The sequence below is a fragment of the Chenopodium album genome, chromosome 6 (genome assembly GCF_948465745.1).
Source record: "Chenopodium album chromosome 6, dcCheAlbu1.1, whole genome shotgun sequence".
Lineage (NCBI taxonomy): Eukaryota > Viridiplantae > Streptophyta > Magnoliopsida > Caryophyllales > Amaranthaceae > Chenopodium > Chenopodium album.
Window position 1 is genome coordinate 7,609,699 of NC_137839.1, and position 60,948 is coordinate 7,670,646.

Genomic DNA, 60,948 nt, shown 5'->3' on the forward strand with positions numbered 1-60,948 from the left:
ATTAAAGTGGATTGAGGCAGTGTGTTGGAGCAAAAAGTTTGGTGTTTGTGCATTTAAATTTTGCCATAGTCTGCCATTATTTTTTTTTCCCCTCTTGGTTTGTGGTTCATACTTGCTGCTGTTTCTCTTGTGGGAGCACGTTTGGTATCCTTGGTTTGTTTTTCTTAGTTTGTGCTATTGTGGTGGTATCTAGGCACTTTGGTGGTCTTTGTGTTGCACGGAGTATTATTGGATTTTGTGGCTCTATAGCTCGGTTCTTTGTTTATTGTTGAGCTAGTTTGGGGTGATTTGGTTATATTTGGTGAAGTTTGGTGCTATTTGGTGATTCTTTTTATTTATTTTGGTGCGTGTGGTTGGTTCTCTATTGTGGTTCTTGGTTTTTATTGCTATCGTTCGGTTGCTGTGTTGTTGAGCTGCTTGGTGTTCTCTTTCAATGGGGGCTCAATCTAATCGTACATTTGAGCGTCTAAGTGATGCAGATCGTAGGAGTGTTCCTACTATCACCGATGAGCAATGGAAAGACCTCCTATCTGTCGTTCAGTGCTCGAATTCTTCGTCTATTCGCACCTATAATTCTGTCGATTGGCTCATTGATACTGGAGCTTCAAATCATATGTCCGGTAATATCGATTTATTTACAAATTTATCTGATATTTCGTCTCCTGTTGGTTTGCCTAATGGGAAGAGCACTACTGCTACAAAAGAAGGGAGAGTTATTCTGTCTGATAATTTAACTCTTCATCATGTTCTTTATGTTCCTGCTCTTAAATGCAACTTGTTGTCTGTGTCTCAATTGTTAGAAAAACAATCTTATTCTGTTATGTTCACTGACAAGCTATGTATTATTCAGGACCGCAGTTTGAGGAACCTGATTGGAGCGGGGGAGCAGTGTGATGAGGTCTATATTCAAGACGTTCGTGCTCGGAATCCTCAGGCAAACAAAGTGATAATTTCGGATGCAAGTTTGTTATGGCACAAACGTCTTGGTCATCCATCGATGCAAGTGGTTAGTTCTCTTCCGGGAGTTTCTCGTACTACTCATGATCATAGTAGTTCTTCTGGTTGTTTGTTTGATTGTGATATTTGTTTTATGGGGAAGCAACCCCGCAACTCTTTTCCATTGAGTACGAATAGAGCATCTAGTATATTTGATTTGATCCATTGTGATATTTGGGGTCCGAATAAGATTTTGTCTAGTTATGATGCTCGCTATTTTCTTACCATTGTTGATGATTTTTCGCGCTCTACTTGGGTGTTCTTAATGGTTGGTAAATATGAAGCTGCTCAGTTAATTCGTGAGTTTTGTGCTATGGCTAAGACTCAATTTGGCCGTAAGGTCAAGGTGGTTCGTAGTGATAATGGTCAGGAGTTTCTCAGTTTGGGTTCTTTCTTCGCTAAGAAAGGCATCTTGCATCAAACGTCGTGTGTTGACACGGCTCAGCAGAATGGTCGAGTTGAACGCAAACATCGTCACATTTTAAATGTGGCTCGTGCTCTTCGGTTTCAGGCAAAGTTGCCTAAGTATTTTTGGGGTGAGTGTGTTATGACGGCGGTGCATCTCATTAATCGCACACCTACTCCGGTTCTTAAAGGCAAAACTCCTCATGAGTGTTTATTTGGTCAAACACCCTCATATGATAGTTTGCGTGTTTTTGGTTGTCTTGCTTATGCTGCAAATCGTCCTCGTGTCAAGGACAAATTTGATTCGAGGAGTCGAAAGTGTATTTTTGTTGGGTATCCTCATGGTAAAAAAGGGTGGCGTCTTTACGATTTGGTGAGTAATGAATTTTTCGTTAGTCGTGATGTTCAATTTTTTAAAGACAAATTTCCGTATCTGGAATCGCTTCCTGACGAGCGTAGGTTGCAATGGGAGCGATATTTTGCTAATCCCCCGCTTTGGGATGATGATGTGGTGGGATTACGTGTTATTGATGCGGAAAATGGTGAAAATTGCGACTTAGATCCACCCCGAACCACAGCCCCATTGCGGCAGTCCGAGGAACCCCACACCCCGGCTGTGGACCCCACTGCCAACCCTGCAGAACAGGCAGCAGAGGCTGGCCGAGCCACCCAACAGCAGCCTCGCCAGACTTCCCAGGGCGCTGGAAATCCAGCGGGCGCTGGGCGAGGCCACCAGCAGCCCAGCCAGCTTTCTGCCCAGCACGCTGGAATTCCAGCAGCCTCTGGCAGTGGCAGTCAGCAGCAGCAGCAGGGGGCAGACCCTGTTCCACCTGGGCAGCCCACTGTGCAGCCACCTGCCCAGCCACCGATGGTGGCTGCCTCGCCGGAGCAGGTGGTTGCCTCGCCGGAGCAGTTTCCGGCAACCTTCGATGACTTTGCAAATTCATATACTCGCTCGGGTTTTGTTGATCCTAGTGGTTTCTCTCATTCCGGTAATGGTAATGTGCGTTCTTCGACTGTTGTTGAGCAAGAATTAGATGGTGAAAATATTCTTATTCATCCGGAATACTTGAGGGGGAGTTCGTCGGATAATTTGGGTCGTGGTCATCGTGAAAAACGTCCTCCTTAGTGGCATCGTAATTATGTCACACATACTATCATTACTGAAAATATAGACCCATCTCCATCAACTGTCGTCCCTCCTCAATCACATTCCTCAGGTAAACCTTTCCCTATAGCTTGTCATGTTGAATATAATCGTTTTTCTAACAGACACAGGTGTTTTCTGGCGACGATCACTAAGGGAAAGGAACCGTCTTCATTCAAAGAGGCGGTTAAAGACGTCGGTTGGCGTAAGGCTATGCAACATGAGATTGATGCTCTAGAACGCAATGGCACATGGACTGTTGTGGATCTTCCTCCAGGCAAGAGGGCTATTGGTAGTGGTTGGGTGTATAAAATCAAGTACACCGACAAATCCAAGGTGGAACGTCTCAAGGCTCGTTTGGTTGTTTATGGCAACCGTCAGGTTGAAGGTGTTGATTATAATGAGACGTTCGCTCCAGTTGCAAAGATGACTACGGTACGTGTCCTGTTAGCTGTTGCTGTGTCTTTGAATTAGGAGTTACATCAGATGGATGTTCATAATGCATTTCTTCATGGTGATTTGGATGAAGAAGTATATATGCAGTTTCCTCCAGGGTACGGTGCTCAGACTCCTGGGAAAGTTTGCAGGTTGGAGAAATCTCTATACGGCTTGAAACAAGCCCCGAGACAGTGGTTTTCTAAACTGTCAAGTGCTCTGCGAGGTTTTGGTTTTAAAAATTCCCATGCTGATTACTCTCTATTTAGCTATGTACAGGGCAGTGTTTCTTTGCACGTTCTTGTATATGTCGATGACTTGATTATTGCAGGCTCCTCTCATGATGCTATTGTTCGATTCAAAGCCTATTTGAGCAAATGCTTTTATATGAAGGATTTGGGTTTGCTTAAGTATTTCTTAGGCATTGAGGTTGCTCGGAGTCCCGAGGGCATCTTTCTTTCCCAATGAAAGTATGCTCTAGATATTTTGACTGAGGCAGGAATGTTGGGTTGTAAACCCATTGATACTCCGATGGAGCAGAATCATCGTCTTGCACATGCTTCCGGTGAGCCGTTTGCTCATCCGGAACAGTATCGTCGTTTGGTTGGTCGTTTGGTTTATTTGTCGGTCACTCGACCGGAGTTGAGTTATTCAGTACATGTTTTGGCACAGTTCTTGAGTGTTCCACAGGTTTCTCATTGGGATGCGGCCATTCGTGTCCTGCGCTATCTTAAGGGTAGTCCGGGACAAGGTATTTTGTTGAGACCTACGACGGATTTGCAATTGACGGCGTTTTGTGATAGTGATTGGGCGGCATGCCCCTTGAGCCGGCGTTCCTTGTCAGGTTATTTTGTTTTCCTAGGCCGTTCCCCTATTTCTTGGAAGACTAAGAAACATCCTACTGTAGCCACATCCTCTTCTGAAGCTGAATACAGGTCTAATGAAAGTTGGCCTGTAGCCATATCTAATGAAAGTTGGCCTGTAGCCATGTTCATGTGTCACCATATTATTGGGTAAATTTAAAAAAAAAAACAACTACAATATAAAATAACATGTGGATAATTTGATTTTATTAAGAAAAATTATGGAAAGATTTTATTAGATATTTTGTTTTGAAAGATAAGATTTATGAGATTTGATTTAATTATGGTAATTTGATATTTGAGTTATAAATTATAATATTAGCACCTTAAACATCATAATAGACTCGTGAAAAAAAAAAAACGGTTTTTAAGTTCTCCGTTGAGGCGCACTCAACGTTCTCTTCATTGAGGCACACTCAACGTTCTCTTCATTGTGGCACTCATCGAAGCAGCTTCTGTGTTCTGAGGTTAGTTGTTGTTTCCTTCATCCTAATTTCAACTCACAATTTAGGGTTTATTCTTCGTCTAATTTTATTATTTGTCAGTTTAGGGTTTAAAAATCTTAACTTTTGGTTTAATTTACTTAAATTATGACTTTATTTTTATAATTGAATCGTATATCCCTAAAATTATTTGATTTTTCGAGCTTTATATCACGAGTTAATCAAATATCCTTAATTGAATTTTATGTGATAATTCAATCACATAATTTCGAGCATAATTTGATAATTGAATCAATGAGCCTAATTTGATGATTGTATCGTATACCCCTAAAATTTATGTGATTTTTCGATCCTTAGGGTCCGTTCTCATATGTTTATTTTCAGTTTAGGTCAATTCAGCTCCTAATTTCCTTCAGTTCAGTTAAGCTGATTTCAGTCTATTAGAACAAACCATTAATTGATCATTGAATCAAATAACCTGATACTATATGATTTTTCTAGCTATAATTGATAATTGAATGAAGGAGAGCTGATACACATACAAGTATACAACCATTGTATTGTATGTTGCTTCAAAAAAAAATAAAAATTGTATGTTATCCTATACACCATTAGAAATTTGACACATCAACAGATAATGGAAGAAAATTAGGAGTCAAATATAAATTGAGTTTAATGGAACTTTTGCCTATTATTTTAGCCAATAGAAACATGACAAATGAGAGTTGTACGTAAGGACACACATACCTAATTACTGAATGAAGCATCCCTAAATATATGTGATATTTCGAGCCTTAATTGATAATTGCATCAAATTTCCCAAAAAAATTGTGATATTTTAAATGTTGCTAATGTATTGCAGAATCCTTTAATGTTAGTATTGAACTATGAAATTAGAACTCTGGCGTATAGGTAAATTTTTGCTAGGCGACTGGTTTAAATGTGAGCAGTTAATTGTTTCTCTATAATTTTTATACTTGTATGAATGAGAAAGAAGTGAGAGTTGTAGAATTCATTTCTAAATTAGAGAGTAATTTCAGACTTTTTTGTTGCAGAATTTGATATAATGAATTATCCTCGTTTAAGTTCAGCAATGGAACCAGGCATCAAAGTTAAATCGTGGGCATTCGATGAAGATCCTGGTGATAACCAGAGGCCAGTCGATGATTTCTTCACCATCTACTTAAATTATTATGGGAGCACGAGCACTACTGGGACATTAAAGTTGAAGAGAGAAAGTAGTGATTGGCATTTTGATATCATGAATTGGTTTGCTGAGCTTGATGTTGATATGGATGCTTGGGATTGTACCATGAATGTTGTGGTGAAAAGTTGTGAGATTTTGCTCAGGCTTGTTGCTCAATCTGCCCGCAAGTCTCTGGAATTCAAAGTTGAGGTTTTCCTAAAAGATGAGGATCATGATCACCAAGAGGAAGTGGATTACCTGCTCATGTATTTTGATGGCATTCGTACCAGCTCTCGTGACATAAAATCTATTCTCCAGGATAGTGGAGTCAGGTTTGATAACGGCCATTCAAGAACTATGAATAATTGTTCGATATGTTTAGAGAAGTTTGGGATGTCAAACAATGTGGCGACACTTCCTTGCTTTCATATGTATCACGAAAAATGCATGATTCGTTGGGCTTTCCAAGGAAAACGAACATGTCCATTATGTAGATTGAAGATAAAAGGGTAGTGTTGACTTATACAGGGAAACTTTCATTGGGAAGACTTTGTGATTTGATTATTAAGAAATATACTCATAGATTAGATGAGATAAATGTGTAAACGATGTGGTGATTCGACACTCTTGTCTTCCTTCAATAGATTGGATGAGATGGCTATTCAAGTTGTACAGAGTATTCAGAATTGTTAGTCAATAGTGTTTGTTCTTGCTTGTAAGTTGGGGTATTTAAGAGCTCTAATTATGATGGATATCACATTTTAAATAGTTCAGCCCAAACACTTAACTATACAGTGGCCCAATTTATTGATGGGAATTTGTGGTTGCCAACAACTGGTGTCCGATTTGCAAGTGGACTTTCTACTGTTTAAGAGACAAGATGGTATATAATTTTTAATTTTTTTTACATTATTATTTTTTCTATTTTGAGGGTCGACACCATAAGAATCCGTGTTTTTAACGACTGATATACACGAAATCTTGTAGTGTGGGGGAAAAATACGCCTTAATTATTTTGCATGTAATTTCAAATGAAAGTCAAGCTACACATATGTTTGTACCTAAATTGGGGTTGGGTGTTACCATAATTTATTTTGAAGATTATGGTAGGATATATAGTAAGCTGTTAAAGCATATGGAGTACATGAATTCTGAAGAGTAATCTTCTCAATGTAATTTGAGAGATAATACACTACTAATACAAAGTATCATAGTATCATACTTCGTACATTGTATTTGATGAGTGATGAGTAACTTCTAATTTTTACTAGTTTTATGTACAAAACATTTGTACACTGTTGATAAATAATTACTTCGTATATATCTTCTTCTTTTATAAAATATTGCATAAAGTTTCTCACAAAAATAATTATTATCTTGAATCAACTACAGAGCATATATAAATGACTTTTTAAAATTTTATGGTATAGTATAGTAAATTACAATATTTAGTACTTGTATTAGTTGTATAAAGTATAAATTAAGCCTATTAAATATAAAATACGTAGTAGTTAGTATAGTATGGAGTATAAAATAAGTCCAGAATCGGATTGATTTATATAGGAAATGCTAAAATTGTCCACTGACAAATAATAGGGCTTGATATAGATGAACTCTTGCACAAGGCTGAAAGAATTCACATGTATTGTTGCCAAATTTTTTCATTCAATTCAATTCATTTATAATGGTATTAAATTTCTTCAATTTGTCGTATTTTCTTCATAAAACATTATTATGGCATGCAAGTTGAGTCTTTTCTTGGATCTCTTCCTCTTTTCCCTCCACATAATTGTGTCAGGATATATAATGTCTGTCTTACATTCTTCATTGCTTATGATAATTTATTGTTCATAGGTTTTATTAGTATACACTCCATAGTACAGTCAATCTAGTTAACTTTGTTGTTGCACATAGTTTTGTACATGGAATTCAGTTGTTTGGACAGTTACTAGACTTCTGTGAAAAAGAATAGTTTCATGTCATTGTACATGGTAAAGCTAACCCCTGTCTATCTTCAGATCGATCCCATTTATAAAAAAAACTAGTTTTGTGTCCCGTGCGATGCTCGGGTTGTTTATGAAGTCGATTTAAATCTATACAACGTGACGCGACACTCAAATTTTATTTTATTGAAAATAAAAATCTAAATTAACAATTTTATCCTAAAAAATTTTATTTTATTGAAAATAAAACTCTAAATTAACAATTTTATCCTAAAATTCTATCCAAATTTGATTCATAATAGAATTCTAAACTAACTTTTTTATCTTATGAAGTGCATTTAAATCTATCCAACGTGGCGCAACACTTGGCGAAAAGTTAGAATGTCAAATGTCGCTGCCTCGTGACCTGGCTAAAAATTTAGCTTTATATATTAGTTATATGATATCATTATCGTACATTACTACTTTGGATGCATGTGATATATATAGGGTGTATTATTGGAAAATTTAGTTTTACGAGAACTCCGTATATATATCTATAACTCCGTATATATATCTATAACTCCGTAATAAAAAGGTTTTAAAAATAAGTCTAAATATCTCATGACATCCCGTTTATATACAAATACTCGTATAATCTGTGATAGATAATGCATATGAACTTGGGACCAACTAGATCATGATTGGAAGTTTTAATTACCAATTAACATCATCTATTCAATCCCTTCATTTTCAAATTAAATAAATGCACCATTTTAACTTTCGTATATGTCAATATCCAACTTAGAAATATAAGTAGTAAAACTTAATGATATTATGAAAATTTACATTCCAACAATATTTTACATAATCACATTTTACAATACGTATATTAGATAAAGGTGGTAAATGTCTCATTGTCTCATTTTGATTTGTTATCAAGTAATAATTACTTATTAGGAGTTAGAACAAGTTGTTTAGGTCTTATTTAGAATTTGTTATATGTACCCGGGTGTACCGTACATCCAACTAACTCAATGTTAGTTTTTGCTCTTTATTGGATGATTAAATGAAAAACAAACATTAAAATGAGTACAAAATATCCATGGGTGTACGGTACACCCGTGTGTTTTTGCCCTTCATTTGATGATTAAATGAAAAACAATTATCAAAATGAATACAAAATACCTATAAATATATGGATAAATATATGGTATACCCGGATGTACATAAAAATCTCTGGATTTTATTCAAGTGGCTTGATCTTAACTTGGATATAGCATGGCCCTGTTTGGGAGAAAGCTGAAGCTGATTGAGTTAGCTGATTTTGACTAGCTGATTTTATTAACTGATTTGCCTAACTTATTGTATTAACTGATTATATAAAAGTGTTTGGTAAATAGCTGATAGCTTAAAGGTGATTGAGTATGTGAAATGACCAATAAGCTAATTGTGGGGTAGGTAGTTTAGACAGAATTTTAAATTAAATGAGGTTATAAGTGTCATTTCACAATAATTAATGAATAAGCTAATTGAAAAAGCTCCTAAAATGAGCTTTTTCAAAAAGAGCTTATTTAGTGGAATAAGCTCTTTCAATAAGCTTACTACCAAACACTTGTATTAGCTTGTTTGACTAGTAGTCAATCAGCTAAAGTTAGTCAAATAAGTTAATATACCCCCAATAAGCTAACTACCAAACAGGGCCATGCAACCGAAGAAATTCCTTCAAATATTTTTGGAAAAATTAGAAATAATAATCCCAACTTTCATCAATTTTGGTAGAATAATCCCAACTTTGAATTATACTGGAATAATCCGAACTTTGGGGGGTCTTCTTTTTCCTCAATCCCTAACCGGTCAACAAAAGTCAATGACCTATTATACCAGGTCACTTGACAAGTGTCAAGTTCTGATTGGTCCAAAAAAAATTAAAATTTTTTTTTAAAAAAAAACCAAAATTAAAAAAAATAAAACACCTAGCCCAGCCTTGTCGGACCCCATCCAACCACCACGTACCCTAGTCACCGCCAGCCCTGCCACGTACATCGTCGGACCCCACGCAACCACCACGTACCCTAGTGACCGCCAACCACGAACATCGTCGGACCCCCACGCAACCACCATCCATCCTCCCTGAAACCCCCACAAAGCCACCAATAAAAACCCCCCCAATTCCACCCCAAAAATCACCGCCCTGCGCCGCTAATTCCCCCTCCCCCTACGCCGCTTATACCCCTCCCCTGTGTCGTAAATTCCCCCTCCCCCTGCGCCGCTAAATAACCCTTCCTTGCGCGCTAATTCCCCTCCGTACGCGCTGCTAATTTTCGATTTGAAGACATGTATGAATTGTAATTGGGGTTGCGAAAATGGGTGGGGCTGGGATTAGGGGTTTCGAGACGGTGTATTGCGATGTGGGAAAGATTGGGGGTCAGGTTTCGCGGTCTGAGCGTGGTTTTCCGGTGAAAGAAGGAGAGGACGGTGGGTGGGGTGGGGAGCTCCGGTAAGCAGCGGTGGAGGGTTGGGTGAATGGGTGATTGCTTGTTTTTTTTTTTTTTTTTTTTTTTTTTGGTTTTTTTAAAAAATATTTTTAACCAATTAATTTGTGACACGTGTCACTTTAACAAAAAAAAAAAAAAAACCCTTTCTGCCGGTAACCGGTATTTGGGATTGAAGAAAAAAAACACCCCCAAAGTTCGGATTATTCCAGTATAATCTAAAGTTGGGATTATTCTACCAAAATTGATGAAAGTTGGGATTATTAATTCTAATTTTTCCAATATTTTTTTATAAAAAAAATAGGTAATTGTACGTCACGGGTTTCTTAGTTGTGAATACCAATGCAACTTCCTCATCTAGCATGGGTTTCATCTACAACAACTCAACAAGTAGAGAATCAATTTTAGCAATGTCAATGATTCCTTTTTATCTTTATTGTCCTTACTAGAATACATAAAAATGGCTTAAACTAATGCAAAGTTGCATAACTTTTTGTGAATGCCATTTATTCATGGTTTCAAAGATACCCATTTCAATATTACTTGAAAATTACGCATAACCTTAAAAATAATCCACTAAAATTCATGCAAAATTTTATCTTCCCAAAAACACCAATGATAAAATTTACCATACCTTTAAAAAATTAAATGGTAATCATGTATGTAAGCTATAGGGTCACATATAAGCATTAAGTACATTTTTTTATAAACGGAGTATCTAGATACAGTATAAATTTAAAATTTTACGAAGTATGACAAAAGCAGGCACATATCAATATAGTTATAGCTTAAATATTCTAAATTTTTTTTTAGTTTCTTATATGCAATCCTGTATATAGCAATTTTTTTATATATATAAATTAAATTACGGAGTATTATTTATATTATTCTCTTAGCTTCATTTCAACTCTCTTTTGATTCTCTCCTCATTTGATACCTCCTCTAGCATGGCTCTCACCCTCTCAAAACCTTCTCATTTTTTCTTGATTTTATCTCTAATCTTAATAATCTTCATACAATTTGCAAACTCCTTAAACAACAACAACAATGAGATGAAATTACCTCCTAAATTAGAATTAAAATCTCTATGTAAATCAACACCTTACCCAAATGATTGCTTAAACACCCTAAAACTAACCATTTCCTTAAACCTCCCATTAACCCTCCTAAACATCCTCTTACAATCACTTCAAAATGCACTAAGTGAAGCTACTAAACTCTCCTCACTTTTTGATGCAACAACTAACTACAATCTCATTGAAAAACAAAGAGGATCACTCCTAGATTGTAAGGAACTTCACCATATATCACTTCTTTCATTACAAAAATCGGTGTCTAAGGTAAAAACATCTAACCTAACCGATGCTAGGGTTTTCCTTAGTGCTGCACTCTCTAACAAGGAAACTTGCCTAGAAGGCCTTAACTCGGCTTCCGGCCCTTGGAAGCCACTTCTAGTGAGCTTCATTGCTAACACTTACAACCATGTTAGCAACTCATTGTCCATGCTCAAAGATGACCCTAATCAATCATTGTCACCCTTGTCGTGGTCACCTAATGACTATGACGAGGGTGACAATGGTGGTGGTGACGATGATGGTGGTGGTGTAGGATATGATGATGACGATGATGATCTTAGTGAGACTATTATTGTTGCAGCTGATGGAAGTGGGAATTTTACAAGTGTACAAGAAGGGGTTGATTTTGCACCAAATAATAGTGAGTTTAGGACTTTTATATATGTAAGAAAAGGGGTTTATGAAGAGAATGTGGAGATTCCAAGTTATAAACCTAATATTGTTTTGCTTGGTGATGGAAGTGATGTTACTATTATTACTGGTAATAGAAGTGTTGCTGATGGTTGGACTACTTTCAGATCAGCAACTGTTGGTAATTTTCTTATACTTTAACTTTTTTATTGAATTTTTTAATTGAAAACTTAGACAAATTATATACTTGGAAAGTACATATATACACTTAAAAGAATCCTTGGATTTTTTTGTTCTTAGAGTAGGTTAATGACGTGCGGTGTACGGTTTAAATAATTAAAAACTTATTTGTATGTGTGCAAAATAAATATTTTTAGCAAAACATAATAAATCATGATCGATCCCTTTAATTAGATTAATCAAACTTAAAAATATTCTAATTAACTTCGTAGTTATAATAAATTTTTTAAAATGTTAGCATTTGTTTTTTATTCAATATAGAAAATTTGAAGAATTAATAAAGAGGTTAAAATAATCCAAACTCTACTATCACTAATAAATTGTGTAATTAGCCATTTTCGTCATGAAATCTTTTAGAAAAATGTATAATTAATCAATAACTTTCAAATATTAGCTTTATTTTGAAAAGAAAAAAAGAGAGAGAGAGAGAATGATGTCACAAATAGTTTAGAAGGAAATTTTTTTTTTTATAATAATATAAGGTGATAAATGTACCGTGGTGATGTCAGCGGCAATTACTTTAGTATTAGTTATAGATATATTGTTAAGTTTGAAATATTTCATTTGTAAAGCGAGAAACTTTGATCATGATATATATATGGAAAAAAAATGTCCACCTGAGATCTAGCTAAATATATGTGTCTTGTTGTATACTTTCATTACACTATATTTTGTGTAATATAGTGACACGTGATTAAACATATTGTTTTTCAAAGATATACATTAGAAACTATGAAAAGTCAAAATAAAACCGACAGTATTAGAATATCTTGAGTATGGTTGGATCCACACAAATCCCTTGTTTAATTCACTTAATTAAGGATGGGTGATAATCTAAATTAAGACTCCACGAGTGAATAAAGGGGTGGTTTCTTCATTCTAGAGTAACATCCTTATAACACAGGTGTCTTAGTATATTCAAATTTACTAAAGTAATGAATTTGGTGAAAGTATGTGTTAACTTAGGTTCACACACCTGCAATACATGCATACACAAACAAGTTTCATGTCTAGTGTACACAAACAAGTGTAATACACTCTATGAAATAACACCCAACATGTTCCCAATGTAATCTCGTATAAATGCGTGCCACATTTATATATACGGAGTACAAATTAGTATATGATCTAAAAAATATACTCAACACCTTAAATCAAATCTCATCTATATATACTAACAGAAATCCACACTATTTGCTTTATTAGTTTATTATTAATGTTGTCATCACATTCATTTATCACTATTCTAACGGATCTTTTACCAAAATGACTATTTTTACGAAAGTATTTACCAAAACGGCTAATTTTAAATTTTAATTCCAAAACTAGCTAAATTATTGACTTGAAAGGAAAATTACTTATTTCTTATTTTCCTTTGAACTAGCTAAATTATAGCCGTTTTGGTAAAAGATCCTATTCTAACTAGCCAAAGTTCATTATGGTATAATAATGCAGCGGTTTCTGGAGAAGGATTCTTAGCACGAGACATAACCTTTGCGAACACAGCAGGCCCCGAAAAGGCCCAAGCAGCCGCCCTTAGAATAAACGCAGACTTAACAGCAGTCTATAGATGCAACATCTTAGGATACCAGGACACACTCTACGTCCACTCATTCAGACAATTCTACCGCGAGTGTAACATATATGGTACAATTGACTACATATTTGGCAATGCCGCGGTAGTCCTCCAAGGATGTAACATAGTGTCACGTATGCCACTTCCTGGCCAGTACACAGTCATCACAGCTCAGTCACGAGTCATGCCTAACGAAAACACAGGCATCGTGCTCCAAAACTGCACGGTGCTAGCCACCGAGGAGCTAAATGGTAACAAGAGTCGCGTTCAGAGTTACCTAGGGAGGCCGTGGAGGCCATACGCTAGGACGGTGTACATCGAATCGTACATTGATGAGTTTATTGATCCAAAGGGGTGGATAAAATGGTCATCAAATGATATTGATGAGATGCAAAATAGTTTGTATTATGGAGAGTTTGATAATAGAGGGCCAGGTTCAATAACGAATGGTAGAGTAAATTGGGGAGGGTATCATGTAATGGATTATTATGATGCAAGTAATTTTACGGTTCATGAGTTTATTGTTGGGGAACAATGGTTAGATTCTACTTCATTTCCCTATGATGAAGGGATTTAATAATGACTATTATTATTATTATTATTATTATTATTATGACTTCTAAATGTGTCAATGTGTTGAAAATTGATACTCTTTGTTATTTTTTACAAATTGATCTCTGGACCATCTAGACCGGAAGGGAAGCTCTAACCACTTGAGTTATTCCTCACTCTTAAGACTGGTTCATTTATTAAAAGACAATACGATTAATGTACAAAGAAATTTAGTAAATTAAAATTGAATCAAACAATTAAAAAGCTTAGCCTAGTTTAATCTAGAAAAAAAAAAAAAAAAGAAGCTATGATTGTTGTTCATTGTTGCATATGAAACATTAAAATTCTTTAGCCATTCATGCACATATAGGTTGTTCACTCGAATTGAAGTGGATAGATGATCAAGAATTTGAGACTAACAAAACAAAAGTGTCAAAATATATTGATTATGCTAGCATTAAAAACAAATCAGGCCAATAAAATCAGATCGAAACATGAATTGCATTCGACTAATTTGAGTTTACTTTTTTTAAACAGAATACTATAATGTTTTTTTTTTTTTTTTTTTTTTTTTTTTTTTTTTTTTTGGAATTAAATAATAATAATAATAATAATAATAATAAAAATCCCCTAATATAAGGTTAAAATGTTCTCATTAACCAATTGAATGAGAAATTAATCATATTAGAGGTTTATATGCATTATTAAATCTAATAACAATCAATTCGGTTCAAGACTATTTTGACTCAATATCGCACTTGTTCTCTATGATTTGGTCCCCCATATAGGGTCGGTCCAATCTAATCCATGCATTATTCCAATCTATACCATTTTTTTGAGCATAACTACATACATTCACGTATAATCGTATATTACTTCCATATACAATTATCATTCACAATTTGAATGAATTAATTGGTTTTACTAATGCAGATTACAATTTATGATGACTTAAATTTGTCTCCCTAAATGCTATTATCACCAAAACTTTATCTCTTCGGTATTTATAGTACAATTCAATCATTAATTTGGGAAAAATAAAGTGAAGAAGGTTGTACACAAAATATACGAAAAAATCGGATTGAAAGGAAACCTTAACTAACTTTCAAACAATATTGTATTCCTATAATAAGTAACTAATTTTCATTTCAATTTTGTACAACACCCCTAAAACTTCTCTAATCCAGACCTCTTTAAGTCTCTCTATCTTAAAGAAAAACAAAATAAAGAACAAAATTAGATAAAATGAAGGAAACAAAACACTAAAATAAGCATAATTTTAAAGATCAAAAATATTGTTAACAGGTTGGGAGGAGGTAAAAGAGAGAGCCAAAAAAAAAAAAAAAAAAAAAAAAAACAAGAAAAAAAAAAAATCATTCATTCCTGCCTTAGCTAGAGGCATGCCATGCTAGCTAAAACAACGGCAGAAGGCCTCTCTCTTTAGCCCCTCCTACCCTCTCATCCATCTTTTTGATTCGATCTCTTGTTCGACACAAACATGGCCTTTGAGGAGTTTAGCCAACTATCTAAACGTAGGAGAGAAGAACGTGCACAAAAATACAAGAAGAAGATATGCTTCGCGGTAATTTGTAGTATATTGTTCCTCCTTTGTATAGCCGGTGGAGTTTTTGCATTCTTTTATTTTAGTGACAAGAAAAATGATGCAACTAATAAAGACGATGGTTCCTCTCCTTCCCCTCCTGGAGGAGGAGAAGAGCAGATGAAAACCTCGAGTAAGATAATACAAATGTTATGTGACCCTACGGACTATAAGAAGAAATGTGAGGGTACCCTAGCCAATGTGGTACGTACTAATGCCTCTAACCCTTCTATTGCCCCTAGGGTGATCATCAAAGCCGCCATCTCTGCAGCCGCGAAAGAGATTGTCAAGGCTATTAATAAGACCGAAAAATTTAAGTTTGATAAACAAGAGGATAAGGCTGCATATCAAGTTTGCAAGAAGCTCTTCCAGGTAAAAGAATATGATTGATTCACACGTATTTTTAAAATCTACCCTTACCGAAATAGAATACTTATGAATAATTCTTTTAGTAAAATTAATTCATTAATAGAAGAGTCACATAACATCTACAATATAAATCAAAAGTGGCAAATATAATATAAATTAGATAAAGAAATATTGATTTAGAAGAATTTTCCTTAAATAAGTTAATGACAAATTATATTCCTTGTGAATATAATGCTCAAAAAAATTATTCAATTCAACACCATTTATATAATGTGCATGAAAAACTTTTTAATGTATGCATGTTCATTAAGGGTACCTAGTGCGATTTAAAATTACTTTCTAAGTTACAGATTTAAAATTTTTAAAGCATGACACATCGTAAAAATTACCAATAATGTACTCCTAAATTCCCAATGCATTAGGTTTACATCGAACTATATACTTTAAAATTAACAAATAGTCATGTAATATACTTCATTTACATACTTCATGCACCAATAATTACGTAATTATTTACAACCCTAATGACAATAATCCCATAACAAAAACAGGATTCGGTAGATGAATTATCCGAGTCACTCCATCACGCGGAACATGAGGTTAAGAACTACCATACCGAGATTAATGAGCTTAAGACATGGTTAAGCGCGGTGTATTCTTACCAAGAAACATGTATCGATGCATTCGATAATGGGGATATCAAGAACAAGATCAAGGGAGCAGTGAATGCTTCTAAGGAGTTTGTTAGTAACTCTCTTGCACTTGTATCCCAAATCTCAAATATTCTTGACAAGTTTAGTGCGGCCGAAGAAGCTTTGAAGCCTCCTACTCGTCACCTTCTAGCACACGGTGCACCTAATCGCAATGGTTCACCTTCATTCGTCGATGATGAGGGGTTCCCCGATTGGATTGGTCATGAGGAACGTAAGCTTTCGGTTAAATCGGTGAGTAACTTAGTTGCCAACCTCACCGTGGCGAAAGATGGGAGTGGAAATTTTACTACCATCAATGATTGTTTAAAATCCTTGCCTGAAAATCGCAAAGAAAGGTAATTAATTACAATGCAAGGTTTTATCTTAGTTGTATCAATACTTTTTTTATACACGCTCGGATGCACATAGAGGTTAAGATTTGAAAATGGACAAAGAATATCAAATGAGCAGAAAATACCATGCACCGTGCACCCAAGTGCATATAAATTTTTTCATATATGTTATATATCATTTGGTTAATGAAATAATTATGCTAACTTTTACTATTTTGTGGGATGTATGTAAGCAGAATTTATATCTACATTAAAGAAGGAATTTACGAAGAATACGTGACAATTACCAAAAAGATGGCAAATATAACAATGTTTGGAGAGGGGTCACAAAAAAGTATGGTCACTGGAAACAAAAATTTTGTAGATGGAGTTCGTACCTTTGAAACTGCCACTTTTGGTATATATATACTTTCTCTATTTATAGCTTTACACAAATAACTATGATCAATTTATGTTCCTTTAATAATAAAAATTGTGTGCCAGTTTATGGTGTATGTATGCACCACAATCATGAATATATGGGCACATATGATACCAATGAGGTATTGATCGAATTAGTAGTTATGATCGTGGGCCTGTGTACACTATATTAAGTGTCACAGGTTCAAATCCTCTAATCTCACGTTATGATCGTGGGCCTGCGTACACTGTATTAGGTGTCACAGGTTCAAATCCTCTAATCTCACGGTATGATCGTGGGCCCGTGTACACTATATTAGGTGTCACAGGTTCAAATCCTACAATCACATTTTTAATGTGTATTGCATTTGTGGTTGATTCGGACCAAAAAAAAAAAAAAAAAATACAAACGCATGCAATTAGACAAAGCTCGTTTGGTAGGTAGTGATAAATTAATGTTGGTAATGAGAAAGGATTATTTGTATGTAATTTGCAAGAAAGAGATTGTCCTCATCATCATACTGTTAGCTTCTTGAAAGTACTACCTGAACAAAGGGGTATTATTTGTGAGACATAAAATATTCCTTTGTTGCGAGTAAATTGGACCAGAGGTAGTATTTTTTTTCTTCGTAAATTTCCATTTTCATCCATTACCAATAGTTGATTCAATACTCTTTACTTTTTGTGAAAATGTTACACTTGGTTAGACCGTTAGTATCCTCCATGATGAAATTCCAAACAAACATTTATGCTTCAGCTGTGCAAGGAGAAGGATTTGTTGGCATTGCATTAGGATTCAAGAACACGGCAGGCCCGGAAAAACACCAAGCAGTAGCCCTTAGAGTGCAAGCAGATCGCTCAATTTTTCTCAATTGTCGTATGGAAGCATACCAAGACACCCTTTATGTTCAAGCACATAGACAATTCTACCGCAGTTGTTACATCACTGGTACAATAGACTTTATATTTGGTGACGCGGCTGCCATCTTCCAAAACTGTATGATTATTGTTAGGAAGCCAATGGACAACCAACAAAACATAGTCACGGCCCAAGGAAGGGCTGACAAACACGAAAACACGGGTATTGTTCTTCATAATTGTCGTATCTACCCCGACAAGGATCTATTCCCTTTAAAACATAAGTTCAAGACATACCTAGGTAGACCTTGGAAGCAATACTCTAGGACAATTGTCATGGAAAGTACCATTGGTGAGGTGATCACGCCAGAGGGATGGTCACCATGGCACGGGGATTTTGCACTTAAGACATTGTACTATGCCGAGTTTAACAACCATGGTCCTGGAGCAGATACCTCGAAACGAGTTAAATGGGGTGGTTATAAGAAGTCTATTAGTAGACAAGAGGCACAAAGTTACACTGTTACACCCTTCTTGCAGGGTAGTTGGATTCGAGACAACCCTTCGGTGCAAGTTCATTTTGGGTTGTACAATTGAAGGCTCAATGGCCATGTATTTGATTCAACAAGGAAATTGGATGTTCATATTTGATTTTATTTATTCAAAATTACTTATAGCTAGAACTTTTAGAAAATTTTGGCATTCTTAATGAGTGTTTCATATACTTGTTTATTTGATGTACATTATCTTAGATGAGGATTTTACTTGATTTATTCTACTATGTATAATTAACAATATGACATACGCTATGCCTAGTTCCCCCTTCAACTGTTTTTTGAGATTTTAAGCAAAGAATAATTAAGGTATTCTCAAACATATTGAGAATTAGATTAAACCCCGTACAATGCACGTTTGTTAAATAATTTTAATGACAATAAAATAATAAATTTTACAAAAAATAATGGATATATAAATATTATAAATAGACTTAGTAGTAAAAAGTTTGAAATATTGTGAAAGAAATTAATTAAGCATATACGGAGTAATAGTTATAATGGGCAATTTGATATTTAAGGACATTTATTTTAGATTTTATATAAACTAAAAGTCATAATTTAATTACAATAATTTTTTTTTAGTAAGTGGTTTTGGAGTGAAATCATTTTACAATATTTTGCCAAGTGTTCTCTAAGTTTCGCCTTTAGTATAATGTAATTGATTGATTGATTCATTCTCAATAATTAATATCAGATCTCTATGACACAAGAAAATACGGTCGTGTTATCATTGTAGATCATGTGTTATCAAAATTGATGCCCTTGTTTGGTATTTAGCTTTTAGTTGATTGTATTAACTTGTTAGACTAGCTGGTAATATTAGCTTATTTGACTAGTTAATTGCGAATAGCTACTTATGTAAAAGTGTTTTGGTAAATAGCTATTTATTATTAGTTGATTTAGTGTATATAACACCTAAAAACCTAACTGTTCAACAAGCTAACTGCAAAAAACTCTTATATTGAGTTTTTTCTAAAAGAGCTTTAGGGACCCAAAAAGCTCTTTTTATAAGCTATTTACCAGACATCCAAATTAGCCTTTTTAAATACTCGTAGTCAAATATTTAATGGTAATTAATAAGCCGAAAACTATTCAAAAAGCTTTTTACAAAACAAGGGCAAAAAAAAAAAAAAAAAAAAAAAAAAACGACCGCCACATGCCCGTGTAGGCCACACCACCACGATGTGCTTCTCAGCCTCTTACGGCTGGGCTACACCTCTACAAAACTTCCCAAGCACGAATCAAAACACACAAATCACCCAAGTGCATAAAAGGAAGGAAGCTACCAAAATATTCACTACATTTTGGCGCCTAGGTTGAACATTTCGAATATCTTGCTGTAGTTTTCCACTAGATCAAAGCCCCTTTCCCCACCAATCTCAAGCCCTCAAGTCTTTCTATCTTCCAAATTCAAGGTTCAATCTTCTGGGTTTTCTGGGAATTATTCACATCGCAAAAAATGGAGCAGCAGCAGCGAAACCCAAGGGCAGTGGCTCAAGAATCAGAAGAAATGGAAGAAATTCAACATGGCCCTTCTCCTGTAGAACAATTACAGGTACAATTCCCCCAAATTTCTCCTCTTTTTCTCTCATTTCTTGATAATTTTATCTGGGTTTTCTTTACATTCATCAAACTTTAGGTTTCTTGCTATTTAACAATGATATTGTGAAATGGGTCTTTTTTTTCTTTAATTTCTTGAAATTGTTTATCTGGGTTTTCTTTATAATCCTTTATTTTGAGGGTTTCTTGTGAAATTACAGTTATTAGTTGATGATTGTGGTTTCTTCTGATGGTTCAAGAAATTTATTGATATAACGAAATGGGTCTTCTTATTTCATCTGGGTGTTTTCAATACCAAATCAATTTTAGGGTTTCTTGATTATTTACTGTAAATTGTCAATAATTGCTTATTTCTTTAGATGGGTCCGAAAATTTTCTTGATATAGTGAAATGGGTATGCTGTTTCCCTTTCAACTTTGATGAAATTGATTACACCCAGAATTTATGGTTTCTTGCTAATCTTCCAGGAATTTGTGTGATCAAGAAGCTTAATCTAGCTTTCCATATTTTGGGTTTATGGGGTAAATGTTACCCTCTTTACTCCTAACCGGCTGCTTCTATTAATGGGTAATTCTTGTTAGAAGTTGTTGATGTGTTATTGAAGAGGGTTAAATTGTTACGATTTAATATTGATCTTGTTGTATTGCTCTACCAGTCAACAAGAGCTTTTCTTGAAATTCATAATACAGAAAAGCCTTCTATGACTTGTGTAAACAGAAAAGCTTTTCTTGTTGTATTGCTCTACCAGTCAACAAGAGTTTGGATATTTAATGTTGGATTTTCCTCTTCTATGATTTGTGTACTTTTTAATTCTTGGATCGGTGATTGAGGTTGCCCCTATACTTGTTTGGTGCGGCAGTAGACTAGGTCTTCCCATTATTGAGAGAAAGACAAAGATATTTCAATATTGTTGCCAGCAGTTTTAGTATTTGATTCTGTGATTGTTAGTCAAGCTAAGTAGGGAGGAGCTAAATATAATTGGTGCTTTGTGGTTCATTATTAGCTCATCAACCTGTCTTTTGCTAATTTTCCGCGGAGGCTCAAGAGTCAAGAATGCTTTTCTATTGCTGTATACAGGAATTAGAACTTGGTTTAGTACTAAGACTACTGACTACAATTTATACAAATGCATTTTTATTATTTTTTTTATTTTGTTGCTTCTCCTTTAATATGCATTCCAATTAAAAATAAAAAATAAAAAAATTTGTTCTTTAAGAATTGATGCGAGTACAATTACCTTTATTCATTTAGTCAAGAAGTTCTTTGTATGCAACAGTACGAATTAATTTGTTTCTTATATTAGGCAGCTGGTATTGCGGCTATGGATGTTAAGAAGCTTAAAGATGCTGGCTTATGTACAGTTGAATCTGTTGCCTATTCTCCGCGCAAGGAGCTTCTTCATATTAAAGGAATTAGTGAAGCAAAAGTTGACAAAATAATTGAAGCAGGTGAGAATGATATTGATATTATTTGTATATCTTGATTCTGTTTTCTGCTATACCTTGATTCTTTTTTATGAAATCAACATTAATATTTGCTGCCTCTATTGCTCTTTTGATTGGCAGCTTCAAAACTGGTTCCTTTAGGCTTTACCAGTGCTACTCAACTCCATGCACAGAGACTCGAGATTATTCAAATTACATCTGGCTCTACAGAGCTTGACAAAATCTTAGAAGGTTTGTTGTTAACACCATCTTTACCTGTGCATGTCATTGCTATATATAATATATTCAGTAACTTCAGCGGTAAACTGACTTCATGTAATTATATCATTTGGCAGGAGGACTTGAGACGGGATCAATCACAGAATTATATGGCGAGTTTCGTTCTGGAAAGACTCAACTGTGTCACACGCTCTGTGTCACTTGCCAAGTAAAAATTCTTGTTCACTCGATAAACTGTCTTCCTTTTTTTTTTTTTTTTATTTATCAAAAACTACTAAAATTATTGTCTTCCCTTCATGTTTTAAAAAATAAATAAATTCATCTCAGGCTATCTTAATTTTAGCCGCTACAATTCTTAAATTGGTGCTCTTAACATATCCCCTGTGAGCACTGACTTGTACAGCGAGTACTTGTTTGACTTATACTCCACATATATTTTTTAGATCCATTGTCTGACAAATTTGGATATTACTCTTGACTTCTTGAGAATTGTATGAAACTGCCAACTTGAGGGTAAATTTTCTTCAAGCAAAACTGTATATCTCTGTGTTTAGATAGCTTTCAGAATTTTTACATGTTTCTTCTTCTCAGGAGGGACTAAATATATATTTTGATTGTGTTATGCTGCAATTCTGTTCTAGACCCATCTATAAAACTATAATGCTTAATGTTTCCAATTTTCTTGTTGGTGTCTCAGCTCCCATTAGACCAAGGAGGTGGTGAAGGAAAAGCAATGTACATTGATGCAGAGGGGACATTTAGGCCGCAGAGACTTTTACAGATTGCAGAGAGGTTTGTGTCAGCTGCCATCTATTTGTTGTCTCTTTCTATTATATACGTAAGCATACAATTTGTAAAACTGTGCTTTTATTCCAGGTTTGGGTTGAATGGTGCTGATGTGTTAGAAAATGTGGCCTATGCAAGAGCATATAACACTGATCATCAGTCAAGGCTTTTGCTTGAAGCAGCATCGATGATGGTGGAAACAAGGTATTTTGAGTTTCTTATGTTTTTTGATTGAGTAGAGTATCTTGCATTTAGCTTGTTGCCAACATTACAACTTGATAAATCACCATGTTTTGTTCAATTAAATGACGATCTGAAACTCAATGGATTTTGTCAATTTCACTTGTGACTTGTCTAATTAATATAGCCAACCTTTATATTCCTTAGGAACTCGTATTCTTTCTTTGTTTTCTGTACTATAGCATATTAGCAGCCATTTTTCAACACTCCAGAACAACTTGAAATAGAGTGCAATGTGTAGATATTTTGAAATGGAACTAGAAACTTGTCTTTATATTGCCCTTATATGTTTAGAATTGTTAGTGGCTGACTTGAATGTCCTGCAGCCTCGGTTATCTTGCAGTTATACCTCTGGTTAAAATTTATACAAATTTGAAGCACTGATGCTGTCATTTGCGCCCACTACTTTTTGCTTGATTATAAGTTGTGGATTATGGTGTCAAAATTAATATGGATTTCTCATCTGCAGATTTGCTCTTATGATCGTAGACAGTGCTACTGCACTTTATCGGACAGATTTCTCAGGAAGGGGTGAGTTATCAGCCAGACAAATGCACCTTGCTAAGTTCCTTAGGAGCCTTCAGAAGCTGGCAGATGAGGTAATTATTCAGCTTCATTTTGACATTTGATACTTCAAGCAAACTGAACTTAGCGTTCATATGCTCTGAACTGGTAGCATATAAGACGAGGATACAAACCTTGCTATAAGTCATTATGCTTGTGGGAAACTATCCTTAACTGCATGATTGGCATTGCAGTTTGGTGTTGCTGTGGTCATTACAAATCAAGTGGTTGCCCAAGTGGATGGTTCTGCAGTCTTTGCTGGTCCTCAAATCAAACCTATTGGTGGCAATATAATGGCTCACGCTTCCACAACCAGGTCAGTTAATCTCGACCTATAATTTTCTGTCAAATAAAATACAGATATGTTGATGTGCTGAACTTTTTCCGTTAAACTATTCAGATTAGCTCTCCGAAAGGGAAGAGGGGAGGAGCGCATATGTAAAGTAATAAGCTCCCCATGCCTTGCTGAAGCTGAAGCAAGATTTCAGATCTCTTCCGAAGGTGTTACTGATGTTAAAGACTGATACCTAATCCTCTTGCTACTGTCAGTGGATGTACACAACAGCTGTTTTTCTTCACCATTGCTGTACGGATGAGGTCTTGCTGATTACAATTTCTCATTGTTGCCTGAAAGGTTGGGAGAGGGTGTAAATTCTGTAATGTAGATTAGTATAATAGCAAATCTACAAATGTAGATCCTTTGCTTAGATGCGTTTTTCAGGTTCTTGTGTACAATTGTCCTATTACACTAATTTCCATTATATTGGCTTCAAACTTTTTGTTATTGACAAGCTTGTCTTCTTATTTGACTTCAAGTTGCAATTTAGAGATGAGTATTGACAATTTGGCACGCACTAGAAAATGGCTTTTGCTCATACAACACTAAATTCATACCCAATTTAGCATCCTAACACTCATTCACTCATTTGGATATTTATTAGGAAAATTTGTCAAAAATAACACGACCTTTCACCGGTCTTTCCAAAATAAAACGACCTTTGACACATATCTTCCATAAATGAAACGTGACCGGTTGGTAACCTATTTAATAGGTTACCTATGACACGTGTCAAAGTATCATTGGTCAATTTTTATATCACTTTCATTTTTTAATAAAAAAAACCTTATTAATAAAAAGAAAACCCCCAGTGAGCCCCATCGGCTTTACCGCCCCTCCTCCTCCACTGCCCATCTCCTTCTCTTCGCCGGTGTCTTCTTATCCCAACCCCATCGACGCCAGACCTCCCTTTGATCCCTTTTCTGGCGCCCTTTAATTCCCATCCCCGATTCCGTACCCCCCCTCCCATCCTTGTCCCCAGATTCGACCCCCTATTCCTACCTTGTTCCCGATTTCGTCGCCCCTCCCTACCACATTTCGATAAGTTGCTATCACCTATTCACCTCCCTCTCCTTCACGCAAGCTGTCTTTACTCTCTTTTCCCATATGTTAGGGTGTTGATTGGGTTTCAAGGGTGGAGCGGCAATTTCACGACTTTAGGAATAGATACGGTGGTTTAGCGGTGGTTTCAAGGTGATGGATGAGGATATGTACGTGGGTTTGTTTTGAGTATAAGGTGGGAGGGGGCAGACTTAGGGAGTGGGCCGGGGTTGTTTCCGATGTGGCTGGCTGGGTTGGGGTGGTTTTCGGGGAGTGTGTGGTGGAGATGGAGGTAGAGGTAGGGAGGGGATCACGAAGAAGAAGGTGGTGTTTGGTTAATTTAAATTTTTTTATAATTAAAATCATTAATATTAAAAAAAAAATCTTAACGAATTACAACAAAACAAGTCTCAAATGTAACTTGTAAAACAAGCTACCGGTTTTTTGTTCTATTTATGGAAGATATGTGTCAAAGGTCGTGTTATTTTGAGATAATCCAAGTGTCGTTTTATTTTGAGAAGACCGGTGAAAGGTCGTGTTATTTTTGACAAATTTTCCTATTTATTACACTTGTATCCCCCTTGCTCGCCCTTAAGTTCCATCTGAATATACACTTAAAATGGCTTAATAAAGTATTTTGACATTCTTTATCCGCTAATACACAATTTTGCAATGTGTGATGATTTATAGTTGGCTAAAGGCTATCTTGGGGTTAAGGTGTTAGAGCAAAGCCAATGGTTGCCCATTTAAGGTGGGCATCAAGAGAGAGAAAGAAAAAAATATTATAAAATTCGAAAGATGATACTTTAGGAGAGAGAAATCTAATGACCAGATCATGGCCATGACCATTGGCAAAGGGTGGGCAAACAATATATGTGTGCCACTTGTCACGGTATGAGTGGACTATTTTTTTTTTATTATTATTTTCTTAGTTAGTGATGAATATTATGATCATAAAAAATTAGAGGGCAATCAATGGGTATATGTGGGCATAACTGGGCATGGTGATTGGGCATAGATGAGATGGAAGAGAGAGATATTAATAAAAAAGTTGATGACCACCATTGATTTGGGCAACCATTGGCTTTGCTCTTAAGCCATGCTAGGGCAACATTCTTTTTCGAAAAGCACAACAAAATATGATAAAATAAAATTAAAATTAATTAAGGCATGCAAGCACGACATAACACAACATAGTGACATGTGAGAGTAGGATGCACCTAACATGTCATTTTGCAAAAAAATCAATAGAGCAACATGATGACCTTTAGCGATTGATTTTGTAAAGATTTGTTTGTACTCCCTTTGTTTTTTAAATACTTGCTTCATTTCTATTTTTTGCACTATTCATTTGTCCTACTTTGACTAATGTTTGTGATTTATACATAAGAAAAAAAAAGTCTTGTGGGTATTTGTTGGAATCGTCTAAATGAATAAATTATTTTCATTGTTAGAATTTTTATTTATTGATGATTAATAATATAATTGATCAAAGATTTGCATCGGCACGCATGCCCAAGAAAAATGGAGCAAGTATTTAAAAACGGAGGGAGTATCGTCTTTTCCAAAATTTTGGCATGACATGACATTCCAGGCAGTGAGTGGTTTCGTAGGGATGTGTTTGTGTCACCTTTTTTAACATTTTGGAATGACATAATGTGATACAAGTGAGTGGGCACACCTATAAGTCGGGTTTAGTCAATCCCAAAACACATGACACAACCCACAATCATCTTTAGATATTCCGTATCAATAACAATCATCGGGCAAATCATATTCTTCCGCTCAATCATCTTTATACCTCACCCTATCATTTCATTAGCAAGTATTTTAATAACGATTTGGTAACACCAATTAACCAAAAAAATATATAGGTCTGGTAATACCTGACTCGACCGACCCGAACCAACAAAAACCGATTCGAGAAACATCTAATTCAGCTTTCGACTGGTATAACTAGAGTAACTTACTCCGTAGCATAACTCAATTTTGACGTAGACTCGACCAAATCTCATCGACCCCGACACGAACACCCGAATTAACGCCTCTACACTACACTTATCTCCCTAAGGCCAAAGTAAATGTCCAATTAGCCCCCTTTACGCCATACCAGATCCAAAGTAAAGTCCCAAGTCTCTCTTCTCTGAAACAACTACCACAGTGATCAAATCAAATTACTGCACTCGAAGAAGACGACTCCACCAACAATGGTGGCTCCCAAGAACTCCTCTCCTCTCCCCAAATCTGGCGCAGTTTCCAAGGGCTACAACTTCGCTTCCACTTGGGAACAGGTCTCTCTTTCTTTCTCCTCTCAATTTTACTTTCAATCATTGCATTGCTTTGATTTGATTTTAATTAGGGTTTATCATTGCTTGTTATTTGATCAATTTTCATCAATCTTGCAATGCTGATTTGGTTTATTGAATGAATTAGGTTTAATTTCCGATCCGAATTTTTTTTTTCCCTGGAATTTTGTTGATGTTCTGAGTTTAATTTTTGTGATCAATTCAGAATGCTCCATTGACAGAGCAACAACAATCCGCAATCGTTGCATTGTCTCATGCTGTTGCCGAGCGTCCCTTTCCTCCCAATTTGGTACCTTTCGTTTATTTCTGTATTTTGATTTCGTGGTGATTTTGGTGGTGGTGGTGGTTTAGTTTCGAGTGTCGGAATTGAGTAATTGTCTGTCTTATAGGCGCAGGATCGAGTACCGGGGCAGGGACATGGTTTATCTGTTAGTACGCCGGACAGTGTTGCTGATAACTCTGCTGCTATTGAGGCTGTTTTGGTTAACACAAATCAGGTGATCAGTTTGTTTTGATCATGGCTTTGAAACTTTTAATCAGTATCTTTATTACAGTTGCGTTTTGGACGTACTACTTAAACATGGATTTTTATATATCTATCTTGCTATCATTGCAATATGATTCAAATGGTAGGAAAGAATTAATTTGACATATCAACACTAGTGGATTGAGTAATGGTTGATACACATGCATAAATGTTATGTTATTATCTGTTAGAATTGTCAATATTTCATACACGCTGTTACAATTTGAGGTTAATTTATGGTGATATTATTATAATTGTGATGAAATAATGTGAAATTACCTTTTGGCATGTCTAAAGGTGGATGTTCATACATCAATCTTTTTTGCAGTGTTCATTTCTTTCTTTGTTTTAATCATTTATGTATGTCATACAAAGTATTTAGGATTTCGAAGCTGTAAGTCTCAAAATTTAGACACAGCCATTAGCTGAAAGCTTGTTTCTATGTCTGTCCTTTTGTGCTGCAGTTTTATAAATGGTTCACAGACCTTGAAGCTGCCATGAAGTCAGAGGTCAGTCATTGTGTAATGTTGATACACTGGTTATATGTGCTCATGATACTTGGATATTTCTCTGATTATTTCTTTTTTTAGACAGAGGAAAAGTACAGACATTATGTAGATACTCTGATACAGCGTATTCAAACTTGTGATGATATACTTCGCCAGGTTGATATGCATTTTTATCATTTTGACCTTCAAGTCCATTGGGTGGCTTTGTGATACAGATTTGGTTATCAGCTAATATCTTCCCCTTGCATGATATGCAACTTTGGCTATATTTGATGCAGGTGGATGATACCCTTGAATTGTTCAATGAGCTACAATATCAACATCAAGCAGTGGCAACTAAGACTAAAACCCTTCACGATGCATGTGATAGATTGGTATTTTCTCAATCTCTTAATTCCTTAAAATGGGAAGGCTACTTCCATCTCTTTAACTTGGGTTTTTATCTTCTTTTTTTGCAGCTAATTGAAAAGCAGAGATTGATTGAATTTGCGGATGCTCTTCGGAGTAAGCTTAGTTACTTTGATGAATTGGAGAATGTAAGCATACACTATACTTTTTCATCAACAAAAAAGGCCCAGCCCATAAAATTATGGTGTTTCATGTCCAAGACTAATTGTTAGTTATATTAAAAGAGAAACAATTTCAAAGTGCTAGTGGCATTTCTATTGTTTATCTCATTTTGAGACCTATGCAAGCAATGGTAATCTATTATGTAACATGTATATTGCTCGTTGATGTGGCTATGCCTGTATTCTTTTGGCGAAGTGTTTCGCTGCTGTTTATATACTAACTCTGTTTCTATTTACTTGACTAACATTCATATAAAGGAAATGTCATATTACTTGACCCACACTATAATGGACGGTTTATAACTGCAAACTCACATACTTACCCTTAATTACCTCATTTGTCCTAGGGTTAATAGACCCCAAATTCCCAACCTCTTCAACCTTTCTTTATAAAACAGCCACCACTAGGTTCATCAAAGCCATCACCTTCCCTTCCGTACAACCGCCACCCTTACTGAAAATCACCACCCATACACTGATGCGCCTACGTACCCTTAACTTATGCACCCTCAAACAAAAATCACCAACTCACCTCCATTTTCACCGATTCGCCACCCCGAACTCGTTCGGATCCTGCCGCCCTCACCAATACCACTGCCCTCTACACCAATTTTCACTTTTAACCCGTCAAAATTTTCCATCCTTAAAAAAAAATAACATCCCTTTGCACAATCTTCCGTCTTTATGACCCTAGCTCACCTAAATCACTTGTCCACTAAAAAGCGTCACCTTCTAATTTGAAAACCACCATCACCGTCATAGATGAAAACCCTAACTTTAATTTTTCTCTCTTCCCTTCTAACCACCAGATCTACAACCCACCATTCTACTCTTAAGGGCCTTACTAATAATATAAAATGGGTCATCTGGGCTATGCAATCAGGGAGACATTAAGATACATTAAGAGATGAAAAAGCTAGTTTGGTTTATAATTTGGATAACATTTAAATCTGAAGATAGTTTTAAAAAATTTGATTAGCTTGGCTCTCACAAAAGCTAAATAAGTACTTGTAAATCAAGATATAACTGTCTGTAATTTCCTGATTTCCTCCATATACTTCTCTCTTCGATTCCTAATATTTGTAACCACCATTCAATCTTCTTTCACTTCTCCTTTGTCTCAATACACATAGTACTCTTTCTCTTTGGGGCAGTTCATAGTGTCATGCCAATAAATTTTCCAAACTACTAACGGTGTTGAGGTTATCCCGCACAAATCTTAAGAGTACCATGTGAACATCGATTTCTCCCTCCGTTTTTTTTTTTTTTTTTTCATAAGCTAGAGTTACTATTTTCGTCCCTTTTTTTTATAAGCTAGAGTTATATTTTTGGAAGTCTCTTATAATTTAATAATATATATTTACCCACTAATGTCCCCACTTTTTCTTTATCATTTCTCACTCTTCCAATGGTCCCCACTCCCTCTCAGACCACTTTACTTTTCAATAAAATAATAACCTTATCTACCCCACTAACATTTTATTTTATTAAACCACCTAAAACTCGCGCAATCTCATCTCTTGCCTATAAAAAAAAACGGAGGGAGTACTTTATTTAGGCTTATTACTGTATGCACTTGCACAAAAAATATAAGGGTACTATGTAGAATATTCTCATAAATTTGAATAACATTGAGAGTTGTTTCATATAGATATGATTTTGCAGTAATTGAAATATTCCAATGCTTGTTGTATATTTATATCTTTCTTATTTGGTATTTATATGCTTTTGTGTGCTATTTTCAAGTTCTAGATGTTGATCATTTAATCTGGCATCAGAAGCTCAAAAACATAGAGACTGCATCACTCTTTTCCGAGATTTACATTTCTAATTAAATTTTTCAAATTTTGTTTTCAGATTTCAACAAGCTTCTATTCCCCTAGCATGAATGTTGGAAATCGAGACTTTCTTCCTCTGCTGAAGCGGCTGGATGAATGCATATCGTATGTTGACTAGTGGCCTGAGACATTCCTGGATTTAAAATTAATGCATGGTTAATTAATTTAGAATTTAGTCAGTATAAAATGGTCATTGATAACACCCTTTTCTTTTTTCTTTGTGGAAAAATCCAGCTTAGGAAGTGTTCTGTACTTTGCATTATACAATATTCTTTTATATATAAAAAAAAGGTATAAAAATACAATTATAAGTAATACAGTTTGATCTATTTAATTAATGGGATGTAGTAGATGAAGAAAGTAATCTATTAAAAATAGTTATTTAGTTCGTAGAATATATTGCTGTCATAAATGCTTTTAGAGAATTATAAAATAAAATTATAATTTGCATTTTTAGAAAATAAAAAGTGGGTTTAGGAAACCCTCCAAAATACTCCATTATAATATATAGATGTATATGTATCTACTGCCACCCTTTTTGAGAAAATTGGGTTTCTAATATCTCTTAGTTGCTTTCTGAGTGTTGACTATGTTTCTAAGAGTGCTGTATTTTTCTTACTGGTCTTTGCTGCTGCCTTTTGGATGTTGTAGTGTATAAATTTTTATGCTTGAATTCTGAATTTTAGGTACGTTGAGAGCAATCCCCAATATGCAGAGTCTAGTGTGTACTTGGTCAAATTCCGACAGCTCCAGGTAGTAATGACTCATACTTTTTGTGTACGATACTAAGAATGCAATTCTTCTATCAAGATTAAGGTCAGGTTTCAAATATAATTTTCTTCTCTTTGATGTTGACTACAGTCACGAGCCTTGAATGCGATAAGGTCTCATGTCCAGTCAGTCCTCAAAAATGCATCATCTCAGGTGATTATCAGCAATATATTATTGTTGTGTTTGCTCTTACTGTTAAAGTTAGAAAATTCTGTGATTTTTAAGTTGTCTTGATTAGGTTCATGAAGCAATAAGGAATATTGGTGGCAGTAAACCAGCATTTTCTGAAGGTGTAGAGGCATCTGTTATATATGTCCGTTTCAAGGCTGCTGCAAGTGAGGTAGTTTTCTTGATAACTGCTGTGACTTGTGAGATTATTTCTGGGGTGTGGCTATGGGGATAATTCACTAGAAAGTTACTTTATGAAGTTTTGAAGTGTATCAGAAACGGAAAATCTGGTCTTGAATTATTCAATTTTGCTTTTTTCATCATCTGGAAAGAAACAAACATATAATTTCTTCCGTCCCTAAACAAAAAGCCACATTGATTAGAGAATTGAGTTAAATTACCATGATTATCTGTAATAAATTGTAATCCCTCCATTCTTGAATACTTGACTGGCCTATGTGTCAATGCATAAGTTTGTCCATAAATATATGCTTTTATGCATTAATTAAAAAAAATAATCAAAAAATTGTTTTTTGAAAATTTACATTGAGACTAGTTCAACAATATAGTACATATCTACAGATTATTTTATATATTTGTAAAAAATAGAATTAAAGTAATACATGAATAGTCTAAAGGATTTGTCATTGTTGTTCTGCTGCTGCTGTTTGGTCTAAAATAGAGCTGTTTGGTCATTGCTTACCTTTTCAAATCATAATTGGAAACTGTGCAGCTCAAGCTTGTGCTTGAAGAAATCGAAAGCAGATCATCACGGAAAGAGTACTCCCAGCTCCTTATCGAATGCCACAAGGTGTACAGCGAGCAGCGGCTTTCATTGGTTAGTTTGAGTTGTCTCCGGTGTTTATTTTTTAATTTTTTTTTTTTTTTACACTCACCTGCAATACTTAATTTGCAAATTCTCTCAGCTAAAAGGCATTGTGCAGCAGCGAATATCTGACTTTTCTAAGAAAGAGGCATTGCCATCATTGACTCGGTCTGGGTGTGCATACTTGGCACAGGTGATTGTACTATTTGAGACTAGTTATAATACGGAGAACTTTGGTTCACATTGTTACTTTGTTTTTAATTTTAAATCTCAATGCATTGTCTCTACTATTCCTTCTTCCTTAATTTGGAGCTTTATCAACAACTTAGGGGAACTTTTTTGATTTAAAAAGTTAATACTCAAGACCTTTTCATATCTTTAAATTTGTAAATTCTGAATGTGTACAGCCTATTTGAAGGGAAAGATTTCTTAACCCACCTTACTAGCATGAAAGTTAAAAAGAAATTCTATGTAAAAGATAAGCCCTTTAAATATTCGTATTGGATTCTGAATCTAACAACTGTTTTAAGCAAATTACTACCTCTGTTCCATAATGTCCGTTTTTTTAATGGTTGCCACAAGAATTAAGGCAATGGAGAGAGTGTGTTAAAAGATGGGTAGGTGTGAAAAAATTGTGGATAAAGTAAGAAAGAGAGGGTGTGTACAAAGTTGGGTGAATGTAAAAAAAAAAAAGGCGGCTGGAGTAAAGAGAGGGTTAGGGGAAAGGTTTTAATAGTTTTAGGTGAGAGGGATATGATTAAGAGGGGATTTCTGAAAATGTAATAAAGTAGATATGTAAGAAAAATACGAAATGGATAAAACCAGAATATGTCCAGAACATTATGAAGTGGAGAAAGTATAACCCTAATTTGCTGTAGAAAAAAGAGAAAAACAACATAAAGATTACAATGAAGGTTTTACTTAGCATTATTTTGTCTCATCCTCTATCCTTTTTTCTTTTCTATAGGATGTTTGACCTCAAATGTGAAAGTAAGATAGTAAGAAAAGTGCATGACTCAGGCATCTCTGACTATGACTGGGCTCTAATAAATGTTTATAATCATCTACCTTCACTGAGAGAATGTTTTTGTGGCCAATATTATTAACAAGATTGTCAAAATTGTAAGGGCAACCCTATAATATTTCATGGAATGTTCTTTACACTTAAGTTTATGCATTTTGTAGATCGTAGGAATGGGGGGTGAAGATGCTCGTCACACAAAAGGTTTTGATAAGGTTCAGAAATCTATGTGGATATTTTAATATTGCTAGAATTTGGCTGGGAAGAAGGCCGAGTATCAGATTCGCTTTTTAGCATCTGAATTCAGTTTTTTTTTTTTTTTTTTTTTTTTTTTTTTTTTGGGTGCGCTGTTTTGAGAGACTTCCCTGTTTTATAAATGAGGATGGTGCGCTGCTTTGAGAGACTTCCTTGTTTTATAAATGAGGATGGTGCGTTTAATTTTTGCTGTGAAGTGAGAGCATTTATTTCAGATGTGGATCTAAATACAAAGATGTCTTGTTTGGTAGTTTGGGATGAAATTATTTTGAGTGTCCCGATAAATCATAAATTGGGAAATTCCTATGAACATGGGTGACATCAATTTGAGGATTATGTTTTCTCATACCATCATTTTTACTACACCAGCATTTCAGCTGTGGAATGCTAAATACAAAGGTGCCATAGTTGGTAGTTTGGGATGAAAATATGTTGCAAGTGTCCCTATAAGTCATAAAAGGGGAAATCTTTATGAACTTGGGTGACGTCAATTTCAGGATTATGTTGTCTGGGGATTATGCTTTCTGTACCATCATTTTACTATACATTGGATCGTAGGAATGTAGGACTATAGGAAGTTAGCTGTACATATTGCAATACAACTGGAATTGACAAATAATAATTATTTTGCTTCTTCTGGGAATGTTAATGGATTTATTTACCTTCTAATCTGAGGGTGTCTAACTGCAACTGATAAAGGGCCCTGATGCTAGTAATTGATCTTTTCCCTTCAGTCCATTAAACCCTGCACTAAATGAAAGTAGCCCGGATTTACTTCATGCAAAATAATTAAAGCAAGACCTGCCTATTTTAGTTACTCTAATTAGGATTGACTACTTAATTCACTCCAGCCTCCAGTAGCTTGGGTCAGCAAAATTTGACCACAGTTTTTCTCTCACAAAGTATGTAAATTATGTGAATTTAACCTTTTTTTTTTGTTCGTATACAAGTATTGTACTACGTAGTAATTACTAACAATACAAAATCAAACTCGTCCCTAATACCATTCGATTCATCCAAAGGTAGCTGCAGCGGATGACCAGTGGCTGTAGTTGCCATCAGTTATGGAGGAGGGTGGCATAGGTGAGTCATGGTTGTTGTGGCATGGTGGTGATGCAATGTTGTCTAAGCTCAGCTATACAATTTACGATAGAGAGAAAAGAGGAAGGGAGAATTAAAGGAATGAAGTATACTGGAGATAAAATGATTGTTGTAATTTTGAGGATTTTTTTAGTGATTGAGGAATTTTGTAGTTATATTTGATATTTCCAAGCTTACAACTATGATGTCATTACTAATCTCACACCAAGTAAAAGTGAGTCTCCATTGACAAAAGAGGCACATTCATACTTTTAACTTTCACTTGTAGACTTGGATGGTGGGATCCTTATAGTTTTACTTGCACATTGAAAAAGCTGCCAGTGGATGTGCCCAATTTATCGTCTTTTGCTAATTTCAATATGGTAAAAAATGCTTATCATATACTATTTACAAAGACACATCAAATTGTTATTGCAGGTTTATCAGCTTGAACACCAATTATTTAGTCATTTTTTCCCAGCTTCTTCAGAGGATGTTGCAAGTTTGGCTCCTTTGATAGATCCTTTGTGAGTTACTATTGCTTCTTTTGCTCATTTGGATTTTGGTTACATATATTTAATTTGCCAAAAGAGGTTTGAGTGTGCACCTTCATATACTAGTGAATTGTGATGTACTCACTATTTTATTATGTTTATTACATATAGTTGATTGAATCTCATGCTTTTTTTATGCACAAATAGTGGTAAATTGGTAATTTGGTAATAGTGCATCAATTTGACCGGCATTTAGTTTTTGAAAGCTGAATTTAATGCATTATAAAATATAGTGTTAGTGGGGTTTGGGAATAGGTGGGTAATAGTTTGTTAAAGAATAAGAGATGTGAGAGGAGAGAATAATATTTTAAAAAATGGTAATTGTGGGGACCTTGTGAGGAGAGAGATATAATAATAAGTAAATAAACTACGTGTCCAAAAAAGGAAGTGATGCACATAAAAAAAAATAAAATAAAATAAAAAAAAATAAAAAAAAAAACCTGAATATTTAGGTAAGTGATGCAATTTGAAAAAACAGAGTGAGTAGGAATGACTAAAAAACTCTCTTGGTAATTAAATAATGTTTGTGGGATTAACAATTTGTAAACTTTCTATAAGTACCTTTTAATTATTATCATATTCGCACACTATATTTTCATAAAAATCTAACTTTATATATCTACCTTTTTTAACAAGTATTTATTCTCTAATACTTAAATATGTCAATGCTCTTATTGGCAATCTACATACTTAAATAGCTATTAGCTAACAATTTTTTACCACACACTTATATACAATCAGCTAATATGGTACTACACAACCAGCTTCAGCTATCAGATATTCTGACTTGTGAAAACTTATTAGTACAATGACCTTGCAGTATTTAACACCATTGGTTGGATATAGAGCAGTCTAGACTTCAGATGTAATGTAGTCTCTTCTCAAACTTGATTGGGACCAGTAGAGAGATTGCTTTCTGTAGCTACCAATTGGAGATCCTAATTAGTGATCAACTATGAAGATTAGCCGGATAGAATATTAAGACACTATATCCTTATATGAAGAGGCTTTTCATTTCTTAGCTTAGTATCACTACTTCTAGGAAATTTGTTTTTTTAATACTCCATTTTCCTTTTCCCATATTGACATTGCTCCTCAACTGGAATTGCAGGTGCACTTACTTGTATGATACTCTACGCCCAAAGTTTATTCATGAAACAAATATCGATTTTCTCTGTGAACTTGTTGATGTACTGAAAGTCGAGGTCCTTGGAGAGCAGCTCAGTAGACGGAGTGAATCATTAGCTGGTCTGCGGCCAACTTTCGAAAGAATTTTGGCTGATGTACATGAGCGACTAACATTTCGTGCTCGGACTCATATCCGCGATGAAGTGAGTATTATACTCAATTTTGTTACCTGAACGGCTCTCTATTGAAATTTGCCGTTGGCCCATATATTTCAGTGTTGCTATTTGTTCCTGAGTTATTTGCTTTATGTGTATGTGTAACCTTCGTATCTTACTGAAGTTTTCTTTTTCATCTTCTTTCTCTGCATCTAGATAGCAAATTATTACCCTCTCAATGAAGACTTGGATTACCCTGCAAAACTGGAACAATCTTCTGAGGTTAAAGAGGAAGCTCAAACTGTAAGTTAGTTGAATATTAGTTAATTATTATTTGTATGATGGAGATAAGTGCATTCGTTTCATATATCTTGAACAAAAATTTGTTTAATATGTTTCTCCTCAACTCAAATTTGTAATTGTTTTCAATTGTATTATTTTGAATGAACAAGCTGCTCAATGTTTGCAATATGATGGTCAAATGGCCTTCTCTATCTTAATTGCTGAGGTGTTTAACTATAAATGGGAATTCACATTGTTTGTTTAAGCTTATTGGGGTTCTATTTTCAAGTTTACACCATACTACCTCCATGTTTTATTCAGCGCTGTTGACTTTCACGCTTTCCAATGTAAAACTATGCTCACTGATATCTTTAATTATCAATTAAAAGTTTGAAAGTTGATATTTTTGAAAAATGTGTGTTGTATTGAATCAAACAAGATCAAATATAGCTATGTTTTTCTTTCCATTTCAATCACCATCTATGGCTGAAGTGGAGTATGTGAATTGTGCAAAGATACAAAATGCATAGATTAAAAATAAGGCAGAGGGAATACAGTAGTACACATGCTTCATACTGGAAAGTGGAAACTCTCTATGTTGATACCTGATTGGAAAAATATAATGTATTTTATGTGAATATGTTACACATGACAGACATATAGCATTTATCTAGACACATGCATGAAAAGAGATATAATCATATGAGTGCACATATGCGGCACACAATGTTTGTGATACCTTCCAAGAGCCAGGATTTATAATTTTTATCAATACCCCAATTTAATTGCAGAGTGAAGAGAATCAAGATGTCTTCAGATCCTGGTACCCGCCCTTGGAAAAAACTCTCTCACTGCTGTCAAAGCTTTATCGATGTTTAGAACCAGGCGTTTTCACTGGTCTAGCTCAGGTATTTAGTGACCAGGCAACAAAGTATACCTTTCTTTTATTTAAGATTTATAGATGTAGGCATGTAGCCTTGTTAATTTGCTAGCCAACTCACAAAATTTATCTTTTTTCAGGAAACAGTGGAAGTCTGCTCCTTGTCCATTCAAGTAAGTGCCTTTATCCAGATGACATACTCTAGAAAGTCTTACTGATATTTTGTGAGTGTGAGAGATTGACATCTATGTTTGTAGGTAAAGTTTGATGTAGTATATTGAATTTCCTGATGAGCGTGTGGTCTTTACTTATTTTAAAATATGTTTCTACAGAAAGCAAGTAAACTCATATCGCAGAGGTCGTCACCAATGGATGGGCAACTTTTTCTGATAAAGCATCTTCTAATTTTGAGAGAGCAGGTTGAACTTTTGTCTTCTGTATTTGGTTGGTAACTAGTCTTGTTATGTGCAGTAAATAGTGACTAACTTCGAATTGTATTGCTGCAGATTGCGCCTTTTGATATTGAATTTTCAGTCACACATAAGGAGCTTGATTTTTCTCATTTGCTGGTTAGTTGGCTGATACTTTCAGATTTTTAAAAAAACTATATTTTTTCTGGAGGGATTTTTTTTTTTTTTTGGGGGGGGGGGGGGGGGGTTTAAGGAAGGTCAAATTTAGAGCTGATTTATTATCAAATCTTGGTTACCACTCCCAAGTCATTGCCAACTAAGCTAGCTCAAAATCATTATGTTGACCGTCTTTTTGTTGGCAGACTATTGCTTTGATCACTAGTTAATTTGAATTTTGAAAGCAATGAGTTGTAAGAGACTTTTTGAAGTTTAAACTTGGGAAAAATCTTGTTACTTTTGATTCTTGAACTCCTATGTGTACCAATTTCAAATGACATATGCCAGTCATCTTCTATATTCAAATTATCTTTTTATAGACGCTGTGATAGTTATTACAATATTGAGAATGAAAGAGGTTTGTGAGTCTATTATTTGTCAAACAGAAGGCTGCAAATAGAATAATGCTGTCCATTTTGATGTCAGGACCATCTTCGACGACTTCTCGGAGGGCAAGCCTCTCTGTTTGATTGGTCAAGATCATCATCTTTGGCTAGAACTTTTTCTCCTCGGGTTCTGGAAAGTCAAGTAGATGCTAAGAAGGTATGTGATATCAATTCCTTGGCCTTGATTGATTATCCATTTATACGTTGTCTTATTGCTTATATGTGGAGCTGGCTATGAAATTTGGCATACATATTGTGAAATGATAATACTAACCTTCCACTCCCAGCATGATAACAGGAATGCAATCTTACACCTAACTATTCAACTGTAGTCGGGAGCCTTGTTTTGGTATTTGCAATGGAAAAATTTAGGAAAAGGTTTAAGAAATTTAGAGTAGATATTGTTACATTCAAAGGAGTAGTTAAATATTGCAATTAGTCTTAGAAGTAGCAACTGCAGCAACAGAGGTCTCTGTGTGTAATGAAGAGAGAATACTATTTTTCGGGATAGTTACTGATTCGATTATTTCAAAGTTTGCCATGGATTATTTTTATTAACAATATTTGGACTACAACTTAGCAAGGATTATTGCTACTAGTTTCTTTTTCTTGCTAGGCATGACCATTGTTTGACCACTTGATTAGTTTGTCCTGGTTGGGGGAGAGGGTTTTGGTTGAGCTTAATTTTTGTGCCTTTTTTTTAAATTTTTTTCTTTATCATTTTCTAGTTAATGTTAAACCTTATACTCCCTCCGTCCCTAAAAGAATGACCCTTATGGCCTAAATCTAGCCCCAAAATGATCATCCCATTTGCATTAAAATACTCTCCAAATTGCAACTATATTTGTGCAAAGTTAGCTTTTCCATGTAAATTTTGCTTTTCTATGTAATTTTATTACTTTCTCTCTTTAGTTTTTTGCAAACCCTATGTGAATTACATTTTCCAATGTACTTTTACTACTATCTTTTTCACTTTCTTAATACCTGTGAATTTTGCCCACAAGGGTCATTCACTCATTCTTTTAGGGACGAAGGGAGTAGTACACTAGTATATGGATATGTAATTACTCTAACACATCATAATTGGGACAATCTTCTCACAGGATTTGGAGAAAATTCTTAAAGCCACTTGTGAAGAATTTATAATGTCAGTGACAAAGCTTATAGTGGATCCACTGCTTTCATTTGTGGCCAAGGTTTGTCTTGGAATTCATGAGCTTTATATATGCTTCTCTTATTTGCCAGTGGAAAATTCTCCCCACCCTCGTTTCAAATATGCTACAGACCAGCAGGGACTGGAAGAAGAGTTAGTTTATAATTTTATATCAACTTTTAGAACTTTGCCTTCTCTTTGTAGGTCACAGCTGTGAAAGCCACAATATCTTCAGGCAGTCAAAATCAAAAACTCGAGACTGTCAGGGCAAAACCTCTTAAGGAGCAAGCTTTTGCAACTCCAGAGAAGGTGTCTGAATTACTTCAGAAGGTAGTTTGGTGTTCTCTCTCTCTCTCTCTCTCTCTCTCTCTCTCTCTCTCTCATGATCAGGTATATGTAGAAACATCTATTTTCTAGAGTTTTGATTTTTGCTTTTTTGTCATGACAGAGATTAATTTTGTTGACTAAAATATTCCCTAATACAGAGCATATGTAAGCCTTATTAAAGATAACGCAACTCATTGCCCTTTGCTGACTTACCAGGCTCCCTTTCAGCATCTCTTTTCTGTCTATTCTCTCATGTGGCATCATGGGTTTCTTTTCTTCTGTTGCTGCTTTCTTGTGTAGTGCAGATGCTAGAGCTTTTAAATTGGTTTTGGGCCTGTAATAATAAAACTACTTATCTTGATTAATAGCCACAGAGAGAGCCCCATATATGCTGTATATATGCTGTGTCCCTCTTCACTCAAACTTCTACCTATACCGCTACCCAAAAATTAATTAGTTATCGTATCAAAAACTCGAATTCCTAGCTATATCTGTATTCAAGAGGGTAATGACTTAATTACCTAATCATAGGTATTACTGGTTGCCACTTGGGTAATAATTTGATTACCTAATCATCTGCAGGTTAACTCTACAATACAGCAAGAGCTACCAAGTGTGATAGGGAAGATGAAGTTGTATCTCCTGAATCCATCAACAAGGACAATATTATTCAAGCCAATAAAGTAAGATTTTTGATGTGTTTTTTTTCTTACCTTTTCCATTCTACCTGCAAGGAACCTGCTAATAAAGAAATCTGTGTTTCAACAAAAAAAGAAAATATTCCAAAAAAAAAAGGAAAAAAGAAAAAAAAAAACCTGTGAATCCTGTAAACATGCAGTTTGCTGTTATTTTATACTTTTTGTCAGTTTTGCATTCTTCATATGAAAAATCCTTTATGTAAAGATGTGAGCCAATTACATGCGAATTCCTATCCCCAAATTGGGTGGGAGCCTCTTGCATTGGGTTTTCCAATCTACTCTTGATAATCGTTCTGTCTTGTGAGTGTTCCCTGCTTCTTCAGGAGTGAAAGATTTGTGTCTCCTACTGACTGTATTTTCCTGTTCTAGACAACGAATTGATTATTTTCTACAAATGACTCTTATGTAGGACAAATATTTTGGAAGCTCATACCCAAGTGCAATCACTTGTAAAATCAGAATACTCAGCAGAAGAGATAGAGAGCATCAATGTGGTTTCTATAGAGGATTTACAGGCGCAACTTGATAGCCTACTCTAGATTTGGCAGGAGCACGTATAAAGCAAAGCCATTTACTTCAAGTGTTAGGAATTGTTCATATTAAATCTATACAAGAAACTATATTCACAAGAGTGATGATTCATTTGCTCACAGATAGTATACGTATTTAGAATTCAACTATAGGTTTGTAGATGTTTTTAACTTCTCATTATTTGTTTTTCCTTTGTATTATTCATTAGTTATACCAACAACACACAATTTTCGTAAGCCCCAAATTCTTTTTATTGGATCTTAAGTTTCATTGTACGAGTAATTTTTTTTTAAAGAAGTATTCATTGTAATTAATTTTGAATAACCAATTTTGAAAAGCCAAACAATCAGCTGAACTTAAGCTCAATTTTGCTTTTTATTGTTTACTACATCTAATCATCTAGACTTGCTAATCACTTAGCATAAGAGCGAATAATACTGGAATGTTGTCAGTCCACATTGTTGGTTGGTTAGCAAATTTTGTAGGTAATCACTTTAGAATAACATGTACTTTTGTAACAAACTCATACTCAGAAACAAAATATACTAGTATGTGAAAGTGGCTGATAAGCTACTTATTATAGATTATATAGAAGTTTTTTTTTTTTTTTTTTTTTGAGGGAAGATGATATATAAATCTTAGCTAATTAACTAAACAACAAACAAATAATAACGGAAGATATAACACAATACAAATGCAATAATGAAAGTCAAGTATAGACTACAAATAAATACATTGTTTTGAGTAGTATAGTACTCTCAAAACTTTATTCGCATCTTTAAATTAAAAAAAAAATTGAGCAACACATATATGCGACTGATATTTATTTTCTTTTTTCAAGTTAAACTACACATACATATTACAGTATAAGATTTTGTTACAATATCTTAACATGATCCAATATTTCTTACATAATATAAACACATACAAAATGCTTAAGAAAAATCATAAGCATAACAGAAATCCCTACTTTGTAAAAAGTTAAAAACCCAACGCAATAGATTTAACGTGGAAGTTGTGAAATAAAAGGCAAAGAGTTTTTAGGATCTTAAAATTGGTATACGCTACAAGCACATCAATGAAATACAAACCAGAACTGGTATATGGAATAAATCAAATGACTCAAAGGGCCTTTTTTATTAACTAAGTTAATTAATAAATGTAACAAGAATAAAGTAAAGACAAAACAAGAAGTTACAACAAAAATGTTTAACAGGAGCTATACACTTATGATGTGACAAATTCAAAGACTCTGAGACTCTACAACAAATCAAGGTGAAACTACAAATTCTAGTTCTCCTCATTAACATCAAACATAGGTTCACTCGGGAGGATCGTTGGAGGAGACCATTGATCAGGCACCATAAGAAAGTAGGTTGTCATAGCTTTCCTAAACCGCTTTTTATACTGATCAGGAGAGATGACTGTTGGTTGTGCATTCTTCGGACCACCAAGAATTCCTGAGGCCTTCACCCAAGTCTCAAGGTGCTTGTCCCATGTATATTGCCTCATGAAATCAATAATACCAACCACCAGCTCCCGCTTTTCTTCGTCAATACCAACCAATAATGAATAATCCATCACATCAATCGACTGCAGAAAATAGACATAAAAATAGTCAGAAGACAGGCAACAGCAATAAAACTTCCCAAAAGCTAGATCCAACACAAGCACTGAATACAAGGTCCAGTTTCAGATACATGATTTAAATTCAGAACACTATGAAACTAAAATTTGCCCAAAAACAAGTAATTGTAAGTTCTCACCAACAGCTTCTAATTAAGTACTTTCAAAACGACATTAATTTTTGAATTTGAAAACTACGACTTGGTTGGTCTCAACTCCCTTCCTGAACCGTCTAGTATAGAATCTATCAATACAAAGGAATTAATCCTGTCCCAGCAGCTAACCTTGACTGCTAGAGGTCAAACTTCATCCCCATATTGACATGACCAATGACAACAATCTAAAGTCATTAAATAATATTCCCTTGTCTTCTTCCTCCCCCTCACTCTTCATCTTTACAAAACCACCCTTCCCCATGTTTTGACTCTCTTCATCTTTATCCATCTCTCCTTCCCAATTAATATTAGTAATAAGATCTTTACCTCTTTTTATTTTTCCCTCACTTGATTGTTAGAATTTATCGATAAACCTAAAGCCACTAAAATCCCAAAATCAATTGTTCTCTCTTCCTTTTCCCCTCTTCTTGATAATGCTATAGCACTCTTCTCATTTTCAAATCATCATTGATCAACTAGCCTACAAAGCTACCCTAGCTAACTTAGGATGGGTCAAGCATGCTATTTCTGGTCCCATCAGTATAGATAAAATTCCAAAAATTCAGAATCAAGGGATGAAACCATTTTTGACAATCTATAACAAAAGGTCTCTCCCTGAAATGCATGCAATTCATTAAATCTATAGGAGGAGGGGTAAAATTCACATAATTTTCAAACAATCTCAGCACACCAAAAGTGCCTAATAGTACAGGCTTACCGCTAAAAATGATGTGTCATTCCAAACAGCTCGTTCAAGCAGCCTTTTTGCCTTGTTCCCTACAAAAATTGGAGAAGTAGGCATTGTCTCGATCAAGTTCTGATCAAGTAAAACTTTGTTTCCACCAGTTGAATCTGGATTGTATCGTGATCTACAAGAACCTTTTAAATCATAAAGTCGTACAACATTACGCCGGAATAAAAGATTCTCCATTACTAAAACGTCCATCTTGAACTCCTTCCCTCCTTTAATATGCTTGGATGTAACCTTTAAGATACACACCAAAGAACGGAGAAAATTAAATTTGCAGTCAATAATTCCACAAGAAAAAAAAAAAAAAAAAAAAAAAAAAAAAACAACAACAACAACACACACACACACATTGAATTTCTCATCCAACCTTGTGGTCTTTTGTGTATCTTAGGAGGCAGGGGCATTAAGATAAGAAAGGAACCAAGTAGAACAGAAAGAAGGAAAAATACTGCTTGGATCAACCCTCAAATTTAACAAAAAATCAATGAATTGGTCATATGAGGGGAGCATGCAATTAAGACAAGGACAATTAATGAAGTGGGGAATGAATTTGGCGAATGTAGCAGCATTTACACAAACTCCAAATCACATGAGAAAATCAAAATTACTCTGTAACTAAAAAACACAGCTTAGTATGATGTATATATAATACCTGATAAATGCCCAGGATCTTTGCCAGACAGGTAGGGCTGCAACTTTCGATTGACTCAGACAAATATTTAAAATAAGCTGGTGCAAACTTGATAAACGATTCCAACTCTGTCTTCGTAACTTGTTTGATTATAAATCTATCATCTAAACTCTTTGCGAAAAAGACATTGCTCTTTCCACCTTGAGCGCCCCATTTCTTACAACGGCTAAGAGACCTGATGAAATCCATCTCAGAAGGGCAACAAATCTTTCTCAACGCCTCAAATCGTTTTGCATAATAGCAAGTGACAGTGTATTTTACTTTGCCAAGAGGACCATTATCTGAAAATGAAACTCTAGCATGCAAAGCCTTGGTATAGAATAATGGATCCAAGATGAGAGAGTTTCTTGATCCAGACATTGACAAAAGGCTTTCTTCAGAAGACCCAAAACTTTTCATTGACCCAGAAACCGCTTCAAATGGATGGAGTGAAAGGGAACTCGCTAGGCTGGTCAAAGAAATTGCAGAGTCAATCCCATCCTTTTTCATCTCAGGGTCATCTGAAATCTGAGTTTTATAATCTGGTGATACAAGCGCGTATGCTATGATACTAGTTGGTTCATCATCATAAACAGGTATAACAGTATGATCAACACCCACAGGAAGCAGCAGTCTGGCACCACCTAGGCGTTTCAATTCACGAAATGAGGAAACAAAAACTGGGTTATAGTCCCCTAATGCATCAAGCTTTTGAGCATTCCATGCAGTATATTGATAGATGTTCATAAAGGGCATCTTTAACCAATCAGTGGAGCTGTCCAATAAGTCAGAACTCATGGGAGGCAAAGCAATGCCAGTAGCATGATGAATCTCCGTCTCATCTCGGGCATCATTGTGCTTCTCTGAATTGGGACTTGCTGCAACTGATCTGACTGAGCTCGATGGATCTATTGCATCATTCTCCTTGGGGTTGGCACTTCCTGAGAGAATTTCACCAATCCATGCCGCATCAAGAGTATCAGATAAATTCACCCCAATAGGGAATTGTCCAGCTGAAATTCTCTGAACCGCATTTACAGAGTTAGCTGGATCTACTTCACCCATTTTGATCCCATGGAGATCTTCCTTGCACATCATTTTATTAAATTCTTTGATGTTAACACCTTGGCTAAGATCTGTTCCAATTTTTCCATCTAAAATCACAGAACCACAATTGCCCACTTCTCTAGCTACGTCACCACCGGCATTTGTACTAGTCTTTTCAACATAATTGCAGGTTTCCTCCATGGATTTCAGTATAGGACTATCTGATCCATAATGAGTTATCTTTGCATCTAAACTGGATGCAAAGATTAAGCGCTGGTCCCATACATAAGATTGGATTAATAAATGCAGCCTCAATCTGTTGATTTCTAGGATGTCAATTTCATCTTGTCTTTCCGATTGCAATGCCTTTTGCAAGGACTCCTGTGAAAATTCCAAATTGGTCATTAATCACTGAATGATTTCCCTTTACGCAGTAGGCATTTCCATAAACATGCTAATTTCGAGGTCAAATAATCGGATGCACATTAAAAAGAAGAAACATGTAGGGACAAACATGTTTCGAAACAGGTGTAAAGTAGGAACAGAAAGTCTGAGCATTATAATTGCAGAAAGATAACTTTGTTTCTCTACAGTTAACTTCTAATACATAGACACACCCTAAGCATACCTATACAATCATTCAAAGTTATAAAATTATGATGTTTTTTGGCTTCTTATTGCCCTACTACCTATCAGATACTTTCTAATTAACTTTTGTGGAACTACTACAGAAGAAAAAGGAGTGATAAATATATTTCTTTTTTAAAAAAAAAAGGTAAACAGTGTAATGGGAGAACCTCAAATTCTTCTTTCTCCTTCCTCAGTATCTTATCTAGTTCCATGATGTGTTTTCTCAATCCACAAGCTTTTATGTTACTTTCCAATAATCCAGACCTTGAAAATTTCTCTGAGATCTCATTAATGCAATTGCAGACTTCAGTATACAGAAGCTCTGCCTGGTCATTTACCTGTAAAAAAACTCAAAACAATCACCACGATTGTAGGAAACACAATAATACAAGACTACACAAGCTACAAAGGATTTCCCACCTCATCTGCTTCTTTTTGGATCCATTCCAGATTAGCACAAGTGAACTCCAGATTTGATGGTGGAAGGAAGACAGAATTAACAACAATTGGTGCATAGCGAAAGCAAGCAACCATCCGTCCACACCTGCATCAGAGCACAGCAATATGAAAAACTTGAATATATATGGTGCCCAATCTGCTAACAAATCCCTAAACTTCTATCCTCACCCTAGAATTTCTATATAAATTCAAGAGGGCCCTAATTATACCAAGGGACTACCAAAGAAGCAATACCGATATCAAGAAAAAAGCAAGTACAATAAACAGCAGAAATGTCTCCCCAAAAAATGTCATCACAAAAGACAGCTATAAAAACAATTGTAATTAGCACACTTCTAAAAACAAGTTCCACAGAAAACATGGGGATAAAAAGATGCAACTTTCCTCACAAATAAAAGTCAACATCTTAAAGTCTTAAACAACGGCCTCAGGCATTCTGAGACATGAAGTTATGGTCAATGAAGCAATTTGTAACAGATGAAAGAGTGAGATGCTAAATTGCTAACTAATGATCACTTGATCAGTAACAAAAATCAGATTGTGGTTTTCCTAATCATATCTGCTTTTAGTATACATTACCTAGTTTGCTATTTGTATTTTTTTGTTTTATTTTTTTAATAAATGATAAAAGAGGTAACAACGGGGTGTCAAGTTACCAAACCTATAGATAAAGGACTAGAAGCAAATATAAATCACACAAATCAATCTATAGAATCATCCATGATCTCATCTACGCAACCAAAAGAAGAAAATTATGTTCATATTGAAGCTATTCACTCCAATTGTACAAGATCCTCAAAAAACCAATATAAATGCTTGGACTGGTAAGTCTTTCCCAATAAAAATCTATAAATTCCTCTCCATACAGCTTTCAAATACACAACCATAAAGTCAATGGAACTAGCTTACACATTCCCCAGTTGAGAGTCCTTTCTTCAGATGCAGCCATATTAATTTACAATACATCCAGTTCTATATTTATCATTTTATCTACTGTCTTATTTCCAAATTCAAAAAGATTTTATAGACTTATGCTTTGGCGTGTATTACTATTTATTGTTGGTTTTGTGCCAATTCATTTGTATGAATTTGCTCATATGTATTATTGGTAATTCCATGATTGGGATTTTCTTCAAGAGGAAGAACCAAAGAAATAGACGCTATCTACAAATGATCATTATCTTGACAGATAGTTATGCATAGTCTAGGACCTCTATAAACATCTTTTTGTTATAACACTTCTTATAGATTGTTTTCCATGGACCATGGATCTTTCGAGAACCTCCCCGCAAGCTTAGTATAGAGAGGGGCATGCATACATGTGGACCTCCACAGAGCTTGCAAACATAAAGATCCATAGTGGTTTATGGTTGATGCTGTTATTGTCATCTTAAAGTAGCCACTGTTGCTATACTTATACATTTACTTAGTAAGGTATGTAGTCATAAAAATTCCAAAATTTGTGATAGTTAAACACCATCTTCAAGCCCTCAAACTAAAGTAAGGGTCTTTTTGTAAACCACACTAAAGTGTAGTCATAAATGCTCTCAATATATTGATCAATTTAACTGATAAACAAAAGAAAAGAAAATTGCAGCACAATCTAGACCAATTAAGCATATTGAATTAATATCTTAAGAGCTCACAGGGGCATCTATTGCCTTATATATTGTAATCACTTTAAAGAGAAAAGAGCAAATGGACTTATGCAGGGTCAGTTTAGATGCATACCCATAAAATCTAAGACAATCTTTGTGAAGAGAGTGGCCACAACTAGCAACTCTGCTAGCAGCTGCATGGTTTGAAAAGCTGAGTTCTAAGAATTTTCCAAATGACAGCCCCCATGCTGCATCAGACATAACAATTCTTCTAGTAGCAGGAGGAAATCCGTTAACTCGAGGACAACGAAGGCACCTATGCCACATCCAGATTTTGCCGTCCCTTTCCCCGGGTAATGGAAACTCAGTAAGCTTTCTCACCGAAATAGTAAGGCTTCCTTGCTGATGAGTGTAACAATGAATATGTGCTTCTGATGGCATCTCACAAACACGGCAACGGTAATTCTTCAATCATCCACAAAAGAGCACTTTCAGTCAAAGTTGGGCAGAGGTTTACATTTTCAGACAAAAGAAATCATGTATAATTTAAAGAAATATACCTGATCAAACAAATCATCCAGCAAAAACCGTCCTAGAGGCTTATCAAAGCTCCGGTAGTACTTGATACGGAAAAGATGTGCCCTCTCACACACAACTCCTTTCCAGACACAGCGTGTCGTTAAAGACACCAATATACTATGACCATCAGAAGGTGAGGGTGAAAATTCTTCCTTCAGCAGCTTCAGTTTCTCATTTTGGTCACTATAGTTTAAATCTAACAGATTTGTGCTGGGATTAGGTTCAGTCGCTGCACTACAATCATCATTTCTCTTGCTAACACTGTGTCCAGATGGTAATGAGGTGTTAAAGGAACTATCAGCTGCATAATCATCAGGAAGGCAATCATCTGGTTTTACAGATATGGAATGGCTTTCTGGAAAAATTTTCACACCTGATTTGCTGACATGCTCTGAGACACCATCTTGGGGCAGATCATTACAAATGGAATTAGGGACATCATATAATGAAGAGTCCGGAGAGCTGTCAACAATTGACTTCACACAATTTAAGGAAGATTCCATGTACTCGTTTAAAGAGCTTGACTGAGTTCTTTCTGATATAGGAACAGTGCTTGTAGTGATTAACGAAGGAGCATGTGAAACCAGGCGACTGTTTTCACTCTGGGGCCTTTCAGCGGGTGGGATAACAAGATCAGATACAGTAGAGATGGATCTATTAATGTTTAACGGTTTGTCAGGTAATGCAACAGTTATCGGAGACTTCAAAGGAAGTTCCGGCAGAGAAGCACCCTCATCAGCAAGATATGATGTTTCTAAAGCTAAATGATATGCAGCAAATATTCCATACTGGACAACATGCTTCACTTTTTTCAACTCGTCTCCAGAAGCTCCTTTGAGCAATATCTGAAATAAAGCGGGTAACTCCCGTTAGTTTAATAAAATTACAAAGGTAAGCCTAACACCAATCTAGTGGATTATAACATAAGATAAGCTGACGCCGCTGACAGAACAACTTATATACTGAAGAAAACATTAAACATCACAAGATCAGAGCAAAAGAATATTCTTTTTAGGAATTATTCAAAATGGTTCTAGATATAAAAAAATGTTCAGTATAATCTAGAAATTGCAAAATACTGTTCCAATTAATCCAATATCCTTTTGTTTTTACTTAGTTCATTTATTATATGACTGAAACAGGGGGGATAGTGGATACACATTACAAAACAATTTTACCTAAAGACAAATAAATGGCAAGACAATTTAGCTAACATCTGTTTACGCAAATGACTGTCGAACTTACAGTACATCCCAAGGGTTTTGGACACCCCTCAAAAAACATCAAGGTCTTTGTCAGTTTCTTCCCACCCTGATCAGCACTTCCATGCTCCTCAAAGTACTTGTCCACATGGAAGGATTCACAATAACCCAATGTTTGTGACTTCAGATGGTCAACAGAGGGAACAATTTGTGTGCCAGAGCAGCGAGCAATACGCTCTAAGAGCGGCCTCTTGATATTTAGTACAAGAGATATGTTTTGCTCAAGAAGATACTCTTGGGCGAATCGTGATACAGACTTTTCCACCAATAAGATATTGGGATTAAGAGAACTGATTTTAGCAACAGCCATCTTCAGATGATCCATTTCCTAAATATGTTTTTAAAAAAAATATCATTAATCAAGGATTTATAAAACTATCAATTTTGGTTAATTATTAAATAAAAGGTAAATATTGAAACTTGTGAAGGGAATGCAATAACAACAAAGCCTTAGTCCCAAAATGATTTGGGGTCGGCTAACATGAATCGTCATAAAAAACCGTCCAACAAACTTGTGAAGGCAATACTTTCTCAAAAAACAAGATGAATAAAACAGATATAAAAGTAAATAAATAGCACAATCAGCACCTGTTGCAACAATGTGTCAAAACTAGATAAGTGGGTGGAGACCCGCTGATACTCCAAAGCCCCTCCAAGGATTAAAAGGCGAGGTCTATCAAACTTTGCAGTCATTCGCCGATGAGCAACATTCTTCTTACAAACAACTCCTTTGACCACCAAACTAAATGGTGATAAGATCCACACACAAAAAAAAAAGAAAAAAAAAATATTAGGGGACATGTAGATGAGATGAACCTACATTGTAGCTTATGCAAAAGGAATAACATAACTTTATAGATTTGTCTTCTCTAACATTTCTATATGGTTAAAAGGACTAGTAAAAGGTGCATTTACATAAAAAGCAACCTAAGCTTTTAGTAGGGATGTCAATGAGCCGATGTGCTCGTGAACAAACTCGGTCAAAACTAGTTTGTTAATTGGAAAAAAAATATATAAAAAAAAAAAATAGGGAAATTCTCTTTGGTAACATTGTAGTTTTTAATTTTCTCATTGGTAAATTGTAAAAAAATTTATTATCCTTAGTAAACTCTAATTACTATAATATTCAAATGGTAACATCAATGATGTTTAAATCCAATTATAGGTCTAACCATGGTTAATTATTTATTTTTTAATATTAAAATTAATAAAAAAAAAATCCCTTCCCCCACTCACCCAGCCACCACCTGGCCCCCTCCCTAGCCGACGGCACCAAGCTCCGGCGATCGCCTACCCCTCCCTCCCTTCCGATGACCCCCAACCCTCCCTCACCCCCGATTCCTATCTCCCCTCTCCTACTCCCACTCCCCCACCCCGATCTCATCCCTCCTCACTAGATCGCCCACCAAATCCGTCTCCTCCGACCTCCCCTTCCCGAAAACGCCCCCTTCTCCTGTTCCCTGGAACGCCACAAATCCGCCCTTTCACGCACAAAAAGTAGTGAAATTGAGATGGATTTTGGGATTCAAGGGTTTTGCCGAGGTTAGAGTTGCAGCCAGAGAAGGAGAAGATGAGAAGGTTGAAAAAAGACGCGGGCGAAATTAAATGTGAAGGTTGAAATTACAGTGCTAGGTTTTAGAGGTTCAAATTAGGGAAATTTGTAGGCATTGTTTAGGGAAGGGGATTTGGGCTGAGGCTGGCGGTGGGTGATGGTGGCTGCTGCTGGTTCGGGGGAAGGGGGAGGTCGGTGCGCCGGTGACAGAGAGGCTGGGTGCTGGCGTGGGGTTGGGGCGGAGAGTGGTGATTGGCTGGAGGGAGAAGGGGTGGTTTTTTTTTTTATAAGAAAAAGTTACTATTTCTTTTTTTTTTTTAAGTAAAAAATATTAATAAAATAAATAAATTAATTAACTATAGTTAAATATTTAACTACAGTTATCGTTAATGTTATGATTAGCTTAATACAAAAATTCAAGTTTACCAACGATAATAAAAAATTTCGTAGTTTACCATTGAGAAAATTAAAAACTACAGTATTACCAAAGAGAATTTCCCAAAAAAATAAGATAAAATAATTGTCAAGCTTGTTTAGTAAATGAGCCTACCTTGAACAACTTAGGACTCTACTCATCTAGGTTTGTGAACAACTAGTTCATAATCATTTATATGCTTGTTCGTGTTCATTTATAAGCTAGTTTAAGCTCAAATTTTCAAAAACAAAAGAAATATAAAAGGATTTGCTAGAATGAATAAAGTCAATCGCAAGTTGTCATGTCACTAACATATGTATACCAAAGAGCGATCCTCATAGTTTTCCACCTATCCATGGCCCGGAAAGTTTAGACGACCGTTACTTACATTCCCATGAAAATAGGGTGAGTTTTGGGATGTTTACACAGGCCACGTGAAACTTTTTTGTGGTTTTCTCATTTCTCATTTCAGTTGAGCCAAGCTCGGACAAGCAAAAATAAAGCTGGTTGAGGTGGCTCATGTGCTTCTTTTCAAGCCTAGCTCGATAGGATAATATTCAGCTCAGCTCATTGACATCCCTAGCTTTTAGCAAGTAAAATTAACGATTGCAGTAGAAGAGTGTTTTTATTAATGTCAAAGAATCTTTTAACTAATACTAAAACAAAATGTTACTGACATCATCTCTTCTCCAAATTGTACACAACTACACATTTCACTCTGACATTGATTTTTTTTTCCCGCCAATTTGCTATGATGATGTTATTATTTTTTATCATTTTTTTAAATTTTTACTTTTACCTTTGTTTTTTTTATCTAATAAACCTTTCATATGCTTTATTCTTTGTCCCTACCAAGTCTTGTTTTTTTTACACGTATGTTAACATTTCAATGTTCAAAAGTGTTCATTGTGATTTTTTTTTTTATTATTATTTTTTTTTTTTTTTTTTTGTGTATATTTTATAACTAATATGCTATAGCAGAAATTACTTACAATGTAAACAAAAAATTTACAGAATAGAAAACTTTCTTTCTCCATATTATGAACAAATCTCACACTGTGTTTGTTTAAAACTAGGCATCGCACGGGAACTAAACTAGTATGATACTATAACATTACTTGAAATAAAATCCAGAACTGTTGAGGTTTGGAAGGTCAAAAGTTTTACTCTAAAGTTGAAGAAAGAAAATTCTGGGCAACAAAGGTTAAAAAAGGACAAGAACATGCAAAGTAACTGGATACAAAATACCCAAAACGTCAATACAAACTAACCTGTTACTTCGTTTCCCACATGCTAGGCATTTCACTTTTACATACCCACCAGGATCCATCCCACTACCTTTGGTCATGTCTGGCTTAAGAAGTGAAGCAGCCTCCCATGACAGAGAAGTGATTATGTCCAGCCAGCTTTCTTTGTCGTCATCATCCCGAACAGGAAGATTTTCGACTTGCAAAAGCTGTGTTATGAGTGCTCTGAAATGCCCACCAACAACATTTCTCATAGCTTTCCGATGTTCTTCGTTTGCTTTTTCCCTCTGAAGCTCACCGACCACGCTGCTTGAAGAGCTCTGATATGCCCATTCTCCAGCATCTCTATCATCCTCATCATCAAAAAGATCGGCTTCTCTGTCATCATCTTCATCTTCAGGCTCTGGAGGGATCCAAAGTAGCCCATTGTTTTCAAAATCCAAATTTTCTACATCTGCATTCTCAATCCCATAAAGTGAAGCTTCAGATTCATCATTATTATTAGGAATGCCTGGTTCATTCGCAGAAGCCTTAATTCCTTCCAGAAACTCTGAGCCAAAGACCACAGAAGACAAAGGACTAACTGCTTTTCTATCATCGCTTTCTCCATCAAAACCTCCTTTGCATGATTGATACATATTGTCAAGTTCATCAAAATTAACAGCACCAAAATACCCCCCATTTGCATTCTCCTCGTCATCACTCCTAAAAAAAGAGACGAGACCAAATAGATAATCATCAGAGAATATGCAGCAAATATCAACAAAAGTGTGATCTAATACCAAAGAATGAGATCGGACATTACAACAAAATAAACTAATAAGAAAACCAAGGGCAATATTACAACAAATACACACAACTAACATGGCACTATAGCCAATTTAAAATGTCCAATCTCAGAGAGATACAATCACTTGAGTTGGGTAGGTAGCTATAAAATGAAATATTAACAATTTTACAGCACTCATAGTAATTTTAAAACTGATTCATTATTATACATCAAGGTCATCAACATTATGCCTGTTTAAAGTATAAAAACACGCTCCCCACCCCCCCACCCCCCCCCACCCCCCCCCCCCGCCAAAACCCCTGGTGCATAATATCTTAGAGTCAAGACTTGATATTTTGAATATTTTTATTTCAAACACAAGAGCTAGGATATGAAATTTAAAAGCTGTTGAGATTTCAATGCTAAGTCCAGATTCCTAAATGAGAGAGAATATCCATCCAGCTATCATGCTATGGGTTCCTATTTCTAAACTATATATTACACAACATTTTATTTCAGCAAATCAGCAGAGATCTTAATTGTGTGGTTATCATCATCGTTTTCCACGGATAAGGAAACTAAATTGTTTTATCTTCATGAAAAATACCACAGTTGCCACTCGTTAGGTAGAAATTCTAATATTTGACACCTCTTGAATCGTATTCGCCATTTTCACTCATGAAAGATACTTAATTGTTTTATCAGGTCAAATTCATTGGCAAAGTCAACGTAGAGAAGTTATAAGCTCAAGGAAACCATTTACTACAGAATAAAACAGCAGACTGCTCACTCACATTCCTCCTAAACCCCTCCTTAAAAAATATTGCAAATAGTCATTTGGGGGTGGGGTGGAGGGAGTCAATCCATGTAACTTACAAAATGCAAACAACACTGCAAGTTCACCAAAGCAAAGAACAGAATTAAGAGAATAAGTATTTAAAATTCAAAAAAATAAACCTTGCTTGCTTCCTTACCTTACAAGGAGCACACCAGCCAGAAACAACTGCTAATACATGGTAGGCTTTGGAGCAAGCAATATAGCAAAATATTATTCAAGGAAGGCCTCCTGGTTTACATATTTCTTGGTTTTAGACCATTTGATGTCTGATCAATATTGGCAACTCAATACATCAATGAAAAACAGAAATGGGTTGTAATAGATCAACCTAAAGAGGGGTAGTATAGGTATTCTAGTAATATTAGCTCACTAGGTTAATAGTCCTTACTCCTTAGTATAAATAGAGAGGGAAGGGAAGGAAATAGATAGGCAGAAATTTGGTTTGAATCTTTTGGAGAGTTATGGCCTAAAGCCATTTTAGAGAGTTGTGAGCTAAACTCACTAACGAAGACTGATAGCCTTAAGATATTAAATTATCATTTGTAGCCCTTCCACCATTATCAATCAATCTTAAAGCTTCCGTCTTTATTATTTCTTGCAACTTACAAAAATCAGATTATCTACATTATTCAAAGAATCAATCTTTCTCTATAATTCTACTGTTATTTGCATGAGTTAGTAAGCAGTAAATATCAGTTCATTACATGGGTACGGCCAAATAAGTGAGATCATAGGGCAATCAATTACAACTTCATCAATGACTACCCTCTGAAAACAGGGATTTGCCCCAGTGAGAGGGGGGAGAGAAGTAGGATCTAATTGATGCATTGGGAAAAGTGAGTGATATGCTCATTAAATCATACTCCCTTTGTTCCTTTATATTTGCCCCAAAGGCATATGTTCACTTTATTAAGTTTTGGTTGATTGAAGTTATGAGAGAGAAAATTGGTGGGACCAAAAAAAAATTTGGGAGAGTAAAGTAGTGGCCCTGATAGCCGTTTATGTAATGGAGTGAACTTAAAGGGACAACCCAAAAAGAAAAGTGGAGCAAATTTTTAAGGAACGGAGGGAGTAGTACTAGTAGGAATAACCTTTTAGTCAATACTAAATTGATACTTTAAGTGTGCCATTGAAGTTCTATCTTGAAGTTCCATCAGAAAAGGTTGGCTATAGACCTGGGCACTTATTGTGCTATGAAACTAATGCTGCTGTTTTATTAACAAACGTTCCCCTTTTTTCCCAATCCTGCATCTAAACTACTATAAGAAAATCTGATGAAAAAATGATAAATATATCAACTCTGTGGAAAAGAAATCAAAGTTAACTTGTTCTCAATTCACGAGAGGCTGCTTTGAATCAACTCATTATGCCAGTATCATCTTACACTCCAAGTACAAATCTTAAGTATACAATAAAAAATATGAAGGGCTAGAATATCGAAGCACATTAAGGACAAATCTATGATAGGATAATTCAATTAAAAGAAAAAAGAAAAAGGCAGTAAAGGTCTTAGAAGAAAAAAGTACCTATTAACACATAAACCATATTGATTATCATTTGAAGATAGATCTCCAACATCCACATACGTATTTATACTGATTGGATCAGATGCTCCATTGTTTTGATTATGTTGTCCTGATTGGGAAGATTGCTCAAGATTCGTAGAAGAACCATAGGTCACATGCTCGTATGGCCCAGTTGAGTAGGCCATTGAATTCACTGTACTTGCGATGCTATCACCAGTAAAGCTGGTATTAAGACTCCCCAAGCTAATAGCTGAAGGAGATGGACTAAGCCCTGGACTAGAAGCACCACCAGTTTCATGGTTATCGGTCACCAATCCTTGCTCCCATTGCCTGAAGCAATAGTTACAAACCCTGATTCTATCGCTATCCTCTCGATCACTCTTGGACTCGTCCGAAAGGATTGGAATTGAGTGAGCCGTACACTTAGCACAGAAAACTCGACCACAGAGCCGGCAATGATGCCTTCTATTAAACACCGTAAACTGGGAATCACACTCATAACACACCCGGCAGCTCTGATCCGGCATCCAAAAAACCCTCGACACATTGGCCGGTTCGCATTTCCGGGGACCCCAAAAGTTCACAATACCCAATAGCTTTTTGTCAGGGGAACCCATCGACGACGTCGAAAATGTCCCCTGACCAGTCTCATAATCATATTTTCATTCCACCCAAACCCCCAATAGTAGCAATAGCTTGTATTCAATCAATTCAACCACACCCACAAAAGCTCAAACAAACCTTCTCCCTTTTCCCACTTTCACCCAACCCAAGTTATTACTATAAGCTCAGCAACACAATATCCAACAGTAACAATCACCTGTTAAAAAAGTATGATCATGCATAATTGAATCATATAACCTTAAAATAAACTATAAAATTGGGAATTTAACTCTTACCTTTATGCAGCCGAAACAGCAAGCAACTCAAGAAAAACTGCAAATCACCAGAATCAAAACCCAATTAAAAATTACAAAATAAATTAAAAATAAAATCATATTCACAATCAACAAATTCAACTATGAAATGGGGTATACTGGTTACTGGAATCATTAAATAAAAATTAAAAATAAATAAATAAATAAAAATTTAAAAATAAAAAAAAAAAAAAAAAAAATAAAAAAAAAAAAAAACCATAAACCCCAATTCAAAATAACAAAGATTTCAAATTAATTCAGTCCACAAACTCCATAACATCAAAAAATTGAAAGTACTCTTACTTTTAATCGCCTCAAAAAGCTTGAAATCGAATTGCCCAAGTATAAATTTAAATTATATATTAAGGAGTAAAAAAATGCATTCAACTTTCATAGCCCAGAAATTTAACAAAATTAAAAAATTTACCTTATCAATTTAACAATTCTGCAAAAGTTCTCACTTTTTTCTCTTGCTTGAGTAATCAATTGTATGAAAAGATCAGAAAAAAAAAATCCAAAGTGAGTTCTGTATCAAAGACCACCGCAAATTTTATTTATTTTTCTATATTTTATTATAGGTTGGAAAAATATAAATAATAAATCTGAAATACTAGGAAACAAATGGTGGCCAGAAAATGTTTTATTGTATTTTATAGTATAAATATTGATTAGGTTGATGGAAAAAGTTAAATTAGTATTAACTGGATTCACAAGAATCATTAGAGTCCATTGGAAAGGTAAGTGTCGAGTCATCAATGGCGATGTCTTCTTTGTTTTGACGGGCCGTTATTTTTTATTTCATTGCCACATGGCAAAACCTTATAAACGTTGCGGATATTATCCCGTTGTTTCAAAATTGACTCAATCGAACTTTACATTTGCTTATGCACTAATTTACCTTAATTTTAATTATTTATACTAGTATTTTTATTAAGGGAAATTTTTTATTTTTATATTTTTTTTTTGAAGGATAATTTTTATATAATTATACATTAATAATTAAATCATAAAAATAGTTTCGTATTTCTTTCTTTAAAAAAAATATATAATTTTGTAAAAAATAAAAATAAAAACATCTTTGATATAAAACCTTGTACGAAATATTAATATAGCTATCTATCAATATATTTCATGATAAATCATGTTTTTATTATGTTTTTAAATTATTATATAGAGTAATCAAATTTAACATAGTAAAAAAAATAAAAAATAAAAAAAAAAAAAAAAAAAAAAAAGAATGAAGGAAAAAAAAATCTAAACTAGTTATTTTTATACTCTATAACATCTACACTGATCAAACAATAAAAATAAATGGTATTTAACCATCTAAGTCAATTATTAACAAAATTATAAACATGAAATAAATGTACATAATTAAAAATCATAAGGTCTATTCTTTTAAAAAAAATATATGTTAAATACATATAATAAAAAGTTTAATTAAAGTACCAACCCGGTGTAATGCTCGAGCCACAATCTAGTTTAGAATTATATTAATAAGCAACAAAGCGATAAATCTAATCTGAACTTATTTTTTCATTTAACCGGAACTTTTTTTGTCTAATGTGAAACAGGGGTGATCACGTGTTGGGTCGAGCTTTGCCCCAAAGGCTTCGGGTTGGGTCCAACCTCAAACCCATGTCCAAATCACAATTTTGGCCCGAAAATAACATGTTTTTCATGGCAAAATCAGATTGAGAAAAAAATTTAATTAAAACTGAATTTTTAGGTTGCCAAAAAACCGAAAAGAAAAAATAAACAGTTGTTGCGAACTATCTTTTGATTAAGCCTTTTTTTTTTAAAAGAAATATTTGCTCCAAGCTAGCTTTGATCAAACATTGGTCAAACTAAAGGTGATCAAAATTTGGGGCGGGCCGAGCTTTAGTGAGAAAACTCGTGCCCAAATCCGTTAAAAAGTGTCAGGCTTTTTAACTAAAATTGTGATTTTGACTAGCCCAAACCCACTAGTTTTTCGGGTGGAACGGATCGGGCCATAGTTGATCACCTCTAGGTCAAACTAATTTGAAAGACAAACTTTTAATAAATTGGATGTACAATATTATTGTACATCCGTTATAAAGTTACCCTAAAATGAGCAAAAGTTATCCTAATATGAATAAAAGTTACCCTGACATAAATAAAGCTTACGAAGTATTTTCGCTTTATTGATAAAAGTTACCCAAAAAATTATAAAAGTGACCCTAAATTTGATAAAAGTGACCCTCGATGTATAGTAAATTATTGTACATATACAAAAGTTACTCAATTTGAAATAAGTAACATATTTCTTATATACCATGAAGTAAAACATAGCCTAATACATGTAGACTTGGAATTATTCCCCAATTTTCACTTACTTTAGGGGGAAAAAAGTTATGGCCCTGTTTGGGAGAAAACTAAAAGCTGAAACTGATTGAATTAGCTGATTTTGACTAGCTGATTTTATTAACTGATTTGACTAACTTATTGTATTAACTTATTATATAAAAGTGTTTGGTAAATAGCTGATAGCTTAAAGGTGATTGAGTATGTGAAATGACCAATAAACTAATTATGGGGTAGGTAATTTAGATAGGATTTTAAATTAAATGAGGTTATAAGTGTCATTTCACAATAATTAATTAATAAGCTAATTGAAAAAGCTCCTAAAATGAGCTTTTTCAAAAAGAGCTTATTTAGTGGAATAAGCTCTTTCAATAAGCTTACTACCAAACACTTGTATTAGCTTGTTTAACTAGTCAATCAGCTAAAGTTAGTCAAATAAGCTAATATACCCCCAATAAGCTTACTATCAAACAGAGCCATATATTTTCTCATTGATTCAAAATAAATGTCTCATTTCTTACTTTTGCAGTATATTTGTAATTCCCCCGTATTTTTAAATATTTTATAAATGAAAATTTATTTTATTTATAATATTTATTTGTTATTTTTCATAATTTAATTTCAAAAGTTTCAAATTATTAATCTGGGTCGAAAATTATTTGAACAAATTATTTTATGCACCTTTATTCTACAATTTATGTCCAATCACACAAGCCTAACCCATTTGTTTACTTAATCGACCCATTATTTTTATCAGGCCCAATATTTCTTTTTACCCTACAATAATTCTCTTCTATAAATACCCCATGAATCTCCAAAAAAATTTCCACACAAAAAGGTTAGTCTAATTTTCATCCTCCTTTGTTTCATTATTTTGCTTAATGTTAATTTAATTGTTTTGGGTTTTGATTTTAGTATAAAGATTATATTTTTAGTATCAAATTATATTTTAATGGTATAAAGATTATAAATTTCATATTATATTTATGTTATAAATTTCATATTTT

The 60,948-nt window shown here is 34.8% G+C and overlaps 5 protein-coding genes across 6 annotated transcripts; 4 read left to right on the plus strand and 1 right to left on the minus strand.

The window, feature by feature from the left end:
• Nucleotides 1-10,752: 10,752 nt before the first annotated feature.
• LOC145634473 (putative pectinesterase/pectinesterase inhibitor 12) lies at nucleotides 10,753-14,029 on the plus strand. The gene is made up of 2 exons (XM_081685896.1): nucleotides 10,753-11,779; nucleotides 13,294-14,029. The coding sequence occupies exons 1-2, from the start codon at nucleotides 10,840-10,842 to the stop codon at nucleotides 13,989-13,991; spliced, it is 1,638 nt and encodes a 545-aa protein (XP_081542022.1). The 5' UTR covers nucleotides 10,753-10,839; the 3' UTR covers nucleotides 13,992-14,029.
• A 1,244-nt stretch (nucleotides 14,030-15,273) lies between these two features.
• Nucleotides 15,274-18,834, plus strand: LOC145634474 (putative pectinesterase/pectinesterase inhibitor 13). Its single transcript, XM_081685897.1, has 4 exons — nucleotides 15,274-15,938; nucleotides 16,487-16,983; nucleotides 17,217-17,377; nucleotides 18,137-18,834. The coding sequence occupies exons 1-4, from the start codon at nucleotides 15,465-15,467 to the stop codon at nucleotides 18,832-18,834; spliced, it is 1,830 nt and encodes a 609-aa protein (XP_081542023.1). The 5' UTR covers nucleotides 15,274-15,464.
• A 1,200-nt stretch (nucleotides 18,835-20,034) lies between these two features.
• On the plus strand, nucleotides 20,035-24,373 carry LOC145634475 (DNA repair protein RAD51 homolog). The gene is made up of 9 exons (XM_081685898.1): nucleotides 20,035-20,349; nucleotides 21,658-21,802; nucleotides 21,920-22,030; nucleotides 22,135-22,226; nucleotides 22,716-22,810; nucleotides 22,895-23,008; nucleotides 23,514-23,643; nucleotides 23,803-23,924; nucleotides 24,009-24,373. Exons 1-9 carry the CDS (start codon nucleotides 20,254-20,256, stop codon nucleotides 24,130-24,132), a joined length of 1,029 nt encoding a protein of 342 aa, XP_081542024.1. The 5' UTR covers nucleotides 20,035-20,253; the 3' UTR covers nucleotides 24,133-24,373.
• Nucleotides 24,374-27,056: 2,683 nt separating this feature from the next.
• Nucleotides 27,057-41,941, plus strand: LOC145635796 (conserved oligomeric Golgi complex subunit 3-like). The gene is made up of 25 exons (XM_081687154.1): nucleotides 27,057-27,277; nucleotides 27,498-27,581; nucleotides 27,682-27,789; nucleotides 28,283-28,327; nucleotides 28,409-28,483; nucleotides 28,606-28,701; nucleotides 28,786-28,863; nucleotides 30,754-30,839; nucleotides 31,421-31,487; nucleotides 31,596-31,658; nucleotides 31,744-31,845; nucleotides 32,407-32,511; nucleotides 32,600-32,692; nucleotides 35,294-35,382; nucleotides 36,521-36,740; nucleotides 36,909-36,995; nucleotides 37,766-37,882; nucleotides 37,995-38,027; nucleotides 38,187-38,273; nucleotides 38,361-38,423; nucleotides 38,907-39,023; nucleotides 39,970-40,062; nucleotides 40,224-40,349; nucleotides 40,929-41,029; nucleotides 41,454-41,941. Exons 1-25 carry the CDS (start codon nucleotides 27,194-27,196, stop codon nucleotides 41,581-41,583), a joined length of 2,349 nt encoding a protein of 782 aa, XP_081543280.1. The 5' UTR covers nucleotides 27,057-27,193; the 3' UTR covers nucleotides 41,584-41,941.
• Nucleotides 41,942-42,679: 738 nt separating this feature from the next.
• On the minus strand, nucleotides 42,680-58,236 carry LOC145635797 (1-phosphatidylinositol-3-phosphate 5-kinase FAB1B-like). Of its 2 annotated transcripts, XM_081687156.1 has the most exons (14): nucleotides 58,044-58,236; nucleotides 57,599-57,635; nucleotides 56,700-57,519; nucleotides 53,591-54,271; nucleotides 50,941-51,094; nucleotides 50,336-50,680; nucleotides 49,072-49,935; nucleotides 48,645-48,976; nucleotides 46,875-46,998; nucleotides 46,622-46,792; nucleotides 44,760-46,205; nucleotides 44,236-44,341; nucleotides 44,075-44,133; nucleotides 42,680-43,168 (listed from the first exon to the last, which is right to left on the minus strand). In XM_081687156.1, the coding sequence occupies exons 3-14, from the start codon at nucleotides 57,314-57,316 to the stop codon at nucleotides 42,866-42,868; spliced, it is 5,202 nt and encodes a 1,733-aa protein (XP_081543282.1). In that variant the 5' UTR covers nucleotides 57,317-57,519; nucleotides 57,599-57,635; nucleotides 58,044-58,236; the 3' UTR covers nucleotides 42,680-42,865. The 2 variants fall into 2 exon arrangements, with proteins under 2 accessions (XP_081543282.1, XP_081543281.1); XM_081687155.1 differs by having other exon boundaries at nucleotides 44,075-44,341; nucleotides 58,044-58,234.
• Between the last annotated feature and the right edge of the window lie 2,712 nt (nucleotides 58,237-60,948).

What these genes read in the sequence shown, in the direction of transcription:
- LOC145635797 (XM_081687155.1), bottom strand. Translation starts at nt 57,316, where the DNA reads ATGGGTTCCCCTGACAAAAAGCTATTGGGTATTGTGAACTTTTGGGGT. An exon ending in CAAAACCCTTGGGATGTACT is followed by an intron (nt 49,936 to 50,335) that starts GTAAGTTCGACA and finishes GCTTTATTTCAG; the next exon opens with ATATTGCTCAAAGGAGCTTC. An exon ending in TGGATGATTTGTTTGATCAG is followed by an intron (nt 48,977 to 49,071) that starts GTATATTTCTTT and finishes GGATGATTGAAG; the next exon opens with AATTACCGTTGCCGTGTTTG.
- LOC145634475 (XM_081685898.1), top strand. Translation starts at nt 20,254, where the DNA reads ATGGAGCAGCAGCAGCGAAACCCAAGGGCAGTGGCTCAAGAATCAGAA. An exon ending in TGACAAAATAATTGAAGCAG is followed by an intron (nt 21,803 to 21,919) that starts GTGAGAATGATA and finishes TTTGATTGGCAG; the next exon opens with CTTCAAAACTGGTTCCTTTA. An exon ending in GCTTGACAAAATCTTAGAAG is followed by an intron (nt 22,031 to 22,134) that starts GTTTGTTGTTAA and finishes ATCATTTGGCAG; the next exon opens with GAGGACTTGAGACGGGATCA.
- LOC145635796 (XM_081687154.1), top strand. Translation starts at nt 27,194, where the DNA reads ATGGTGGCTCCCAAGAACTCCTCTCCTCTCCCCAAATCTGGCGCAGTT. An exon ending in TCAAGGCTGCTGCAAGTGAG is followed by an intron (nt 31,846 to 32,406) that starts GTAGTTTTCTTG and finishes GAAACTGTGCAG; the next exon opens with CTCAAGCTTGTGCTTGAAGA. An exon ending in TTAAAGAGGAAGCTCAAACT is followed by an intron (nt 36,996 to 37,765) that starts GTAAGTTAGTTG and finishes ATTTAATTGCAG; the next exon opens with AGTGAAGAGAATCAAGATGT.
- LOC145634473 (XM_081685896.1), top strand. Translation starts at nt 10,840, where the DNA reads ATGGCTCTCACCCTCTCAAAACCTTCTCATTTTTTCTTGATTTTATCT. An exon ending in TTTCAGATCAGCAACTGTTG is followed by an intron (nt 11,780 to 13,293) that starts GTAATTTTCTTA and finishes ATAATAATGCAG; the next exon opens with CGGTTTCTGGAGAAGGATTC.
- LOC145634474 (XM_081685897.1), top strand. Translation starts at nt 15,465, where the DNA reads ATGGCCTTTGAGGAGTTTAGCCAACTATCTAAACGTAGGAGAGAAGAA. An exon ending in TTTGCAAGAAGCTCTTCCAG is followed by an intron (nt 15,939 to 16,486) that starts GTAAAAGAATAT and finishes TAACAAAAACAG; the next exon opens with GATTCGGTAGATGAATTATC. An exon ending in CTTTGAAACTGCCACTTTTG is followed by an intron (nt 17,378 to 18,136) that starts GTATATATATAC and finishes TTTATGCTTCAG; the next exon opens with CTGTGCAAGGAGAAGGATTT.